This window comes from Trichoplax adhaerens, genomic scaffold (assembly GCF_000150275.1).
Source record: "Trichoplax adhaerens TRIADscaffold_31 genomic scaffold, whole genome shotgun sequence".
Classification (NCBI taxonomy): Eukaryota; Metazoa; Placozoa; class Uniplacotomia; order Trichoplacea; family Trichoplacidae; genus Trichoplax; species Trichoplax adhaerens.
The window spans coordinates 286,748-358,836 of record NW_002060971.1 but is presented as its reverse complement, the minus strand read 5'-3'; the positions used below and the strand labels follow the sequence as shown (position 1 = coordinate 358,836).

The 72,089-nt window shown below is 33.6% G+C and overlaps 7 protein-coding genes across 7 annotated transcripts; 3 read left to right on the top strand and 4 right to left on the bottom strand.

Annotated features, from left to right (window-relative positions):
- Window positions 1-394: 394 nt before the first annotated feature.
- Window positions 395-2,047, top strand: TRIADDRAFT_61914 (uncharacterized protein; the record flags this gene model as incomplete). Its single annotated transcript, XM_002117852.1, has 9 exons — window positions 395-408; window positions 453-501; window positions 647-696; window positions 805-913; window positions 1,052-1,126; window positions 1,211-1,277; window positions 1,413-1,490; window positions 1,563-1,688; window positions 2,001-2,047. 9 exons carry the CDS (start codon window positions 395-397, stop codon window positions 2,045-2,047), a joined length of 615 nt encoding a protein of 204 aa, XP_002117888.1.
- Window positions 2,048-2,285: 238 nt separating this feature from the next.
- On the bottom strand, window positions 2,286-4,951 carry TRIADDRAFT_61913 (uncharacterized protein; the record flags this gene model as incomplete). The annotated part of the gene is made up of 5 exons (XM_002117836.1): window positions 2,286-2,309; window positions 3,053-3,174; window positions 3,368-3,571; window positions 3,792-4,396; window positions 4,899-4,951. 5 exons carry the CDS (start codon window positions 4,949-4,951, stop codon window positions 2,286-2,288), a joined length of 1,008 nt encoding a protein of 335 aa, XP_002117872.1.
- A 6,709-nt stretch (window positions 4,952-11,660) lies between these two features.
- On the top strand, window positions 11,661-14,702 carry TRIADDRAFT_61912 (uncharacterized protein; the record flags this gene model as incomplete). Its single annotated transcript, XM_002117851.1, has 10 exons — window positions 11,661-11,755; window positions 12,303-12,426; window positions 12,533-12,631; window positions 12,749-12,814; window positions 12,913-13,062; window positions 13,196-13,252; window positions 13,392-13,463; window positions 13,567-13,626; window positions 13,700-13,738; window positions 14,508-14,702. 10 exons carry the CDS (start codon window positions 11,661-11,663, stop codon window positions 14,700-14,702), a joined length of 957 nt encoding a protein of 318 aa, XP_002117887.1.
- A 5,598-nt stretch (window positions 14,703-20,300) lies between these two features.
- TRIADDRAFT_61911 (uncharacterized protein) lies at window positions 20,301-29,429 on the bottom strand (the record flags this gene model as incomplete). The annotated part of the gene is made up of 36 exons (XM_002117835.1): window positions 20,301-20,456; window positions 20,557-20,661; window positions 20,779-20,904; window positions 20,989-21,133; window positions 21,204-21,281; window positions 21,582-21,705; window positions 21,818-21,919; window positions 22,023-22,089; window positions 22,159-22,251; window positions 22,331-22,404; window positions 22,481-22,586; window positions 22,682-22,873; window positions 22,947-23,042; window positions 23,246-23,325; window positions 23,433-23,568; window positions 23,690-23,759; window positions 23,960-24,032; window positions 24,100-24,173; window positions 24,298-24,434; window positions 24,539-24,690; window positions 24,756-24,865; window positions 24,951-25,016; window positions 25,096-25,249; window positions 25,344-25,482; window positions 25,564-25,671; window positions 25,762-25,878; window positions 25,957-26,025; window positions 26,110-26,200; window positions 26,318-26,415; window positions 26,725-26,816; window positions 26,925-26,997; window positions 27,072-27,192; window positions 27,290-27,368; window positions 27,478-27,685; window positions 28,689-28,791; window positions 29,218-29,429. 36 exons carry the CDS (start codon window positions 29,427-29,429, stop codon window positions 20,301-20,303), a joined length of 4,026 nt encoding a protein of 1,341 aa, XP_002117871.1.
- Window positions 29,430-37,569: 8,140 nt separating this feature from the next.
- Window positions 37,570-38,043, top strand: TRIADDRAFT_33171 (uncharacterized protein; the record flags this gene model as incomplete). Its single annotated transcript, XM_002117850.1, has 3 exons — window positions 37,570-37,656; window positions 37,753-37,842; window positions 37,915-38,043. Coding segments are annotated over 3 exons (306 nt in total), but the record flags the coding sequence as incomplete, so codon positions are not given.
- Window positions 38,044-46,873: 8,830 nt separating this feature from the next.
- On the bottom strand, window positions 46,874-53,179 carry TRIADDRAFT_33180 (uncharacterized protein; the record flags this gene model as incomplete). Its single annotated transcript, XM_002117834.1, has 12 exons — window positions 46,874-46,993; window positions 47,091-47,170; window positions 47,243-47,343; window positions 47,422-47,489; window positions 47,620-47,760; window positions 47,832-47,888; window positions 47,966-48,056; window positions 48,169-48,317; window positions 48,615-48,710; window positions 49,015-49,098; window positions 49,933-50,024; window positions 52,993-53,179. 12 exons carry the CDS (start codon window positions 53,177-53,179, stop codon window positions 46,874-46,876), a joined length of 1,266 nt encoding a protein of 421 aa, XP_002117870.1.
- Window positions 53,180-58,673: 5,494 nt separating this feature from the next.
- TRIADDRAFT_33154 (uncharacterized protein) lies at window positions 58,674-63,236 on the bottom strand (the record flags this gene model as incomplete). The annotated part of the gene is made up of 14 exons (XM_002117833.1): window positions 58,674-58,820; window positions 58,906-59,078; window positions 59,174-59,288; window positions 59,381-59,459; window positions 59,662-59,856; window positions 60,337-60,453; window positions 60,779-60,931; window positions 61,063-61,116; window positions 61,201-61,226; window positions 61,329-61,403; window positions 61,474-61,577; window positions 61,875-61,959; window positions 62,099-62,173; window positions 63,096-63,236. The coding sequence occupies 14 exons, from the start codon at window positions 63,234-63,236 to the stop codon at window positions 58,674-58,676; spliced, it is 1,539 nt and encodes a 512-aa protein (XP_002117869.1).
- Between the last annotated feature and the right edge of the window lie 8,853 nt (window positions 63,237-72,089).

The following is a 72,089-nucleotide window of genomic DNA, read 5'->3' as shown; positions in this document are numbered from 1 at the left end:
AAAAAAAATAGTACATTCTATTGGAATGACTTATTTATCAGCGATGTTGGATACCTAAGGCCTTCAAATCATTCCAATGACAAGAACATGCTCAAAATTTATTATTCGCACCTTCGATTGCGTACCGCTGTTGCACGCTAAAATTGACAAACACCAACAACGATACGCTATCAAAATAAGTTGAACATGAATCACTCTACGCTATCGTAATTGGTCAATAGACTCCATCACATCCAGATACATTAGTAGAAGCATCATTAAAACGCCACATAAATGCCATAACACGGCTACGCTACGGACAAAGTAATGAATGAACGTACGGATTTCGTTCAATAGCATCATTCTCTCTACTATCCATCACAAAATAGTTGCATCACACGGCATTTCTGCCATTATGGATATCCCGAAGTAAAACTTGATGTTGCTTTTTTTATCTTTCGCCAAATTGATAGGTATAATCCAGAAAACTTGACAGTCTTACATGCATACGTTGAGCAGCAGGTTGGTAAAGTCAAATTCTTCAAACTCAATACATGTCATGGACATCCAATTCGATTCAATCAACTCGTCTCTGCAGCTGTAGACAGTGCTACTACTACTGTTCAACGTCAGTACTAATCATTGGAATGTAATTGTGTATTTACAGGCTCAAGAAGGTACTTACGATGTGGAAGCAAACCTGGCTGTACTTAAACTGTAAGCACCAATGACATTATTGTCAACCTTCATACAGACTTCAAATTGGGTAAAAATAAACACGTACTAATGCTATCTTCATGCTATGTATGCCTTCTTTCCCTTTAGCTACCAATTCAATCCTTCGTTATTTCAATCCAACATTGTTAGTCTAATACTATTGAAAGCCTTAACCAATCTACCATCCAACGATTTCTCCCTTTGTCGATGTCTAATGGTAGAAAGCCATGTATCCTTTTCCAACAATTTCATATTTCCTGTACAGTAGATAAAGTCTCCAATCATCATTCTCTGTTGATTATGTTGATGATGATTGTTTATTCACGACAAAGAATCATCCTTAACTCTACTTTAGGAGGAAGACGAGCAAATATCGCGGATATTCTATCTTGGTGAACTTCTGGAAACATGTAACTTTATAACTTTTTGGGTAAGTAGTTACAACTGCTATTTTAGGAAATTAGAATAATTATGAATCCCCTTTAGTATTCAATTTGTACGTTCCTTTCAATAGGAAGAGCTAGCACAAAATAAAGACTTGAGTTCCACAGTCAACGGATTTGAAGAATCCATTCGAGATTGTACGATATAGACTCTTATTTCAATTAATATTGATTGTATTGCAACATTGCACTACCATTTCCAAGTTTTACTATGCATTAACTGGCGTTATGCCGTAACTGATATTCAATAATTGATTTCTCCTATTTTAATAGTTATCTGCTACGTTTTGAATATCACCTATCAGACGATTGAAGCGTCACTAGTTGCCAAATTATTGGGTGATGTAAATGGTAACATGCACTTTTTAGCTTAATCATAGACATCTCTTCTTCAACATTGACTAAATAATGGACTTTTGATAGAAACGGAATTGAATGCAATCATCAGTGCAAAAAACTGGCAAAGAGTCGATAACAACAAAATCTTTCTCAGTAATCAAGAACTGAACTCGAATTCAAAGAATATGTCCTTCAAATTCGAGATCGATAGTAAGTCTATTATAGTTAGTCTTTCAACTTGTATCATGGATAATCTGCTTGTACAGTATGAATACGGCTAAAGTTCAATCATTTCCGTCTACTTCTATTAATGCTCTACTGTATTCTTTTATGAACAGACTTAGCAAGTATCATGAATTGCGGTTAGAAAATGGTGTATGATCCACAAGACACTATTTATATAGTATAAAAAAAATTTTTAAATCAGTTTATCCTATCTTACGTATGTACTACTACGATGTACAGTTCATTGAAATTCTCGATCTACTTCTTTAATGACTACTATACTAAATTTTAATTTAGTTATAAATCAACTGTTATCACGTAGCCGATTTCCATCGATGTTTTAGATTAACTTTGGTACTTGTTAAATCGAATGTCAGAAGTCATGAATAAACGTGCCTATATTTGATTGTTTACTGCTTCAACGTTACAAATTGCTTTATTAACTATCCTATGTAAGTATGGCATGCCAAGAACGACGCTAAAACCCATTTTAAAGCTATTATTTTTTATTTTGAAACCACTTCTGAATCGAATATCATACAACAAACCAAAAGAGATTCGAATTGGATTATGGTCGCAAATCTATTCTCTACGCATAAATGTGAACTATTAGAAGATTTGTATTCCATAATTTAATCGATAAATTACCGATAATATTGTTACTTTTTGTCATAACCAAGAGTGAATGTTAGCATAGAATACAATCTGCTGTTAAAACGTTTACAAATTTCTACAAAGGATGTTACTACTTAAAATATTGATCCCGTATTGAACTACACCAATTGCCAATTTTTACAAGCCTAACATACATCTATTAGCAACGATTACTTCATAGATGCCAAAAAGCAACAAAAAAGTAATTATTTTAAAGTTATGCTCATATGTGCTATAGTGTATGTTGATTATTGTCATCAACACAATGCAATGGCATACGTTGCTTTTCAAATCAATCAACACACTATCTTACTGAATTAGTAAATACTTTCAAATAATAAGTGAAAATATTAGAACATAATTGATATTTAGTTATTTACCTAACACTGGGTCAAATTAAGAGCCATTGCTTTTACAGCAATAATTAGAATTAGAACTACTATATCATACAATTTGCATGGCAATTTTCCACTCTTATCTAATGCGTGCACTTGTCGGCCTTGGCGATTCTCTGCTTTGTTGATTAGATGTATCGTCCCATACAAAGCATCCGTGGCGCTATAGATTCGATATAGACGTTACTATTCGTACACAAGCATATGCAAACTTTAGATAGTATCATCATGGACATCATGGCTATTCAATTTGGAACTGAGAACGCATTCATAACAAGGCAAATGGTATTATTTGTTTACCTTTCCCCTTTCTGAATGCATTGGTTCCTGACGTGAATCCATGTTATGTTCAAAAGAGATTTTCTCCAACAACTTTCGACCTTCAGCAGAATTTCTCCTATTCGATATATTGGTTACTGGCACTGTATTCAAAAATTTTCAATAATAATAATAATCAAAAATCAGTCATAAGTACCAATGGAATGATCACACAAATTGAAGTTCCAACTAAACACTATACATAGATCTATCGAGAGAAGATCAGATTGGTTGTCCATATACATATTTATACGGTATACTCGTATAGTATGTAAATGGATTAATCAACAATTTTACCTATTCCCATAGTGGCTGGCCCTTGATTATATCCGCATAGCTTTCCAGTTTTTTTAGGTGTTTGTCGAGCTGTTAATTCATCATTAATGGAAATCGGATCACGAAAATCATTTATAGACGATGATCTTTCTGCAAGGGGTAGCTCCACATCGGGCTGTTCTACTGAAAAATTTTCTTCCTGTGCATTTGGAACTTGAGTGGCATCTAAAAGAATGACAAACAGTCATGATGGTCAACAGAGTCAATCGTAATATCGAACCCATAAACCACTGGTACAACAAATACTGTAAAACAAAATCGACTCTATAAGATATTAACTTCTAGACTTTTACGCCACGATTGAATAATCAAACAAAAGATCAATCAACTTAAACATTGCATATAGCAATTTATATTTAAAAAAGTGTCCAATCAAATAAATTACATTGCTGCGGCATAGAATCGTTGTAAATTGAACCACCTTCCATAGCTGCATTTTGATCCATAGCAGATGCACTCTCTATATTTTCACTTGAAGGATTCATGGGTGTTGTTTCGACGTGAAATAAAATATTGTAATCGCGCGGCGCTGGCTTCATCGATTGCAATCTACCCGTGGCTGGTTGAGGTGCTTCTACTGGATTCGTTGCAGGCTTGGAGTTTATTTGACGGGTAGGATTTTCTTCGCTATCGTCATGATATAAAATATTATAGGTACGAGGAGTGGGCTTCATCGATTGCAATTTTGGATTGACAAAATTGCTTGGTGGATTATCTGCTCTCATGGGTTCGGCTGAAGGTGCTTTCATGGGTTCAGATGATGGTGCTCTCATGGGCTCTGCTGAAGGTGCCCCTGAACGGGATTGAGTTTTTGGCTCGTCACCATGATACAAAATGTTATATGTACGAGGGGTTGGCTTCAACGATCGAGCTTTCCCATAGGCAGCATCATCTGTCGAATCAGCTGTATTAAAATTTTCATTTTGAGGAGTTTGAATGGGAATATTTTCTCGGCCTTCTTCGTCTTCACCAAATATTCGCCATGATTGACTAACAAGGATAGAAATAAAATTTTTTTTCAACGGTCAATTCTTACAGCTAAAAAGATGTCACGATGACGATGAGTTGAGGGCATGAAAATTTCCATTATTCTACTTCAATTCAAATTAATAACGTCTACAACATGGCATTTTCATGATCTCTATCAAATAGCGTTGGCCAAATCGCCTACAGTATAAGTAACATTATCGTTTGGATCACAGTGTGGGATTGGTCAGTACTTAAATTATATCTCATTTATAATAATTCTTCAATTAACAAATAGACGTGGATACTGCTGAGTAATTTAGTTGTTATAGTAAAAATGAATTTTATTGATGAGTAAGAAATTATCCTATCTTCTGTCACTAACAGGACGAATTACAGTATGGCAATTAATAGAACTGGGAAAAAATTTATCCACTTCATTATGAAGAAAATGAAAATAAAACCTAATGAAAATCGACAAGAGTAACTACCATTTTATCGTGGTAAAAAATCAATCGAAACTTACCCCTGATTACTGTTAAAATGTTTTTTACCGCCTTGATTGGATAATACAGACATCTTGATCGAATGAGACAACTTTTCTAATGGTTGCAAATAATTTCTTGGCCAAGAATTGATCCCTAAACACGAATCCGCACCTTTTAACAAATAACTGTGACGTGATTTGGATACAGCTAGCCGACTTAAACGGTACTGATCGATTTATACCACGTCAATGAAGATCACTATACCAAAATTGGATTTAAAAAGAATAATTTTAATACACAAACCAAATAATTCAACTGTCTACTCTACTGGTCTATTATCCTCTTGCTGAGGTATACAACACCCTACTGTCAAAACTATAAAAACTTTTATTTTTAACCGTTATTAATTTAGCATAACATTACCCTCAGTTAATCGTGTTGGGTTTTGAATTCAACTCAATCCTATACTAATGTTTAACTCAAATAGATCGTTAAAGTCTTTGTCTAGCTTGGATAGTCCATTAATAACTTTTCGTCGGGAAGAATTTTAATTATGTGTTGCTATAGTAACAACAGATCATCGCGGTTACGTTGTTCTACTATATTGCGACGTCATTAAGCTTGGATATGGTGAAAACAAAACAGTTATTCTGCTATAAAATAGTCTATATTCAATATTTTCTGCTATCTTAGCCAAATTACAACATGATTAATTTTATATTATACAACATTGATCATTAATACATTCCACGTAGGGGAATTATAATGGCTATTTTTTCTCATTGCACGATATTGTTCCCCCTACTGTTATTAACAATAAATCAACTTGATTACTGATGTAGAACGACATTTTTTCCCTTTTTCTTCATAATTTTTTAACCGGTTCCACGCTTTAGGCCGATGGCAAAAAAGAAAATTAGCGTAAAGAAGCGACTATACGGAAATAAAGATGCTTTACCTTTTCAATGATTTAAACAAAATCTTATAGGATAGTTGATATGAGCAATCCAAACGTATTGACTTTTCCATATTTTATACTGTAGGCATGTTAATACATTATCAACATCCTCAAGATAAAGTAATTATTTTTAAATGTTTTTTATTGACTAAAAAAGAAACTAACATGAAATTATATAATATAGATCAATTCTCTGCCACTGAATTGACCATGATCAATACAAACTCATTTTATGATTGCTAGCTTCGATGAATTGGATTAAGCAGTAAAATTGATCATATAGTATTACTAACAGATCTAAATCTGCCTCTAATTACGATTATCAACCAGCAAAAGTTTTGCATTTTAATATTATGTAGCCAACGTTTGAGAGTAAAGTTAGTGGAGAAAATAGGGATAGGCTTGTCAGAATTATGAAATGTTATTTGTATCAAAGCCAAAGCATTAATGTCCAGTATTATTGACTATTTCGAGCTACAGTCTATCAAAGTATAGGAAATAATAGATGGAAATTAATACCAATATGCTAATTCCACTACAATTAGAGTATGATGTTTTGAAGATTTAAGCTACTCTGATAGAATACAGAATACGATTAGCGATGTCTAGTCATCCAAACAGTTCATTAGTAGATCTTTATTATCCTTACTCTGGCTAAACAATAGTCGTCAGTAGGACATAATTCTAAATATCATTGGCATGCAATTCAGAACAGCACTGTGGCGTGATTGTTATTTTACTGTAAAAAAGAATAGGCATTATCTGACTTTTCACAACATCACAACTGCTGTAAAATTCTCAATAAAATAGTGCTGAATTTTAATGCTTTATTTCCTAATATTATTTCATTTCATTATGTCTTGACTATAATGATCTGATAAAGGCAATAGAACATGCATTCGCTGCAGTCTTCATTTTTTTTAATTATACTATATGTCATATATCTGAATCGTAGACTTCCCCACGAAAATACTCAACACTATACTATTTATTAAATTGAACACCATTGCGATTACGAATATACGAGATGGCCGTAGGCATAGAAATAAACTAATAAAGTAGCAATAATAATAAATTTAAATTACCTCGCGTTATTTATTAAAATTTATCAATATGATGGATGGATGGATTAGCATTAGTCAAAGACATTATTGTTCTTAACAGCTAAATTTATACGGTGATATTGTACTGTATTAAATGACTTTAGGAAAGCTTGCTTCTCATAGCCCTGCAGGCTACTCATTTTTATGTCGATTTTAATTCAACCCAAAGACAAAGTACAGAAATCTTTCTTAGTTGGGATAAAAGCATTGTTATACTGGCTGACAAGAGTAACTAACTGCTAGTGCTGGCAAGAACTATTGATAGCCCTATATAAAGCATACACTTTCGTTTTCTAATTTTTTTCTTCTTTCCGAGATTGAACAAGTGTTTATTCACAGAGAATGATTAAAGCAAAAGAATAAAATTGAAATTATTTGCTGCAGACAAAAAATGAAGATACAATTTTTTATTCTTCATATTTATAGGAATTTAAGTATCAATAACTCTTTTCAACAGTTACTTACGTAAAATTATTGTAATTTCGTAAATACGGACCAATTTAAATTTTGATGCGTCATCAGTACAATTTAAATAAATTCCTATAATCTTACTTTTGTTGGCAAGTAATATTGTATACAATTTATTCGAATTCGTTTAATTTTTTTAAAACAACAGTTACAGAATACGGCTGTTGTTTTTTTTACTAGCTATATTCATGAATTAGTTATAATATAGCAATTTTATTTTAATGCACGTGGCATAATTTCTGTGCTGCTAGTGAACTTTTTCCTATATTACAATCTTAGAAGTATTTATCTCATTTGCACATAGGTTAGTGAATAATGCCATGACCGAAAAGAAATAGACACACATTCCAGTACATCATATTTATACTATAGTTCTATTACATCAATTTTGAATAATACCTTGTTTGTAGATATTTTTAAATTGAAATATATTTATTTAAATTCTATAGATATAAGTCATGCAGTAACACCTTTAGAATACCTTTACGAAGCTCAACATGCTTATATATTTATAGAAAAAGTTTACTCTTTAAACTATATGTATTGTTCTACTACATAGATTTGAAGCAAATAGCTTAAAGTTCACATTAATAGTGGTAATAATATTAAGCACAGTATTATGCTGCAATAATTTTATGCATTTTTAAATCACTACTCCACGATAATTACGAATAAATCAATCTGATGATCATCATTCTTCGAAGTCCTTTAGGAATTAATATTGTAAAAATTACCAGTAAGCTTTTAATATTGCAATACTATAGCATTACAGTTATTCGAATTCACATATACGTAGCTTTGACGAAAGTTTATGAAACAGCAGACTGCATTGCTGATAATTTAAATTATCCGAATTTGAACTATTAACAATATATGAGTATTTCAGTTCATGTTTGGATTGACTAAAGTATTATTTTATTCATTTTTTTAATCTTCCAGAATACAACAGGATCAGTTACAATGGTTATACCTAAAATGGTGTCAGTTTACTCTCCTATTAAAGTAAATTCCTGCCATCTTAAATATAGAAACATAATTAAAATATACTAGAGTTTATTCTAGATATTTTATAAAATACTGAGTATATTAAGTTTCCAAGAAGATTTCTAAATATTTTTAAATTCTATGCCCCTAAGACCTTTCTTTGTTTAAGATGAAGAAATTTTTTTTAATATACCTTTCAGATCTTTCACATAATTTAATACTAATAATACTATTATAGAAATATTTCATTTCGGTCACAAAACGGCTTTATTTTACCTATCAGTATAAAATATTTTACTACATAATGTTCTAAATAAAGGCCTTATGTACGGCTACTAAAGTCTATACACACTACTAATTGCTTAAAAAACAGACGTTTGTGAAGGTTATGACATTACCAGCATCAATGTGCATGATTTTATACTCGATCCATTTTATCAATGCTATGCGATCACAGCTGTTACAAATTTATGCTTATACTAGAACAAGATTTATTCTCAAACTATCTGGCCTATTAAGGCTGCTAAATTATAAAGCTTTCTAAATCACGAGATCATTGATACGTGGTTATTAATTTATAATCCAACCAGTGTGCCACTGTATTTAAAGGGATGAAATAATACAAATCATCTGGCTGAACTTATTCGCAATCATCATTGTGCTGATAATAAGATACATCATAATAGCTTACAAATACAAGTAATACTTTATATTTTATACACTTTCTTTAAATGTACTCGTTTCCGGAAGCATTAATGAACATATTTTCTGTCTTACACTAGTTAAATGATGTTTAAAGCAAGGGTTAAAATATGTCGTTCATTAAAGACTCGATTGTAACCATTATTAATTAAAGTAGAAAGGTATCATCCAGGCTGCATTTGCAAACATATAAGCATATTTAAAATTTATCAAAGTTTTATGGTGGCTATTTCATCTATAGAATAACTGAGGTAATCAATTTGATATTACGATGTCTCATAGCATACAGTAAGTTATCTAATATGTTGTTTGAAATTGTAACGTTCGTAAGTATGTTAGTTATAGCACTGCAATACTTGTATATATATGACTTGTCATGGTATGATAATACCGTAGATAGAATTGCATACGATAGTAAGCTTTTATCTGCATCAATTTTGTGTAAAGGGAAGTCTAGTTTCAGGGAAAACAAAAAATTCTCAAAGATACGGTAATTTAAGGAGCCTTGATAATTTAAAGTCAGACAAAAGACGGGTAGATCATTAATCCGTAATATCAATCATGAGACCAGGCAAGGGGTAACAGCTGCTAACACAGAAATTGACATAGATATTGAATCCGAAACAATATAGAGGTGAGATTACCTACTAGTACTTGATATATTAGTGGCTAATAGCTTCAATTATATACCGTAATCACTCTGTATTAGTTGCATGTTTAGATTTAAATTGCATCGTTTCAAGCTATACTGGATGATTATTGTTTGTATAGTGATGAGACATGTTTATGATCGTTTATTTATACGACAGTATGTCCCATCGTATGGAGTCTCTACTTTACGCTATTTTTCAGCTTAAAATGGCCTTAACTTGTAACTGTTTTTTTAGTAGCTAAAGATGAACATTCAAATAAAGCAGACTTGAGCCAGCGTACACTATGTAAAGTTTCTTGCTTCAATCTATGACAAACATTTAGTTAATCAAGAGCTAATTGATAATTTGAATTATTGCTTCTAATATTTCACCTTATAGTCCTTAGTGAGCATTACCTAACTGTTTATTAACAGCATTACCCTCTAAACTTTGTCAAGTATCCAAAATGTACGCTTGTTGAGAAGTAACATTTGCATAGCTGCTGTAACATAGTTTCCCTAGGATTACTTATCTGGGAATATGTTAATATTAATTTATCTATAACGTTTTGCATGACTTTAATGGATAAGTGGATATTTTTATACTATTATCTATGAAATGATAACTCATATGTTTATGTTGACTTATTACCATAAACTGATTAATTTTTTTCAATAAAGTTTGGATTCAGATTTGTTAAAAGAGAGACTGGTGGTATTACTGTTCCTCTTGGTGATACGAGATCGCCAGTATTTAGAGTGTACTGTTGATAAATGTCAGGAAAGACAAACCTGACAGTAGATTTATCGTACTATAGTTTCTGTAGTAGCTTTAATAATTTTCCTAGCTACAAACTTAGATTTGTAACAGTACCAAATATTAAAATGTTTATGTAGTTGGTCTCCAATCCTGCACCGTATGTATCATGCGATTTATATTCATTTAATTTACTAGATACAATATAATTACAGGTAAAGTAGTTATTATAGACTAACATGGCTCGACCTATACATAAAACTCTCCAGGTGATTTTCTATGATTGAAGATTTCGATTTTCTGCCTCAAATATTCCAACTCGCAATCCTTGATCGTATCGTCGTCTATCCACAGTATTCCATAACGTTACTCCCTCGACTTTCTCAAATATCTGAAATCGATGCCAACTATAGAAGCTGCCTGAGTAGTTAATCTGCGATTTTATACAGTATATAAATCAATCAATCTCTTAGACATTCTATCATTAGTATAATTACAGATGAAAGAGTAATCCTAAACTGGCATAAGTCGACCTGGTCAAAATACTCTCTACCCAATTTCTCATACAAATATATTGACAGCATCGGGTGACTCAGTAATCGAGCATCGATACTACTGGCACCTCCTACTTGTTTGTTTACAGTTAATTAGTCCCAGCATGGCTAGCAATCGGAAAATTTTTCTTCATCATGAGGATTAAATAGAGCTCTTGACTACGTTTTGTGACGAGATGCAGGAGTGCTTTTACACCATGTAACTATAACGCAATAGCGGCATAACTAAGTAAACTATATCATCATTAAGCACAGTAAGATAATCCTCGCGGAAGAGTGGAAGTAGTCAATTCTTCTAATCTAATTGTACCTCATTGCAAAGTTGATGAGTGGAGACACAACGATTACCCAGTTGATTAAAATAAGTTACAACCGATAATATTCTTCTTCTTTATATAGACCAATATTGAATTTGAAGACTATATAATTTACCTTGTCCGATATTCGACATATTTAGCACATCCGGCATTGATTACTGTAATTTAATTTATCATCGATCGATTCGTCGATATAATTTCAGTAGTTCAGGGAATACGATATACAGATATCCCCTAATTCTAGTAGGGAAATTGAAGCCAATATCAATGATACAGTGTGGGAGTAAACAATTTTTTGGAAAGGATACCTATAAACGACGTTAATCATGCTTCGTATCGATGGAGTTGATATTTGCCTGGCCAAGGTGGAAGGTCGAAAAAATTGTTTCTCCTCTGTACCTTTTCGTCTGACGAAATCAAGGTATCTATTTTTGACTATTCATCGTTTACTTAAATTTAGAGCCTTTATAATGTCCTATACATGAGTAGCAATTAAACGTTGAAGGATATTCATTCCTGTATGGAATAATGGTGAAATTAGTGCACTAAGACTTGGTTAATCTACAAGTTGTATCTGGAAATTGGACGAAAATAGATTTACAAAAGATTATATTGCTCTATCTAAAAATCGAATCCCTGGATGTCATATTTAAAAACAACAGCAACCCCATCATTTTATTGATCAAATTATTCATAACCTGTAGCAAATATACTTCCACGAGTTAAAAATGACATCTGATATTTTGTAGGCATGATAATCTTACAGAATTTAGTAATTGTTTTGTTACCCTCTCCTAGAAAGGATATTTCATTAGCGAGAGATAGTACAACAGTAGCTGCCAGTTGTTTGTAGTTTAATCATCTTTTCTTCCCTAGGTTGTTCCTATTGACACATACCATGGCCATGTATAATAGTATATCTAAGCAATCATGGATATCATCAAATTTCATCTTCTCTTATGCTGTAGGTGGGTAGCCGATTATGATGTTCAGTCATGCCGATTGTGCGACAGTAAATTTAATCAATTGCGGCGGAAGCACCACTGTAGGCAATGTGGAGATGTATTTTGCAACAAATGTTGCAAGGATAAAGTAAGATATAGCCTAACGGTTCAAAAGGAACTTGAAGGAAGATATACTCTAGAAGTTGCTAGTTTATTAGATTTACTTAAGAATGATATTTCACGTTTATTACTAGATTATCCTACCACAGTATAACTTGATGGAATCCGAAAGAGTTTGTGATTCGTGCAAACCTATAGCAGTCTTAGTTGCTCAGTCAATTTCATCACAGCCTGTAAGATTTCTTGAAATAGTATTAGACTTCTATACTATTCTGTTTAGCCGTATTACCTTTGGGTAGGCATGGTTGTAAGCTGCTTACCTACCATTTTAATGTTATTTCTTTTCCTAGAGTGAGCAGCACATAGCAGCACTAGAAATAAATGATATGTTGCAAACAAGTGATGGAATTAGGAAAGTGAGTCAATTACGTTTATTATTTTATCCCTGAAAGCAAGAACCCATTAATGATGGACAGATAGTACTGTATAATTAACTATCCTATCCTTATTTTAGGCGATCCAATTTGGTGGCATGCAAGCGATAGTTCAATTAGCAATGATAGATAATATAGAAATTCGAAAATGTTTATTGAGTGCTATTCATACTTTGGCTACTTATCCGCCTTTACATGAATATATGGCAATAACGGGTGCAATCAAGGCAGTGAACAGGTAGAAAATGTCAATATCTAGTCAGACAATGTCTCATCGTTGTGATAATTCTATCGTCGGTTTAAATCGTGCTAATTTTTACCATTAACAACCAATATAACGGATCAATATCATTTATTTCTCAGGTCATGAGAAATGCAGTTTGTCTTTTAGCCAATTTGGCATGCAGTCAGCAAGATCAGGTAAAATATTCCTACTATACCTCACTATTGTAAAACATGTCGTCTGATTTTAATATTGAAACAAATCAGATGCTTACCTATCATTACTCTATAACATAGCAGTATTACTACGTTGTTCTTTGCACCAATTGACTTATAGGCTTGCCTAATTGATTATTTGGCTATCCTAACCGATTTAATACTTGATTATGGTCAATGTGAAGATGTTGAGGTAAGATCCGTTGTTTGTAATAATTATTATGTCAAGTATCTTCTTGATACAGTAAATAAAATTAAAAAATAATCTCCATCGTTTTTCTAATGTTGCTGCATAGTATCAAATAGCGAGATGCATTGCCAATACTACTCGATACGAAAACGCTGCTAAAGCCTTGGTAAGGACTATCGATCAATTTACCCTACTCAATTAGTCTAATCTCCAATATTCTATTCGATACTTGATTACAGGTTAAAGATCTTGAAAAAATTATAAAATATCATTTAAAGGTAAACTTGCGTACGAAAGAATGTCTTATTCTGCATGTCTCATATGCATAGAGCTGTTGAATATTTAAAGTAATTTATACGAAAAAATAATTATAAATATCATTTATAGGTAAATTTATAGATGACATTTTTTTATTTTGCATGTTTAACATCTATTCAATTGTTGACATGCGATATATTAGATTACTGAAAAATCATAAAATGTCATCTATAGATAAATTTATGGATGATACTGTTCTTATTTAGCATATCTAACATCCACTTAATTTGTTGATACGTGATATATATCGATATATTAATTTATTGAAAAATTATAAAATATCATTTAGAGGTAGATGTTTGAAAGATTTTTTGAATTTGCATGTCTAACGTCCATTTAATTGTTGACACGTATATTAAATGACCGAAAAAATTATAAAATATCACTTATAGGTACACTTTTGGACGATATTTTTTTGTTTCGCATATCTAACGGCCATTTGATGTGTTGGCATGTACAGTATATCAATTTACTGAAAAAGATTGTAAAATATCATTTACGGCAGGCGTTCGAATGAATTTTTCCATTTTGCATGTCTAATATCCATCAATTGTATATATATATATATGTATTACTGTACTAAAAAATTGTAAAATATCTTTAATGGTAGACTTATGAATGATTTTTTTATTTAGCATGTCTAGTGTCTATTCAAGTGTTGATATATGGATTAATTTACTGTTGACTAAATGAATAACCCTTAACTTATTTTCTTATTGGTCTTTACAGTCGGAAAACGAGAAAATTAGTTGTCAAGCGGAACGAGCACTTTGCAATTTACTATCTTACTGCCCAGATGAAACTATAGATTATTTGGCAAGGAATGGTGCTGCAGAATTTTTAAAAGTCATAGCTAAAACACCTGAAATTCTTAAAAGCATTTCAAGTCATTTAAAAATGTATGCCAGGGAACTTGATACTTAATACACCAACTTAATCTCTGACATTGGCTAAATTTTTTCGTTTCATACTTTGAAAAAAATCGTTATGGCTTATATACTATAGTTTAGATTGTACTCGCATTGATACTACTGTACGATCATAAAACAAAATGATGAAGGAAATATAAATTAGATTATGGAGTAGGATTATTTATAGATCCGTATAAATAACTATAATTAGAAGATGGCCTTTGCTGTTGTCATGACAAAATAGAGTATTATTGAACATCAGTGTTATCCTACTTTTAATAACTTGATTGGATTGATCATTAAATGTTTACGGATTGTTCGTAATACTATCTGAAGGACGGATGATAGAAGAGTAACCGTCTAACGATTGAATTTTCAATCAGTTGCCTATCAGGAAATTTTTATCCCACTTCAAAGAGATTTCTTAGGATAGTGTCGTAAATTTTGGACTTGAGTTGTATTCTTATCTAAATATGGAATTACTAATATGTGCTAAAGTAGGATATAATACTTGCGTAGTTTAATACGATTAGTTGGTCGTGCCTAGGTGAAATATGGTAATTCAATGCCCATGCTGAGCGTTTGGAAGCGTGATAATGTTACTACCATTACTAAATGAGTTATGCGCTAGGATTTATAAACGTATGCAACGAGTAGATCGGGAGTTCTTCTTGTTAACAGTTTGTTGTAAATACAGTTACGGTTGATTTTATTGTAATAAAGCTTAATTCAGGTTTTCAATCCAGTTAGCCAGATTTATTGTAGACCCTTAAGAATTGACTTCACTATACCTTCATACATAACGATAGCATCTGGAAATGCGAGTCTCTAATTCTTTATTAACCGGAATTTATTTAGGGTGATATCAGGTGAAATTTGTTACTAGATTTCGATATTTGAGTCCACACGAAAGTCCCATTCTGTTCTTTGTATAGACGAATATTACCTGGTAATAGATTATAAAGAATTTTTTTATACCCTGAGGCAAAAGCTATGAACTAAAGTAGAGGTACTGTTATATCCGGCAGGAAACAGATGTTGATGTCTACACGTCCGGAGGATAAGAAAGAGTTTAGCAGAATTTTGTTGTACTTTGACCTTGTAGATACTCGTATTCATCTGCGCTATTCTGCTCCAAATTAACTTTTATTTCTAATTTCCCTGTTTAATTAACAAAGCCATATTTCAAATAGATTTGGGGTAGCATATAGTGCAAATAGACGATGTGGATGAGACAGAAGGGGACTTCTATACGTCTTTTCTAACCCAAGTACGAGCGATTTATTCGACGTAGACGGGGGCCAAGCATTGATATTCATGCATACAACAGTCCATTCCATTTGTCCACAAAATGCTCCAGTACTTAGCTCAAGCTGCTCTCTGCGTTCTTGAACACAGCTACTCTAGTCTTGCAAATATAATTCTCAATTTACGTATGATTTAAGCATATTTAAATTAGAAACAAAACGACTCCCAAACTATTGTAGATATATTTAAGAACGCACAAGGCAACTTGAGCTAAATACTAGAGATTTTTATGCATAAGTGAAATGAGCTCAATTGCACAATAGGCTGATTTATTCTTCTTATTAGCTGATGTCATGATTTTATCCCTAATAGCGATATTGCCATGACCAGAGCGTTCGAGATGATATACCTTCAAACTAAAAGTCTATGAAATGTCCATTTCTTACTCTGAATCGAATGAGAAAACTTTTTACGCAAGCTGTTAACTTACAGCATGAACTACTATTTGCAGATGTCAGGCATAAAGCTCTAGTCCTTAAAATTCGCTACCGCAAGACCGCGGTCAAATAGACTCCAGCGGGCACAAGAATTGTCATAACTATTTAAAACATGTTTCAATTTTTGAAAGATCTTTTAAATCCTCAAAGCTCTGCTCTTCGTTAATCTTATCACCAAGTTTTAGCTCATTTTTCAAATTAGTAAAGCTGATTGGATGGATGCCTATATAAATGTTTAACTTCAATACCGCCATTTGGCGCCATAGTCCATTCAGAACGCGATTTTAGCGAAGGTTTCCACTCTACCTTGCAGTGTGCATTCTTTACAGCCAGTGGAAAGGCTGCTCCTAATGCTTTCATCTGTGAAATATGCATTACAATTTATTAGAATGGAGGTATTTAGTCCTAGAAAAAAATGAATAAAATAGAAGAATCACTCTCTAGTGAAAATTTTTGCGGCTCGAACGCTTCTTGTCAGTTCAATTCCATACTGAGCTCCGTAATACCGAATATTTTCCTTCATTGGCGCAGCAACTTTTACAAGTTAAGTTCAACTTATATCGTTCAGCTCGTCTTCTTTCACAGTATAAGATAATTTCAATAAATAGAATGAATTTATAAGATTCAAACACATTTTTGGGCATCGTTCGCTTTGGAGTTTGTCCATCACTTCCAGACGGTTTTCTTCACGACCGCCATGAATCATTTTATATCGTTTCGTCTACAGACAGACGTGACAGGCGGACAGACCCTCGCCGATAGTCACGTACAGTACAGTATGTAAGGTTCTACAGTACATCCCTTACAGTATTCGTGCTGCGTGACAGACGGACAAACCCTTCGCCTTCGTCTAGTGCAGTACTGTACAGTACAGTATGTAAGGTTCTACAGTACATCTCTTACAGTACGCGTACTGTATAATCACCATAGCAGCGCTGCTGCTGCATTTGAAAATCTTCCCATGACGAGCAATAATAATAACAATCATCATCGGTTAAGAAATAGAGCAGAAGATTGCATTATATCACTTAATTTATTCCCTATTAAACGTTGATTAGCCTACTTTAAATTAGTTTAGGAGGACTTTGAAGCCTAAGCTGTTTACATGTTCGCTTTGCAAAGAGCTTTTTTTTTTATATTGTTATTAATTGTGGTTATCCTTGGCTCGACAAGATTGATCCACCATTTTCAAATGTCACAAATGGCTACTGCAACTCGATTTCGATCAGTTGAATTTGAAGTCTTTGGTAATGTCCAAGGTATTTTCACTCTATTGATTTATCGAATTAGTTAGTCTTAATATTAGCTCATTCTGATCTGTCACAGTCATTCACTTGCGGTTGCATTTCAATTGGTGTAGTTCGCTTTCATTGATTGGTTAACAACGTTGATGGAAGTACAAAGTGCTATCTTTCCCTTAACATTATTCATTCCTGAATAGTATCGATCATCAAGTAGAATTAATGATACTGTACTTGAAGATTGGATCGATCATAGCAGGATGTTTATTAAATTTCTTTTTATGAATGAGTTGGAGTGCATCATCCGGATTTAAATCCAACCTCTTCAATTTCCATGAGATATTAATTTTGTAATACCTAGTGTGAGTAATGATCGATAAGGTATACAGATTTAATCTGTAAAAGCATAATAACTACGGATTAGTCACCGCAAATTGAGGGTGAGAAAGACAAAGAATGAGATTTCAATCGCTCAATACATTCTCTATTTCTACTACTAATTCGATATCATCCTACATGACAGTCATGTACATTAATGATCAGGTGCCAACTGTAAGCCATCAGAAGAATCATAACGTAATAGTTAATACAACAGTTAGTGTAGCTATTGCTCACCACCCTACGATTTGTGATCACGATAGAAATTAAAAATTAAACGATAGTAGGATGTCATAGGTATTACCCAATGACTGAGTAATTCCAGTAACAGCTCTAAAATACTAGAGTACATACAGTATACAATTGCAGTAAGAGTAATTTTTTATGTAACAGCTCTAAAATATCCTGTAGTTTATAGCTGCAGTGATACTGCATAATGGCAGAGAGCAAGTATATCTGAATTCCTACTATTTATACGCTTGTGACCAAAACTACGCTATCATTTTAACTATGTATTTGGCAATCCATGATGTAAAGAGTAACAATTTCTGAGCTATATAGGACTGTTATACGAAACTTTATGGATAGCAGATAGACATGGCACTTATGAGTGAATTAGTATGCTAAAATTATACTTTCAGTCATATATGATAAATAGAAAAGCAGACCATAATACCTAGTGTTGATTGATTTGGCATATACTGGAATCATCAGTGACTTGTTACATGAATAATTCTAAGATCTTACAAACGAACATTAATTGTGATCAATGAGACAGCGTTTCATATGTCGTGTCAAGTTGATAGATCGCAAAAGTTTTTAATTTGGATTGATGCTCCTAATAATATTCTACTAGCTACAAACTCATAACATTTGTAATAAGCTGAATAATTAATGCATCTTTCAATACCATGCCCATGAAATCAATGAATTATGCTTCTGGCTAGGTGTTTTCTTTAGAAAGGTAAATATAACATATGTTGTATTTCTCTGCCTTACTACTAGTTCACCGATTCTTACAATAAGTCAATCCTTGGCTGAATTTGATTTTATAATGCTTCATGTAATATAATCTTTCACTATTACAGCATACAGAAAAGAAAGCTAATCAATTAAAGTTAGTTGGTTGGGTCAAAAATACCCCTCACAATACCGTTGTCGGGGTCATTCAAGGACCACATGATAGTATCGAGACCATGTATGTGTATATATGTTAAAAAAAAATTTTATTTTATTGCAACGTCTATTATAATATCGGTTGTAGCGACGACACAGAAATCTAAACTTTAGAATTTAATGTAATTACTTTATTATAGTATACATATATATATATATATATTTATAAACTTGCAATCCTCTTACACTGTACAAGATACACGTATATTAATATTTTACAAATGTGCTACGTTGTAGGAGAATTTGGTTATCAACGAAAGGAAGCCCTAAATCAAGAATAACAAAATGCGAATTCAAAAACAATCTTTCTATAGCGTCTCGAGAATTTCAGTCATTCACGATAATCCGGAAGTAAAATACAGCTATATGTACTACATCCTTAAGACTTGCCCTACATAAATACCACTCAATGTATATTTAATTAACTACCTTATATACTTAATGTATAACATAATCTTAAATGACATACGGTACCCTTACTGCAAATAATAGAAAGTTGAAACTATTAACTCGAAGAAAAGTACAGCACGTTATATGCAACTATGAACTGGATAAGAATGCACGTAAAATATGATACGTACAAACTAACTCATACAAATGTGGCGTTACCGTAGTAATGAAGGCCAGCGACTATTAATATTATGTAGTCACAGTTCAATCCAATTCATTTTCTTTTAGAACGTCAGATTAGTTTAATCTACCGCTATATACTATACGTAATCACTACTGCAAGCATTATTTAATACGTTTATACTGTATTTATAAATCATCGAACGTTAAATTTTAAATAAACCTGAATTGAGTCAATATTCTAGTATAGCAAATATTGACTTCCTTTAAGAGTATCTTAATGCTCGTCAATGCATGAAAAACTAATTTCACATGAATTAAGCCTAATTATACAAAGGTGTATACCGCATATGCGTATGTATAATAATTTCAGAGTTTTTACAAAAAAAGTTAACGATGAAGTTTGATAATCGAAAGCCAGTCGAATACTCGTAATCAAAATAATACATGTTTTACATTTTCGTAGCTAGAGACTATGGAATTATATGTTTTAGTCCTTAGCTACTTTACAAACTGGAATGGTATATTGCCTGCACTTGCAACGCCTTGTAATTCTCTGGTCATTCTCCGACTTTGCTCGTTATCAATCTTAATTACTGAAATTTTATCAGCAAATTCTAAATATCGCCCAAGTTTGTCTTGCAATTCTTTCTTTAACTAAGAATTAAATTAATAAGAGTTATACAATATACTTTCAAGATTCACTATGGTAATATAATAAGTATATTATTTCGACATTGTTGTGTATAAATTCAACCTTATACAACTCTGTTTCCGATGAAATCTTATCCAGTAACTGTAACAAATGATCAATCGATGAATAAGGCAGCCAAACGCTCGGACTGTCGGCATGAGCAGCATTCTAATTCATTCATTAATATTTGTTCAATAACGATTAGAAAATTACAGTCTTTACCAATCAATACATCTTTAAAAGTCGTAATATCATCAATAACTTCTTTTAGCTAAATAACCTTACCTTAAGGCCGAATTCCGCTGTATGAATCCCGTGCACAGCATCAATATAATCCATAACCAGCTGCGTAGCTTCACTTAAAAAGTCATACTGGATGTACAGGCGCAGAAGTGTAGCCAAGTCTAATTTCTTCACGAATTACAATTATCGATTAAATTCAATAAATTTCTTATATAACATACGCGTATAACTAAATTAGGTATGAAAAATCACCTTTAACGATGACGATAACCAGTACGGCAAAGAACAATTTAGAGACAGCAGCTTATTTATAACGCAAGCATAAAACGTGCTACTCTCAGCACCATCAAAATAACTCAGATAATGTTCCAATAATAGCCATGCTCGATCTGTAGGGCTAATACAATAGCAATACAAGTTTAAACTCGATAACAACTACAGAAATCACAGGTTTACTCATGCAATACCTCAGTTCCCTATTAGAGCATACGAATGAAAAATCGTTCGCTTTTAGCCAGGCTAACTCGCTGTCATCAATTTGATAGCTAACGGATAATAACAGATACAGCTCATAAATGTAGCGAAATATAATATTAACACAACATCATACGCCTTAATTAGTTGACGAAAAGATATTTTCCATACCCATTTTTGCGATCGTTTGATAGTGAGCAACACCTTCGCAATTTTAACAAAAATCAAAATAATAGAATTCTTTTAAAATCAGTTCAAATTGAATTGCTTACAAAAAATTAGAAAAATTAGAACGATTTCGCAGAGGTTAAAAGATCATTACAATTTTATTCCCAGTAACATCGTCTATGTATAACATTTATGATACTTACTTGTAAGCCAATCCTTCAAAGATTTTGCTATATGGTATATCAAAAGCACGTGCAAGTGAAAAGGCGGTATCAAATAAACCAGCCGATATCAGATAAACCAGAGTTTCTTCGGGAGTGAATTGGCCTGTAAGTTCACAGGTTAATGGTATCAGATAAAAATTACTCTACTTGATACGATGGTTTATTTACACAGGATACTGACATGCAATAATAATTAGAACATAACAATAAATTACCTTCAGAATACTTAGTGTTATCATCTCTTTGTAGTATTTGTAGACGAGATATTACGAGCATATAATCTTTATCAACATCACCAACTTCTACCATCTTGCTACCTACAACACAATTTTTTAACGTCGCTGAAAGCAAAAAATTTAGCCTTAGTACTGACAGCAAAATAATTGATCTACCAAGGTAGCATCTCATTGGACTACTTACGCAGACAGATGTCAGTTATGTCACTAATCTCTGCGGCATTCTCGGATTTATCCAAAGCGTTAGATTTCTACAAGAACTCATAAATATTACTTTCTCAAGTTATAACCTTTATTTATAAAAAACCGAAGCATCTTACAGATATCGGTAACTCTAGTTTAGGGCATAATATCCAACGACGGTCGGCGGTAACTAAATGGAGAGAGTTCCTAGCTACTAAATAGCACTTAGCCTATAAAATAACATATAAAACCTTAAATAATGATGCACATTCGCGATGTGTTGTATGCCATAGCAAGCTATCTTTCAACCTGTTGTTGTAGACTAGCAACGCCAACACATTCTTCAGCCAGACGAGAAGCGCATTCATACATTACACAAGCAGCTAAATATAACAGTAATATCGTTTAGAAAATGCGCCCTTAGCAACATACATTGTGCACCTTCAATACTAAACTTACCTTTTCTGAAATTATTCCTAAATACATGAAAAGAGTATAGTTGATCATAGTAACAATTGGACGACATGCTAACATTGCGAGCTCGGTTCAACATGATTTCTGATACCTAGGTGAATATATTAATATGGTACAGAGCTTAATAGTATTGTTAGTGTACTTACAAGCTATTCGATATCATTACAGTCAGTTAAAAGAACTCACGATATCGACAAATCCTTCGTAAGGAAATTGGCATAAGGTCTTAAAATCCAAATTTTCACAAAGAACAGTAACAAAAAGCTGCAAGCAATCCTTCTGGCGCTCAACATCAGGATTTGATGCAAGAGCATTATATGCCTGTTCTGCCTGACCAAGTTCTAAGTAATACTTGAAGATATTTGACCAAAATACTGGCTACAATTAAATAACAGAAACATTACAGTTATTTAACATATCAATATACAGTAATTGCTAAGTAAAAACTTACAATCTCCTCATCGCAGGAATCTACCGAATTGATGGCAGTGCGGGCAGCAATAATTGCCAAATCGAAGTAGGAAAATTGTTCAAACAGACGCATGACCTTTAGAAACATGGAAATAAAAATTTCAGATTCTAAGTTGATAAATTTGATCATACTGCCTACAGTACAATAGCAACTACCTGATACCGCTGCATTAGATTTAAAACTAGACAAATTACAAATTCAAGAGATAGTAGCGAATAGAATGTTGCACAATTGTAAAGTTATTCCTCAATACATATATCAAATCAAAGTATTCACACCTTCATATAATAAAGAGCTGTAACTCGTTTTTCATTATAGACCTCGGACATTAATAATTTCCAAAAGAATCTATCTGAAGCTGTAGACATATCGATTAATCATTTAGATTCACCAAAGTCATTAATTGAAAATAGCCAAGAATATTAGGAAACAATTTAATCTTAGATAGTGACAAATACTGCATACCAATCCCATTTGAAGCCGAAATAAAGCATTCCAGAGCTTTACTACCATCCGCAGTACTTAAATAGCACTGCCCTAGCATGAATTCACGAGCGGCTAAGCCTTCCTCTGTTATGGCATTTACCATATTTACATAGAACTAAAACCGTGCATTAATTATTTAATTACGAATAAAATCATTGTTGATTGTGAGTTGTGGAACTACAGCAACTGCTCTTTAACAAAAAATTTGCTATTTTCCATATTCAACTACATCTTACCTTTGCTTCTTCGTACTGACAATTTGCGACCAAACATTCTACTAACGAAACACTACACTGTTCCGGCCAGCTGTACATTTATGAGTCAAAGAGAATAGTCACAATTTTATGAATGAAATAAAGTATAATCATATTGAAAGTTTTGGCTAAAGGTAAGGCTCGTAAGTAAGATACAAGATTTGCAGTAGCTTTTCAAAGCAAGCTTGCGCAACATCAGGCCATAGTAACCAATTATTAGAATTCGTAAGTCGATCATGCCAGACTTCTGACTGCATTAAAAGCGATCTCATTTTAAATCCAGCTGATCCAGCTAAATACAGCTCGCTCAAGGTATAGTTTGGATCTATGAAATTTTATTATGCTTAGAATATACGAATATAAATCGTTCCATTGTAAGATGCTGAAGTTACCTGCGATTACAGCCGAGAAAAGACCAGAAGTTGAAGAAATTTCTAAGGCAGCTAGCTGACGCATATTAAACTCCCTATCGAAATAGTATAATTACAGTTAGCATAACATCTTTAATAAGCACTATAATACAGTATAGTGTTTGCTGTACGGTTGACAAAAGTGAATAAAGTGGAAAGATAAAAGTAAATAGTGCATACATTTCGTCTCCACTTGCTGCCGAACAAGGCTGTTGACCGAGCCAATAGATTGAATAGTATGCTCGTAGTAAATTCATCGTATGAGGTATTAACAAACATTTTATAGTATTGCAATGATCTCCTTCATGTAGAAAAGCCTGAGAAACGATAGTGTGTCAAAATAATATTTTAAAGCACAAGATCAGATACAGGTGCTAAATCTGCATACAGATCATTTGCAAGATTCCGACAATTAACGCACCTTATTTTCGAAATAGAGAATACAAGATTGTAGTAGCAATAGATCGCAGCAAATCCCAAATCGCACATGGGCGATATCCGTAAGTGCTGTAGAAAGAATCCTCATTGCCATCCTACTGCTATACAATCGTCCACAGCTAATTTGTTCAATGCCTAAAATAAATAGTTTTGCAGACTTGAGTAAGACAATTACCAAATAAGTATTAAAGACTTGCTACCACCTTCGTTATCGGTTGTAATTTCATTACTGTCAACAATCTTTTCAAATACGTCCAAAAGTTCAATCGTATTGCTAATAGCCGCTGAGATATCCCCTATTGCAATCAATCTATAAGGAAATTTGAAGCTGAGCTTAAACAAGCTAAAAAATAATGATTATCGAAAACGATTTCAAGCTTTCAAATAAAGCTTACTTCTTCTCCAAGGTAGTTATAAGATCGTAATGCGGTGTACTAGCCATTGGAGATGCAGTATTTAAACTACCGTGCAATAGAATAAAATACAGCAAAAATTTAATTTTTAAGATATGAAATTATCATAATTGTAAATCTGACGTACTTTCCAGATATTTGCTCAGCAATATCGGAAATAGTCATAATCGGATCAAGACCACGATGTAGATCATATTCGATACGAAGGTGAATTTCTTGAGTTAAGTGCGTTTTGATTAAGTCAATACATTCAATAAGCATTGCAATATTATCGGCTATACCTAAAATAGAGAAGATCTGATTACTATCCTCTGTTAGTCTGTCAATAAAATTTAACAAAGTCATTTTTTTGAATAGATTTAAATTTTGTTATACCGTTGGTATAAGTTAAAGTTTTATCCCAGAAACTTGCTAAAACATCAGTTGGATATATATAGGAAGTAGAATTTCTTCTAATAATGCAAGCCAATCCGGTACTGTTATCAGTAAAAATACCAAACGCTTCGCGTTCGATCTAAAAGTGTCGAGAACCATTATGACTAAAGCTGCAATATATAAATGTGCTTAGGCAATGAAGGACAACTAGCATTTATACCTGGCTAAAGTCTTGACAGCTATTACAAAATTTGGACCAACAGTTCTCTTGAATACTCCTTAGCGCCTCCTCCGATATTTCATCATAAACTTCACACGCTAACTGAATCTGAATTTGGCGCAAATATGAACGGCGAGCTCGATTAATTTTTATTTTTTATTCTGCAATTACCATATGTGAAAATGACCTATTACTAACTTGATATGACATTAACGAGATTACATCTTTTACTAATAAATCCAATGATGGAGGGCTTCCTTCTCCATAAACTCCAGATAACGTCGTATTCTGTCCTGTGACAGCATGATTCGTAATCTACAGGCAATAATGTTACAGTAATTAAATGCATTGATTGCTTGAAAGACTTTGCAGCAATATTGATTGCAATATTACCTGGATAGCTTTGGCAATTGTAGAGCGCGAAAATCGTCCAGGAAAAAATATAAATCTCATAAAGTATTCCTAAGGTATAAATATATACAGCAACCGAAATGTTAGCTGCAAGCTGCTTTACGAGCAAAAACTAATGATATCTCATATATATACCTCAACGTCGCTATCATTTAATCCATCAGTATCGCAATTTTCGTTTGAGGATACATTTACTTGATGCCAACCTACAGGATTCTTCTGAGTACTAAAGCAATCGTTTCATAATATTTCAGTATTCGTATCATTCTTTTAGATGGTGCTTACATTCATCTAGGTATAGTATATTAAGCGCTTTAATCAATCCTGTTCAATGGTAACATACCTAAGTACGGGAAGAAATTTTAAAAGAGTTTCGCCTTTGCTATTCTTCCATAGCGTCCAAATATTTTGATTTGTTACAGCAAAACTGATAAAAATATTCTGTAATATCCATATTACTCAGGTCAGTAAATTTAAGTTTGCAGATAAATCAATTACCAATCATGAAATAAAGTTTCACCCAAATTAAAACACAGACCGAGTTAGTATCGTTCACTGAGCCTAAATATTGCATAGTTAGCTTTCCATTATCGAGTATTGGATTAAGTAGGGTAAACTAAAATATAACACACAGCAAGTAGGATCAGAGTCAAGTATGGAATACCAGCAAATGAATTATTTCTAAGTTATATGATAAATAATTGATGTTTAAATTCAATGCTATAAGATAGGGTGTAATGTTGTCATTACCTGTACATGATCCGGATAGCATAAGAATACTCCAACATATTCACCTACGTCTCCATACGAGGTACTTAGCCTATTTGGCTGGTCAGCTACTGCTGACATAAAATCAGAGAATAAGCAAGAAACCGAAATGATAAATATAATCGCTTGAATGAAGTTCTATAGTCCCATATGTTAGCAAAAAATGCTATGCTTGTACATACCTGCAGAAGAATCGCTATCAGCCGATGATGGCCTGTAGATGTTCATGTCCATGTGCAAAATGAAATCATTTTTCTAAAAACGATCAATAGGGAAATAATAAAAATGTGATCTTCTAGACCGTAGTCGAACCTTCATTCGCAAGTTACCTCTAACGACCAAATACGGAGTTGATATCGATGGCAAATCATAAATAAGTATAACTTGCCGTCAGATAAGCGACGAAATGAGATACTTTGTGGAAGTAAGTTGTTATCTGCTGATGTGATCCTGTCAAACCATAAAAGGCAATACGTGTGATCCATTAGTTGAAAAAGGCAATCATTTCATGAAATAGCATAACTAATTTTATATAATTGGAAGGTACATTTTCGATCCAAATATGAAGCCACTAATTAAACGCTGAACAAAAGTCCCAGGATGAATTTCCAATATTCTTGCACCTTCTAATAGAATTATTATTATTGAATTATGATAAAAGAATCGATCAAAAAACGTTACGAAAGTTATGGCAAATATCAATGTCGATATAAAGTAACGAATATAGCAGCATACCGTTACTTGAAACTGGAGGAAGTATGATTATACTAATAGAAGATGGTAAAATTACAGCAAAAATAGCTGAACTGTCTTGCAATAACTCAGCCGATGCCATTCTACCAATAGCAGGTAGCCCAGCGTAATTACAAAATTGTAGGCTATCCTTTAAGGTAATGCTAGCCAGGATAGATAGTGCAGTATTATTGGAGGTTTGGCCATAATTCTAAATAGAGGCAACGTTATGAAAGTAACATTAGATCGTAATAGGGATACAATTGTATGATGTCAATTTGCTAGGTCAAAATGCAGAAATAGCCACCGTTGCATTTCTTGATAACTTGTCAGGATGAGATAAAGTAAAACGATGAACACTATGATCTGTTGCCAGCAATAATGTAATATTTTTCTCCGTTTCCCTGATGACAACATTGGGTAATAGTCGACTATTTGGAAAGCGCAATTGGATGTTGTTGTCTATTAGATTGCAATCCATGCATACTTCTTGTAATTGGATAACGTCATCTTGGCATCGCCTACAACATGTAGCATAAAAATTAGTATTTTACCTTTATATTGACTAAAAAGTGTACACACTACGATAGTACATCTTTGAGGAAGAAACTATGTCACAAACTATACGTATGTTCGGGTATCATTGGATAAGGCACTTTATCAATTTATTGGTCAGAAATCAGAATGGAGTAGTACAACAGTAAATATCGACTAAAGTTCTAATATTGTAATAGTGGTACCAATCCAAGTAGATGATTATGCAATTGACGATTGGCTTGGACAAGTTATCGTATGGTTAGCTACAACTTGCAATAACAATTTTGTGTACAACTACTGTATAATATACAGTGTATATCAGCGTCTGTTAGAGTAGGTGACAATAAGCTAGAAGCATGGGAAATTTCTATCGTTTTAACATTCTATGCAAAGTGTCCAATTTTTATTATTTAGCCAATCCATCGATGGACATGATTTGCAATCGAAAGATATGGAAGCTCCCAGTGATAGTAGGAAATCAGTATCATAGCATTGCAATGTCCATGACCGACGCAACAAATTGAAGTCCTGTCATCTCTTAAGATGGTATTGGATCCATTTCTTTATTGCCGGCTTTACTCTAGCGTACTTGTATTTAGAGTCGGTGCAAATAAGTGAACAGCAACGATTGGCCGGTGGTGGTTTGTAATAGGAGAACATTGTAACGACACCTTTACCTTGCCATTTTTAGATAAGTTGTAATATATCCTACCAGTTAAAAAATGGCCGATTAGGGGACTAGGGGGCAATGGTTGATTGACATTGAAATCCAGTACAAGCCTATTTTGATCATTTTTGTCCAGGATTGGAAAATGCAAGAGAATGAATCCATAGCTAGCTTGAACATTAAGCTTCAAAGGAATCATTTGTCTTGATCGTATATCTGAGAGATACTAAAGATAGAAACGATCGCTATCCTTTGAATTTAGGTCCAAATGAATACTACCCTAAGCTTATGAAATGGGCCAGCTACCCACGACAAGAACGAGCTTTAAGCTCGGCATCCCTGTAACGATAGTTATCCGTTGATAGGATCCAAAGGATGAGCAATTGACTACGTTAGCTGACCATGGATAATCTATGGTATTGGAATTTTCTATTGTAGACTAGTAGACTATCATTCTATTCATTTAACATATCCATTTGAGCTAAAGTAGAAAAGCGTGGACGACATCAAGGACAGCATGAACGTCTGTCTGGACTTACCATAGAATGAATCTATTCCTGGATGCTGAGCTAATATTGCCTGCATTTTTATAACTGAAACCGCCAGCAAATGGAGGAATAATCCATTCCGATTTCTTATTGGTTGCACTATCAGGTAATGGTATCACTAAATGTTTCCATTGGACTTCTTGGCTGTTATTAATGACGATTTGACGATAGCAATGATTGTCTGGAGTCGATTTTGCCGCCATGACTGCAAACTCTTCACCACTTCTGAGTCTGAACCAGTGTTACCGCGGGTCAACGGCCTGCTGCTACGGACGGACTGTACACAGTACGTCCGTAGTACAGTACTGTACTGTACTGTAGTAGTCAGTCATGGACCCCTCGAAAGTACTGTAGACTGAGCTTCAGATGGACGGACTATCCCCAAATAGCCCATCAAAGTTGCTCAGTCTGATTCTTCCGTGTCCGTTTTCCAAATCATTGGTATTGATGGGAATAACATGGTTGATCTGAAGTTACTGCTTGCAAGCAGAGTTTAGCATCAGGCAACGGAATACAATATAATATTATTACTTAATTTCGAAAAAAACTTAGTCCATTCCAATTGGTTGAGGAAAGGAAAGCAAATGTCTGTCCGTCCAAAAGAGTGTCCGGTCCAAGTCTTCTTCGAGTGCACTTCTAGTGAATCCTCCAATCTATAAAATGGCGGATGGAAGAGGAAAGGAGGCCACCTGTCTGTCCGTCCAAAAGAGTGTCCGCTGTCCAGTGTCCGGTCCAAGTCTTCTTCGAGTGACTTCTAGTGAATCCTCAATCAGCAAAATGGCGGATGGAAGAGGAGGCCACATATCTGTCCGTCCAAAAGAGTGTCCGCTGTCCAGTGTCCGGTCCAAGTATGCTTTGAGTGTCTCCTCAATCTACAAAATGGCGGATGGAAGAGGAGGAGGAGGCTATGTGTCTGTCCGTCCAAAGAGTGTCCGCCGTCCAGTGTCCGGTCCAAGTCTTCTTCGAGAGCTGCAGTGAATCGTCAATCAGCAAAATGGCAGAAGAGACTGCTTTCATGAAACAGCTGTATCCTAGCTTAGCATGGACATTTCGGTTGATCATTATAGGTATAATATACACGTCTAATAATCATCCAAGAAACTGCCCTTCTCCACACGGCGACGAGTTTTGTTGATCCCTACAGCTTTGCTACCTACCTACCATTGTGATTGGTACTGAAACATCCCGAAAATCGATGGCTTTTGACCGGCTTTCGACCTCGGTAATGCCATTGAAGTCAGTGTATTTTCAGGTCCATCTTGCTACACTGGGCATGCTCACCGTAGCCACCAACGTGATGACAACGTACGCACTCCATAGTAGACTCGACACTTAAAACTACGTTAGTGTAGGTAATAGCAACAATCATTCATACTATAGCATAGAGATTATCAGATTGCGTGCATCTCTATCAAAAAGGCCAACCCAATCACCATACTAGACTACACCAATCTTCTCCTTGGCCATTGCTGCGCTCCAACTTGGCCTAAATCTCTCTGAAGAATTGCTCACGTTATTCGTTCTCTTTAAGCTTTATTCCTTTCTTCTTCAAGACAGTAAACGAGTCGTTATTGAGCTCTTTGCTTATTCCATTCTATACTGAGCAACGCTTACCAATCCAATACAAACTCACTGAGTTGGTTACTTCCACCAGTCTGCATTCCACCACTTGGTTGCCACAGTGATCGTAAGTTGAAAATTCTCTTTTCTGCAATACTGCATGATAGTGTGGGTCTATTGCCCCATTTTGACAGCCTTTTCCATGTTATTGCAATGATACCATGGATAATTTGCACAATTTTCACCTACTTTACCTGCATGCTACTACCATGGGCATATTGAATGTCTCTGCGTATCCTGGAAATAAAATGATGATCCTTTGCTGCATGATAGAACTACGATTAAACATAGTCCAATGAGACATCATGACAATCAGTCCAGTTGAGAATTATACTCTATCCTAACAATCCGCAACACAAGTTGACATCATTTCAATTTACATTACTACTGCAATGACAAATGATGATATACTGAATATAAAATGATGATCCTTTGCTGCATGATAGAACTGCGATTAAAAATAGTCCAATTGGACATCATGACAATCAGTCGTGATGATATACTGGATATCTAGATGTATCCTGGACATAGCATGATGATCCATTGCGGCATGATATAACTCCAATTAAAAATAGTCCAATTGGACGTCATGACAATCAGTCGAGTTGAGAATAATACTCTATCCTAACAATCCGCAACACAAGTTGACGTATTTCAATTCACATTACTGCTGTAACGACTAATGATAATATACTAGACATCTAAACGTATCCTGGATATAAAATGACGATCCATTGCTGCATGATAGAACTGCGATTAAAAATAGTCTAATTGGACATTATGACAATCAGTCAAGTTGAAAATAATGCTCTATCTTAACGCAATATCAAACAGTCCGCAGCACAAGTTGACATCATTTCAATTTACATTACTGCTGTAGCGACCAATGGTGATATAATAAATGTCTATATGTATCCTGGAAATAAAATGAGGATCTATTGCTACATGCTACGACTGCGATTAAAAATAATCCAATTGGATATCCATTACAGTACAATCAGTCAAGTTGAGAATAGCACCCTATGTTAACGCTATACCATAACAGTCCGCAACACAAATTAACATTATTTCAATTTACATCACTGTTGTAACGATGAATGGTGTATACTGAAATATCTTCTAGACGTATGGTGGAAATAAAATGATGATTCATTGCTGTAGATGATGATTGTAATTGAAAATAGTCTCTTAAAATGATAAACTCATACTGTTCAGTACTCGAATTTTTCTACAATACCTTAGCTTATTCATAACTATGCGTGTTTCTGTAGAAAAGATTGGGATAGATTAAAAAGATGGATGAGTCGACCGTAAACACTAGATTCAATACTGAGGTGTGCAGGATAACGCCATAACAAACAACTCATAGTTAAGTATTTCGATGATAGCTACTACAGTATTTGCCCATACAACTAAGCAATTTAAAAAATGTTAGACCTAGCAATACACGTATTTGCAAGATAGAAATTGAAAGCTTATAAACATGACAGTGATTTGACTCCCCTACAATATCACCATGGACTATTAGAAATAGTAACTGCTTCAATGTCCGATCATTCAATCAAATTTTAACTCTGCCATCAACAGCTCTATTCTTATACTAATGAGCTAAATACCAACATTTAGTTATTCGATTGGCGTACGAGTGCAATTACATATAGCATTGACTTACTATTATCTTAATGGATTACCGTCAAAATTTCTTCTGCAGTTACTTAACTAAGATGGGTACATCAACCAAAGACGAGAAAGTCAAGGAAAGTGATGAGTTACAAAGTAGTAAATCCAAGAGAAGGGATAGGAGCAAAGAAAGAGACAATCGTCGCCGAGAACGTAGCAGAAGTCGAGAACATGATAGATCAAAGCGACGTGAACGTAGTGGTAGTCGTGATAGAGATGGACGTAGCAGACGGCGCCGTCGAAGTGACAGCCGTGACAAGGAAGACATAAAACGTCGCGGCCGGAGCAGAAGTCCCGAGCGTAGTGAATCAAGTAGTAAGAAGGAGAAAGATAGAGATAGTCATCGCCATGACTTTGATACTGATCGTACAAGCAAAAGTAGTAAGCGAAGTAAAGATGATGCACAACTCGATAAAGATACTAGCAGTGGTAATAATCAAGGTACAAGTCAATAAAAAATAGTAATGGCCACGGTATCAGCTAATTGTAACTTGCTACCTTCTATTTTTAGAAAAGTCCTTATCGTAACAATATCGTTGCATCATTACTTCCTACCGCTACTTTAACTCTTTCTTAAAGCACTCTGAAATACGATTCATCGTTTTTTTGATGAGTTTTGTTACCTGCATCTTATAGCATGTACCGTTATCGAATTCCTATAACTATTGATCAGTAAATTTGTCATGTCTTCTCTACTATATGCAACCTATCTCAGCTATATATGAGAAGATAGAATAGTTTTTCCGTGTCAATCTTTCATACGCATTCATTGTTATGATGCCATATAGAAAATAGGAAATAGGATTGTGTAGTACGGGTATACTGTTGTGGTTAATTAATTTTTATCGTCATATAATTCTCGCCTGTATGGCCCTAACTATTTCACTCTTTTTTTATTTTCTTAATTCAATATCATCGGATCTGGTAAATAGCAGGAGGCGCCGCTACGCAATCATTAAGTATAGAAGACACAAAGTAAGTAACTTTGAGATGTAGCTCTACAGTCATCAACGTCAGTAAATAATAAGCCTGCTAAATTATAAATTATTCATTGTGTATATTGACCCTAGCTGATAGGAAAGTTTCTAAACGGGTAGTTAGGCAGCTGCTACCTGTTTAGAATCTTTCTTATTATCCGTTAAACTTTAATTCTCCACCCTCACAGTCGTATCTAATTCTTTGCAGCAAATTGAGGGCACAACTTGGCCTAGCGCCTCTTCAGTTGGATGATGATGGTAAGTTTTTGGATCATGATGATTATTAATATGCAAAGATCAGAATCAAATACGAGACCTAGTGATTACGGCATAGACGTGTTGAAAAATTTTTCTAACAATATTAATACTTTACCTCCGCCAATACTAAATTTGTTATACTATAGACAATGGTACCAAAGAAAAGGAATTTGTCCACGTACCTGCTGTCAATTGGGGTGAAATGAAGGAAACTGAAAAGGTATGCAAATACTCGATTCTCTTTAGCCATTTAAAAATCCATGCCTTATCTATAAAGATATTTTCAACTACCGTTACACTTGTTATAATTTAGTGAATTTGTTAAATACTGGGTATACATAATATATACACTAATAAGATATTAAAAGTGATGAAAATACTATTATTATATAGTTAAAAGAAAAGCTTGCCACTTTGCGAGAGAAGCGTTTGATTGCTGAGAAACTAAAGTATGATGTTTTAAAAATAAAACTTTACGAAACAATTAGTACAAGTAAAAGCTATGGCAAGTCTGCTATACTAACCTGCTTTAATGTTTATTGTAACAGAAATTTCAAAACTTTAGGTGAAATTGACGATAGTCAATCTGGCGATATTCGTTCATGGGTAGAAAAAAGTCGTAAATTAGAGAAAGAAAAAGAAATGGCTAAGAAAAGGGTGACAATCTTAGCAATGTAATAGCGATGATATTGAATGGTTTACTCATACTAGAAAACTTTCAAATTCAACAGGCTACAATGCTTGAGGAAATGGATGATGAATTCGGAATCGGCAATTTAGTAGAAGCAGAATTTGGCAAAAAGATTGCGCAATCGAAAAATCGATACAAATCTGACGCGTTAAGTGGATTAAAAATTGAACATGCAAAAACGGCATTTCAGGTGAATAATATGTAGGGTATATTAATGCAGCTGTTCGTGTCACCTTAAATAGTTCCTAAATTTAATTGTACGTGATACTGACTAAAATAATTTTTCCAACGTAGGAAGGACAAAATGTAATCTTGACTTTGCAAGATAAAGGTAGTAATTCAGAAGAGACCAACAGTAGTTAAAATTAAGTTATCATAACACTAGATGTAATATTAATATATTGATTACCCCGCCTAGGTATTCTAGAAGATAACAATGAAGACGTCTTGGAAAATGTTAATATCAAAGATGACGAAAAGGTTAATGCCACACTACCAGTATGTACTGCTCTAGAAATTGATTAAATTTATTAATAATATGTATTTGGCATGACTAGGCTAGCAAAAATATAGAATTGAAGAAGAAAAAGCCAGATTATCAACCATACGACGATGATGAATGGGATGAACTTGGAATAGTATGTAATTAATGTCATGCAGATGGTAGCCATCCAGCTTCTAAGATGCCTTACGTTAATTTATTTTCTAGCCTAAAGCAAAGCAAATGTTATCTAAATATGATGAGGTTATAGATGGCGAGAAGAAATCATCTTTTCGGCTGGGTAAATAATTCTACCGTTCTAATATTTTATGTTAACAATTACCAATTTTCTTTAAAATATTGCGAATCGTTACATTAAAACATTGTTCTACGACGGTTAAAGGTTCTTCCGGAATGGCAGACATGAAGATAGAGAATGAATTGAAGCAGGTGAATCATTTTGTTCATTTCTTAACAAATTATCAATGTTTATGAGAAAGGTTACTATGAAATAGTATGCTATTGATTAATTATGCTCTATCTAAAAGAATTAATGTTACCTTTTTTATAGATCAAAGAAGAAATAAAATCGCAGAGCGTATGTACAGTATCCATTGACTAATGCTATGAAAAGCAATTGAGTTACCTATATTGGCTATTTTTTAGGTTAATTTAGAATATAGCAAAGGAACAATAAGCTCAGAATTTTATACACCTGAAGAAATGGTAATTAAAACTCTGTTTGATTGGGCAATAATTCATAGTAAAAAAACGTATGCTTGAAGCTAATTTCTTTTTAAAATTTAGGTACAGTTCAAAAAGCCTAAGAAGAAGCGTCGAAAAATCAGAAAAAGTGAAAATTTGAAAGTAAAAAATACTGATTAATTATGCCTTTCTACTCGATAAAATATAAAGACACTAGTAACTATCATATTTTTGCTATGAACTAAAAATTGTTATCAACTCGTAGGCTGATGACCTTGTTCCTCTTGAAAGTGACGAACGTGCAGATCATGGATCACGGTAAGTTTCTTGGATTCTGTTTGCTATCAAGCTTATCCAAGAATCAATTTTTACTTATATCAACTTTCAGTAACAAAAGTACCGTATCTAATCTCGTGAAAAGTAACGATACCAGTGAACCTATGGATATTAGTAGTTCGAATGATATTAGCGCAGGTAAATTTGACTAACATTAACTTTTTACTCTAAAGCGTCAAATAGTATCTAACCCGTTTTTTTCCTTTAGTTACACAGCCTACTATTAATGATGAAGTTAATCCGATTGTTCGTAATGATGATAACGTGGTAATTGTTGATGAAGCTGAAATTGAAATGGAAAATATTCTAGCCAGGTAAAATTGATTAAAAAATATCTCGTCAATGCACTTTGCCCCAGTGGTCGTCTTATTATATTATTATTCTTTAGAAATCGAAGAAGAAAACTGCAAGAACAAGCTCTTACACAAGAGGAGAAAGTAATTCTTTTTTCTAGTTTGCAGGATAAATATTCTGCAATAATATCTACGAATGGTTACTAACTATCTTTTTCTGGTATAAATTAATCTCCAGATCCGCCAAATTTCAGCGTCTGTCGTGGATAATACTAGTGAAGATATCAAGGCTACTAGCGGAATAACCTTTAACACCACTACTGAATTCTGTCGTAGTCTTGGTGAAACAATATCACGCACATCTAGAAGAGCAAATCAGGGTATTCAATATTACATTGTAATAATACATAAAAATCTAGACGAGACTAAACAATACATTCTCGATATCAATTTTTATATTCTACTTAAGGTCGTACTACTGAAGTTGAAGCTGATAAGGATTCTGACGATATGGTACGTCGGGATATTTAAATTACTGCTTTTACAAAGCGATCAAGGTATACTTTTACCGCAATTAAATGGAAATTATTTTGATCGTAGGAACTGGACGACGAAGACGATGACGTTGAAAACAGCGGTTGGGAACCTGTAAACACAGAAGATGAGAAACCAGCTAAAATTGAAGTGGTATGAATTGATTGCATGATGAAATCCTGATACAATTATTTTGTAAATGCTACGCAACTAAAACTACAGCGTATCAAATTACTTTTCTTAAATGTCCAAATTTTATTTTTCCTTAAAGGACGAATCAGAAGTTGGTTTCATGAACGATGAACCAATTGTCAGCAAAGGAACTATGGCTGCTTTACTTCTTGCTTCCAAGAAAGGTATGCACCCTTATATATCAATGGCGTTGGCATTTTTTATGTGAATTCCTTATTTCTTGTGATCTTGTCATACACCATGTAGGCTATTTAGATGCTCCTAAAAAGAAATCTAGCCATAAACCATTAAATTTACCCTCCACTGACTATGTTGTTGAGGATCAAAAGTAAGAACTTCCAATCTATCATAGGCATTAGTGTTAGAACTCTATACGAAGAGATATCATACACAGTTTCGATTCTATAACCTGTTTTCCTTGATTTTATTTAGTTCCTACGAAATTGACGATAAATTTTTGAAGGAACTGTAAGATGAAATAATTGCAATTGATTATGTAATACTCGAACTTATACAGATAATTTGAGTGTATTCCTTTATCTTATTAGAGGCAGATCATCATCGCGATATGGCCATACAAGCTTTAAGGACAAGGATGACTATAAGCCTGGTTTTAAACTAGAATACTTTGATGACTCTGGACGCCGACTAAATGCCAAAGAGGTATTTCCTTTGCTTATCTGAGCTACTTACTGTCCGTAGAAATTCAGCGTTAAGGTTAAGCGGAACAACAATGCTAATCTCCTATTTTACCTACAGGCATTTAGAGAATTATCTCATCGATTCCATGGTAAGGTATCTGGCAAGAAGAAAATTGAAAAACGCAATAAAAAATTAGCTGAAGAAGAGGTGCGAAATTAACTACGTAAACAATTTTTATGTTAATTCTTATCTCATCAATATGACATACAATTACATTAGGCATTTAAAAAAATGAGTTCTACTGACACTCCGCTGGGAACTGTAAGTTTAATGAGAGATAAAATGGAACAAACACAAAATGCTTTCCTTGTGTTAAGTGGAGGCGGTAAAGGTTTAATTAACACGTAAGTATAAGATTTTTTACTGCGGATCGAGAATCCTGTGAGGCTTTCCATGAATGAACATTTCCTAACATACTTTGATAGGATTCCAATAACTAAGGATAAGAAATAACGTTCTACTAAAGTACATCTCCAGGACGCACTATCACTTCATGGACTACTTGTAATGTAAATTTTTGCGTGAAATTTCTATATCCTTTATGCGAACTGGATATCAATTCCTATCTTTAGTATATGTACGAATAGTACTTTCACTATGCTAGACGATTATGATTTTTGCAAAATAACCTTGGGTGGTCAACAGTGATTCTTACGAGACTATATGCTATTATACACGTAGGTTGAAGAACTAATGTTGTATAATTATATAATTTATCACTTTTCATCCTAGTTTCATTCGATGTTATCCTATTAAATAATAAATTGCTTTTAAAAAAATTTTGCTCTGTCTCGTTGTAATTTGGATTTTAATATACAAGGAGCCAGTTATGTCGTGATCGGTAGCACTGCTATGTCTAGTATTAGAAAATTAACATGGAAGAACTCTTAAAAAGAGAGATGAATCTCTGCTACATCGTATGAAATAGCGTAATTAATTAATGCCTTAGCTTATCTACTGCCGAAATATGGCTAGGATATGCTTTGTTATGAATTCTTCTGCGCAACGTATTTAAAATACTTGTATGATATGGCTGTTATGATTCACGTTTAGTGAATTGTTCGTTGTACTGCGATTATGGTGGATATTACTATTCGTACATTATTTTGTAATCTTGACTATACTGTACGTATTGCTTACGTATTTATTATACACCGTACTGAACAGGCGATTTAAGTCCGGGTGTTTTAAGATACTTTCGATTGCAGCGTACATACATGTAGTACAGACTGTTGCTAAGGGTATCTTACAATAAATCTATCGTTTCAATATTATCCAAAAAAGCTGAAAATCTTTATTACATTATCTTCCATAATTGTTAAAGTACGGAAATTGAAAAAACACTATTAAATTGCAGCTATGTAAAAAGGAATCGCTATACTGTAAAACTAATTGCATCGCTATACAGAATTAGTATCAATGCGACAAGAGTGCGTTTATTGATAGTCCTAAAAGTTAACTACTGCAATATCAGATTATCGCTTTTTATACCTTCCTAACATACGTATGTGTACTCGTATATAATGCATCTTTTTCAAATCTAATTTAGCGGCAGTCTATTACATTTCATTATTAATTGCCCATAACATATAATCGCAATGCTACTTCTAAAAGAAATTCATTCATAACAGGTTTTAGCGGTATACTTCGGTGTTATTATAGCAGAAAACAGAATCATAAGAGATAGAATTTGCTCAGATAGATCTTCGAAGAAATAACTAGAATAACAAATATGAGACAGAACGATAGTATATAGTCTAAAAAATTTTTGACGAGACTGCTCCAGAGCACAAACTTATCCATTGATGAAGCAACAGTTAAATACTGTAGCTTTCACATTAAAAATCGAAAATTTTTAAATACTTAAATATATATATATATATATATATATATACTGTATGTGTACGTGTATTTATGCTACAAAACTGAAATTTTTAAATTTATCCAAACATTATTGGATTTTATAAAAGTTAAAGTCAGTTTGTCCGTACTATATATTATTCACAAAATCAGCAAATAATGAAACGAAATATATAAAAATGGTAGTTAGCCAGTTATCGGTAAATCAATAGACCATTTTCAACCGGAGTTCCTTCTACAGGAAAAATGATATATCAGTGAATATGTCAATAGACATGACAGGCAATTCTTTGGTATCAATTGTAATTTGGCCTACACCAAAATAATACAATCCTTTTTCGTCCTAACTAGTTACGTACATAAGTTGGTTGAGGTTTTTTTCGAAAATGAATGCGCCTTCTTCACATCAGCTAAAGATTCATATATTTGACGAAAGATAATTATTAGGCAGTAAAATAATTGTACGTATTAAAATTCATCATACCATTTCCAGAACCGAATGGGCTACCCTGTTGCCTTGCAGAATCAGCCTAAAGTGACATTAATATTTTTATTACATAAGGATAGAATGAAAATAAAGTCATAATGCTAACGCTAGAACATAATCATACATCGTGAGGTTTACTGTCGGTACTGGGAGCTGATGTTCTGCGTTGTTTCAACGACATGTCACTGCCTGTGCGCGACTGTGGATGACCACGTGCAGACATTCCATCTCCAGCTGAAAACATAATTATTTTGCGTATAAGAATAAGATTCCTTAAACAAGTACGATTTTACTAATAAAAAAATTAATGTAATATGTAGTAGATGGACTTCAAGTTACAAAAAGTGCTATAACCAAAATACTTACAACCCGATCTACTGGATGATTCCTAAAATTGAAATATTAATTTAATTACAATCTTCGATTGTATAATTAAGTCCAAATTAATATTTATTATAAATAATGTAAGAATACCGATCGAAGGCTCCCAAAATCGTTGTTGCTACTTGTCTGTAAAAGTAAACATCACAGAACATGTACGTTAATGCAATTTTAAGTAAATTTCTCTTAAGTTATACGTAATCATAAATACTACTTCAATTGATTAAAAAATAAGAACATACAAAATAATATACTACTCACACTTTTCGCATCCAAGGCAATAGCAGCATCACCATAAACGACCTGTATTGAAATAGCGTATAAAGTAGCAATGTTACAATACTGCATATCCGGCTTATAAAAAACTATGAACCCTAGAATGGTCCACTCAAAATTAATTAACTTATTTTACTACCTGACTAAAATTAATTCTACTACTATCCGATCCAACATGCTTTACATGGGTGAAGTTAGTAGGCCCAGATATACTTGACTTCGATAAGCGCTGAGGCTCTACGATTCTAAAAATTATTAGAAGAAAAGCAATCCCAAACTATGTAGGAAATTATTAAAACTACACAACCAATAATTTTAACGTCAATTTAACGGAAGTAATGTAGGAGTAAACATTGGTACCCTTTTTTTCCTTTCTTCCCTACGGTAGCTAATCTAGTTCTCATCCTAGCAGACGCGAGGGTCAAGTCTAAAGTTATTGCATCTAAAACAAGCGTTAAGAAAAATATTGTCCAAGTATTCAGAAACCTACGTTAGTTTCAAAATAGAAAGACTAATGTAGCCTATTTTATGACTTTGAGTTAAAGCTACATATAAGCGTAAAGGCAAATTGTAAGTATTGCGCTAAAATCTTTTAACGAAAGTTCTTACCGGAGTCGTACAAATTCTTGAAGTGGATTAAACCTGTAGAATCTACTCCTGAACACAGCGAAGCGTTCGTATTCATTGGTAGTAACTGCAACAAGTTAATAAATTACATTTGTATGTAATATCTAGTGATTCGATATTATCTTGTAGTTATACAGGTGTCCTTCTAACCTTTTTTAATGAAATAATTTGAACTCTTTCTGAACTAAAAACGTTGTATACGGTAACGCAGATATCAGAGAATGCAATAATATAAGGATGGCAATAAGCTAAGACATTAAAAATAATAGAATATAATTATTAATCTTTCAACCTTCAATCATTAAAACTACGTAAATTAAACCTTACATATTGTATGTACTGGGTTTAACCAAACAAGATCAGCTTGCCTACTTCTAAAACCGTTCGATTTGACATAAACTCCTTTTTCTTTATTAAATCAAAACCACGCATTAAATCTTAGCGCCTAACAGACCTTGATAAGGGAAGTAACACTTATACTTACTGCTAAAGCACAAAAGAAATTCATCATCACCAACTTCTATTGCAGTAACAGCCTCCATTTGAGTTTGTAAAATGGAAGATAACGATTTATCTTCGCTACTGATAAGCTCTGCAAGGCATTCAACAATATTAATTTCAATCCAAAATAAATTAACAAGTTACTGCAATCTAAGTATTACTTTGTTCAGAATGTCTGCCTTCAACATCAAATAGAGAGAATCCAGCATAATAGCAAGCACAAACATGGGAATTGCTAAATACCGAAAGACGATAGCAAACACTAGGAAGGCTAAATGTCTTTCAAGGAATAATACAAATTTATTAGATCACAAAAACTCAATTTATTGTTCTAAATAACGCGAATTTACCTTTAATTTGTTAAACGTTATACCATGAATCCTATAAACTAGAATACTTCTTTTTAAAGCTACGCAAAGTATTTGAGTTCTATCATCGGATAAGCATCCAGTAGCAAAGTATGAACAACCTGACGCGAACAAGTTAAATAAATTGTTTAGGAGTAGCTTATAAATGTATAAATTATAATCTAAAGCTATCTTCAAACCTTTAGTATCAGGCAATTTATTAAATTCGGTATCTTTCTTGTCGAATACTTCGGCAAATTTCGCTAGCCTAACAGATTTACCCTTCCCTATTACAGTAAACACAACAAAATATGTACTGTAAGCCAAGCACGGCCGAGCCATTCAATAAAATCGTACAGAAATGAGACGATAACCTACCAGCGATCATAGCTATTGTCTTTTCTTCTTTGATATACTGCAACTGACAAATTTTCTTTACACCATCATTTAAGCAACTTAGAGCTGTAAATTAAACAAATAAAGTCACTCTACTTATTAAACGTAAGAAAGTTGAAAATTCTAGCACCATATCAAATTTAGACGAACCGCCATTGCTATTTTCGAATAAATACATCCCTTCTTCACATCCAAGAAAAATTCGGTTTGTATCTATTTGCGACAAAGATAATAGTATTAACGCTACCTTAAATCCACAAGTATAATAAATAAACCCCAAAAGTAATGCATATACCGCAAATACACGCAGATAGTATCTTGATGGAGCTAACAGTGGACTGATCAAAAACTTCTACGGCTTGAAAAGGTAACTACAGGGGCGAAACACATATTTGAAAGCGCTGAATATAACTAGTCAGCGTAACTCTGACTTATCATATCGTAAAGTGACATTAACAGTAATATTAACGAGTAGATGCAGGATAAAGACCACGTATGACTAGTTGCATCACCTGAGCCTGTCGATCTTGCTCTCGTAAATTCGTAAGTATGTAGTTAATTAACTCGATAATTTCATTTTTTTCACTAGGTGAATCAGCTAGCATCAGTTGTTGATAGCTAATACCAGGTGGCTCCGCAGTAACTACAGCCTACATATTAATAGTATTACATCAGTACAAATCATATGCTAAGAGTGTAAAATAATGTGTGAAAACTGAAATATACCAATAAATACGTAATACTAGAAGTATTAGATATAGCACAAATGCACTAACATTTAAAATACTCGAGATATCTTTTTTGTTAGCGTGGATAACATCTGCAGATGTAACGGAAGTAACAGCTACTCCTGGATCCCTATGCAATAATATAAATTTCTCCGTTTCCCATTCTATTCAGTTCATTAATGCAATAAAATTATAAGCTACAAACCTAAGATCCAGAGCTATCGTCATCGCCTCCGTAGTTATGTCATATAGATACAAGCAAAAATTTTTAATTACGATTCTACTTTTTATCCAGCCTTTTCTAACGCCTCCAGGTTTAGGAACCTAGCATCAATTACAGAAGTCACATTAAAACTAGCTATACGAGTATGACAAATGAAAAAGTTAACCTACTCTTATAATGCCATCATACGCTTTTCCTTCAACTTCAGTATTATCAATCTTTGGAATTGGAACTTTCGAAAAGAAGCATACCTAGTGTAAGGCTCAAAAAGTACACATAAATATGCAAATCGCTAGAATAGGAGTACCTTCATGTTTCGTCGATTTTCGTTCCACTTCTTCAGTTAGCAAAACGATCTTTTCTTTCATTTCCAAACTTTGACTCTCTTTTTCAAAAAATTTTCTGTAAATATGAACGTTGTTCAGTTCAGTAAAATAATATCTTATTTTGAACTAAGAACAGCATCAAACGTACTTTTCAAGAGCAGCAAAAGAAGTCTTAAGCGCATTTAGTTCATCCGTTAATTTTTGTTTCGAAGTCTTTTCTTCCTGTAATAACGCTTGCAATTGAATATGTTCTTGTTTATCAATTTTCGCCATTCTTCTTGATTGCCAAGTTTCAGTGTTTCTTGCATACTAATGATTGAATTACACCAAAATAAGAGATTGGCATTTTAGCACTTCCTTATAGAAACACCACTTATAATTATATAATTGAATAGCAAATATTATGCCACTATACCGAGGAGCTAGACTTTAATTCTTCTACATCTACAGCTAATTTTTTCGCCATTTCTTGTAAATTAACGCGCACATCTCTTTCACCTTGAACCCTAAGAAAGAAGAAACGAAAATACATTTATTGCAAAAACATATTGGGAAAGGCCTTTCGAATAGTTTTAACGTACGGCTCAATCATTTACCATGTAATAATTTCCGAAATTTGGTCTTCCCAAGATTCTATATTTTCATTTGCACGTTTACCGTCTCCAGAAGCTTTATCAACAATAACGCTTTCTCGCTTTGACTTATCAATTTCCCGTTGTAGCTATGGAAAGGTAGTATAAGAGTTAGTTAATTTATCCGGAATTCAAAATTAAGGCAACCGTAGTATTTTTACCGATAGTTTTTCATTTTTTAGCTGCTTATTCTTATCATTAAGCATAGCTATTTCTCGTTTATATTTCTGTTCGACTCGTGTAAACTCTTCCCGACTGTCGTTAATGCTATTTTAATATTGAAAATACGGATATGTGATCAGTAGAATGATAGTTGATTAACTATCTTTTTCACTCTTATTTAAATAATAACCTTTCAGTTCTGACTTTTTCAACCTTTTGCTGTAAATTTTCAATCTAGACCAGCAAATAAATAAATTAGAGAATTAAATAGCATTCGAAATTCTTAAGTTCATAACTAAGACAGTACTTCTTTATCTTGCGTTGTTGTTTTTCGATTCAATTCTTCAATGTTAATTTTTAAATTCTAGAGTACACAAGTAGCAACCCTTTCATTACGACAGTTTACAAATCACGACATTATCAATTATAATATTATGTCACTTACGCGAATTGCTGATGTATGTTTTTCACGCTCGTGACGCAGTATTTCTTCGTGTTCTGACTGCTCACGATTAAGTGTTACTTTAAGCCTAATATAAATGTATCATTCCCTTAATCACGAAGCCTGCATTATAACTTATCAAGTTTCAATATGTCATACCTTTGTACTTCCTCTAAGTGACCCCTACTCATTTCATTGGTGTCGACTTTTTGTTCCTTAAATAAAAATAATAAAATACGAGGTATTACAAAAGTTGAAACAGGCATCAAAGCATATTCACAGGTTTAGAAAATTACTGACTTTCAGCTTCCCAACTTCGACCTGTAACTGCTTAACCTCCTGTTAAGTAAAGTGTCATAAGCCGACATGAAGTAGATGTATATTTTATTCAAAATTCACTTATTCCTGCTCAATAGTTGTTTTAATTTAAAATAACGCGATTTGCATCTATATCTCTTACCGCATCGCTTTTTACTCGCATTTTTTTCTCTTTTTCGAAGCTAATATTAACACCGTCTAGCTGTGCCTGCAACTAATTATTTGTTCAATATTGTGAATAAAAGAACTTTAGTTTAGAAAATTAAATGTATCATTTACATACATCTCGTTTACTTCGCTCCAACGACCGATATTGACGATTTGTGGTATCAAGCTTTGATTTTAGTGTTTCTGTTTATAAAATTAGAATGAGCGACAACAAAAGTTTAATCGTTACAAGAAAATTCCGGCATTTGCACGACCAAACTAACCAATTTCATCCTGCTTTTCCCGAAATTTTCGTGCATGCTTTGACTCTTGTAATTCTAAATTATCGAGTCTAACATGAAGCCCAAGTCAAAAATTAGATTATTCATGTTGCTCATACTATTAAATAATTCATTTCCAAAAACAATACACAAAACTTTTACTAACTTTTCGTGAAGACAATTAATTTCTTCACTTAATTTACTTTTCGAAATTGCAACCGATGCTAGCTCCCCTTCTTGTACTGTAATAGTAGCTTCCGACGAAGATATCGTCTAATTTTAATTATTATGATACTTTGCATTAGAGATTTATGCATTACACTGTCAAGGCTGACTTGACTGATCGAAAAATATTATTCCTAATAATGTGTAACTATTGCATACTACAGTCCTTTACAATTTGTATTTATGATAATACCTCATTTAATTGCTTAATTTGATGTTGAAGATCACGATTAGTGCCTTCTAATTTTCGTATCTTTAGCTCAGTTTCTACATTTCAATAATTTTAGAAGTATAAGAGGACATGATACATTTATAATTTCCACACCACAAAATTAACTAACCTTCTTCAAGTGAAGCAAGTTTCGTAGACAACTGATTGTCATCATGTTTTTTCAATTTCAGCTGCTTGATTTCGTCTTCGTAACCTATCATATCGATCAAATTTACAAAATGTTACATACTCAGCGAGAATTATGCAAGTTTAATAGTTGCGACAACGAATAAATTAAACAAATAAGATGTAAGCAAAATTTAAAGAAGAAACAATACTCACGCATAAGTCTCTTTTTATACCGATCTAATTCATCATGTAACGTTTTCGTTTCATTTGATCTTTCTTGAGATGTTCTGTTATTACCACCTTCATGGGTTATACGTAAATTGGTTGCAAATACATTGAAAATTTATACTGTACGCTAAGACATATATAATGGATATAAGCTCATAAAATTTATTAACTATTACCAATTGGTCCACCAAGTCGCTTAGGCAGTTGACTATTAATAATAATAAACAAGAGATAGACATTACTTTACAAATTTATCGAAATGAGACTAAAGCCCATAAAATTATGCCAAACCTATCACTTGAATACGAGAAACCAACAAAAGGAAGTTGAAGACCAGTAAACTGTAAATGAGATCTTGGTTTATCAGGAATCTATAATTCGCACCAGTAGTGGAGAAAATGATTACGTTCAATATTTACAAATCTATACTAATCTCATAAGGAATAAGGTAACAAAAACGCCTCATACCTCTAATTCTGCTAGTTGATCAACGTCAAAATTTGAAGTATCTTGAGGATGAGTAACTTCAGGAATATATGGCGGTTGAACTAATGAATGAAAAATAACGATCATCTAAATATCCGAAGATTAAAATGAAATTACGTATCAAGGTCGGTCACCATTTCTAATATTTTCCCAATCTAGTCCTTTAAAAAATGAGTGCTTCATAATCTCTTTTAATCCTCCGCGTCCAATACGCCTTTCTGAGGATTGGCAGAACCTTTTAAAATTTTTGCCAACTTACATTAGCTCAAATAAGTGCAGTATACACTGTATTTTATCGAGCTAGTAGACATACCTGTTCATTAAATCCTTAGCAATACCAGATACATCTATATCTTCATAATCCGGAAATGCAAAGTTACCCTAAGAATAGAATCATGGGTTGCAGTGGAGCCTACTTTCACTTTAGGTTCACCAGTATAAATCCTTTTCTAATCTCAAAATTTCTGATTAAAAATTAGCATACTAAAAGCGGCGCTAACAAAATACTAACTTTATGGCTCATAATCCTCCCGTAAGTTTCGACCAGAGATTCAGAATAAAATGGCGTCTCTCCATATAACATTTCATACATGCAAATTCCTAATGACCACCAGTCTGCTTCAGTTCCATAGCTACCTTTGCCATCCATGGCCTATATCCAGGTACAATTTCAGATGCAAGAAAAAACCTAAAAGAACATCTTAAATTACAAATTTTACTGACCTTAAGAACTTCTGGTGATATATAATCTGGAGTGCCAACAGCAACAGCAGAGTAAACCTTTCATTAAGCAATAACATGATAGTTACAAAGATAGTATAGAAGACAACTAGATAAATGGAACCTTCTCCACGTACCTTCCCATTTTCCATTTTAATACAAGATCCAAAATCCGCTAAGCGAATATGTCCATTGTAATCAAGTAGGACATTATCAGGTTTTACGTCCCTATTCACGAAGAAAATAAATTTTATCTACAATAGAGTAGTTAATAATTTATATAGCCAGAAATTGAGAATAAAATACTTGTTATTGAATAGAATTATTCAAAGTTTTAAACCTGTGTACATAACCCAATTGATGAACAGAATCTAAGGCAAGCACGATTTCGGCTACATAAAAGAGTGTCATCTCTTCCGGCAAGTGGTCTTCATATTTACTCAGCAAGGTCAATAAGTCTCCACCGTTGTAATAATCCATAATGTAATACTAAAATTACAAACATAAACACAGAATTTTAAAAATAATGATTATAAAAAACTGTATACTACAAGCTAATATGAGTGCGAGCGCTACCAACACATCAATGAACCCATTATTTACTATCAGAAATAGTATAAATAAGAATTATACTCAATTAAAGTAGCGTATGTGGATGAAAGTAGACAAGTTACTTATAAGATTTACGATATGCTATATATTATAACCGCATTTTGATTTAGTAATATATCGTTATAGCAATGAAAAATTTGTAGATTAAAAACTAGCTAAAGAATTTCCGCTTACGATAAAATTTTCGTCTTCAAAAGAATAATATAGTGCAGTGATCCACTGTCGATTGCCATGAACTAAAACATCGCGCTCTTCACGGAAACGAGCAGCCTATTTGAAGAAGGTGCATGGACGTAATTATTAACAACTTATTAGATATTTTTATCTATTTTAAGTTAACTCGTAGTGAAAGTAACGACTTTGAAGCGTTTACAGGCTATAAAATAAGGTTAAAATTTGCAAATCTATTGTAGTTCTATCATATCGTCACCTTGCATATATCGTATTGCAATCACTGGTGAAAATACGTATGGAACAATTTATCTTTAATACTATATAATCAAATGCTGATTGCTATCTAGGAGTAATTTTTGTAAGAGTCGAAATTCATAAAGAATTTTAAAATATATTTTACCTCAGGTCTCTTCAGAATGTCCCATTTACTCTGCTTCTTCATAGCAAATACTCTTTCGGATCCCTTCAACTTGACGACGCTAACCTGTATTTGATAAAGATATTAATTGTATAATTATATATCTCAATACTAACGCAATGTATGTATATCGTCTATTTTTACAACTTAATTTCAATAAGTGCTCGATTATTTCTTGCAGTATTACAGTCTTAAAAACAAAACATAAATAAATGCCATTCCAGTACAAAGAATAGAATTACCTATTCAAAATAACTACACTCCCTATATGCGCAAATACTTGCGGAGAAAGATTGAAATATGATATAAGGTTTCTAACAAAAGTGTGCTATAAAAATTAGACTCTATAAAAAACTTGATTCAATTCTTGAATATTATGCTAGTTGTAGGTGTAATTCTCGTTGTAAATAATTCTAATTCTAAACAGTATGAGACCATGTGATTATTGTTACTATACTTTGTCAAGTAATATCTCGTATTACCTCGACAGAAGAATTATACATTTATTTACTGTAACATATCATCATATCATTATGTCTACAGTAACCATTGTTATCAACAGAGACTACTAAAAATAAAAGAGACCAGACTAGAAACTAATCAACTCTAAAATTTCAACCAATTAATAATTATAATAATGACTTATACAGTAATCCTTAGAGATATGATTGCATTTATTATACTTAAATGTATATTTAATGCATCATTGTTGAATTGGCTAAAATTTTATCATTGCAACATCACGTAGAACAACATATCCATATTTTAAAACAGATTAAGACACAGCTAAGCAATTTACAACCCCTAGACTCAATATGGCATACTATTTTCTATTAGTCAATCAATACAAGATTATTGATTGATTGTAATTCTTATTACAAAGGCGATTTATTTACATACCTCTCCAAATGCTCCACGCCCGATAACATTAACAACACTAAAATCAACCGGTTTTAATCTTAAATCGCTGATTTTTTTGGCTATTGGATTAGCTGTAAGTTATGTAATAAAAGCGATTAAGGAGACAAGTTGCTAGCATATTAACTCTGATATGAGTAAACACATTATTACAAACATCCACATACTTATTAATAATATAGTTATAGTTAAGGCAAAAGTCAATACCAACAAAAAAATATTAAAAAATTTTTACCATTAGCTACTAAAATTTAACATCTGTTGCTTAAGAAACGATTAACAACAACAACTAAGCTGGGAATGATTAAAGCAACACTACCCTTACCAGCAAGTTTATTTATAGCATGTATAAATTCGGCACATAAATCATCTCAAACTAGTGCTAGAGAAACATTAGATGTAGACAGCATTTAGACATGCCCTTAAGCCACTGATCAGGTATTGCAAAGCATTTTTAGTACGGCTACAACATACCTAATATTATTATATTTTTACACAGGAAATCGATCTTGTTACATATTATGACCGCAACAAGTAATACTATATTTGCTTATATTGATAACCATACTTGTTGTGATATCAAACAAAGATATTATAATGTGATCTCTACGAACCTATTTGTCTCAATAATGGACTTAAAAATGTGCCTAATCAGTTTTATATAATTTTCAAGCTAGAGCCTCATTACACATAAAATGTCGCAACAATGTATTGTGCTTTGTGATATACCTATGATTTCGTATATTGGCGTCAAAAGAAACTGAATTAATGTTGAAAAAATTTTTTTAATTTCTGAATAAATACAGAACTGCTACGTAAACTTGCTTATATTCGTACCATTGCATAAACTTACATCTGTAATGCAGATATTAAGATAATTTTTGAGCTATGACTGTCATTACTGTAATTACTACAAACACTATCATTTCAGTACAGTACGATTTAAAAGGTGTGTACAAAATCAGGGTCTTTCTGATTCCAGCTGTACAGGCAGTAGTCGTATTATAATCTCGGTAAATGCTAGTTGTACAGTTTATAAGAGCTTTCCCATTAATAATACAATCTCATTGCGTCAATGCGCTTCAATTTATAATAAACTAAAGCAACCACCGATCCAATCACAAATGTCAGCACAAATGGTCAGATCCCTTACGAAAACTGTCAGCTTTAATATTTGTCCATTTTCAATTTAATATTACAAACTAAGTTATCTCAAATGCAGGAAAGTAAGGTAGAAGAATGAAAAATAAAAGTTATGTGGCATAATTGATAATGAATTGTGAGTCACTTAGGTACGTATTGGAATAGTAGGCTAATAAGAGAATGAGAAATTGTAAGCCTACTCTATCAGTAGTGAAATTCCATAATTTTTGATCACTTAATTGATGTTATCAATTCAAATTGTCATATCAGCGATATTTTAGTCTACCTAATCAATTAGTCTTAACAACTGCAGTAATAGACTATCAAATAACAAGCTAACTATCAAAAAGTGTAATGCATTATCCATCATGACCACGATAAGGCATCTTAACTCATTGCATTTAATTCATTACATTTAACGATATGAAAAATAACACGTACAACACTGCACATTAATTTCGAGTGAAGAATTGCCTCTACACAAATGTTCTGGATGTATTTGTTCGTCCTTGGATCAATGATGAACCTTAACTTAGGTGACGTGATGGAATTAGAACTTTCGTTTACTTTTTAACCGGTATTTCGTTTAAGCTCATTTCCGTACTATATCGGACTTGTTGCTATCATTAAATAGTTGCTCTGGTCATCGACCTGAACGCCTATTATACGCATATACACAGTACAGCATTATTCAAAGAGAAATGATACGATCAAAAGTGCCATCCGATTAATGACAATGAGCCTGAAGGGTTAGTTTATAACATGTCATCATGAACATAGTGGACTGAAAAGCAGAGAAATAACCTCAGCCAAAAGCTAATTTGCTAATGACCATATTAGCACAGCACACTGTACAGTGCAACATACAGTACAGCAACGATAGCAAAATCTCATGGCACAGTACGTATCATGGACTTTTATAATGAAAAAGAAATCGCTATCTAGCAGTTTATTAGTACACACTACCATTACAGTATGACTGCATAAAGTGCACATTACCCCACGGCATCTAGGATCGTTGTTATTTATTAGGTACTAACCGTAATATTGAAACAACATCTATGATATCTGTACATTACTCCACGGCATCTAGGGTCGTTCGTCGTTTATTAAGTTAGTAACCGTAATACCGAAATAACGTCTGTGATATCTGCCTATTACTCCATTATCTAGGATCATTGTTTGTTAGTTGCCTACCATAAAATCGAAACAACATCTACGACATTACATAATTATCGACCACTAGCATTTTTATCAGTATTGTACGACATGTATCAAATTTCACAGCCATTCTTGGTGCAAATAAAAGCGTCGCCGTAACAATGACGTTATGGGCTACGAGCAGACAAAATGGAGTTGTTCTGCAAAGGCTGTCTGAGATATGCTCGTAAAACGTTGCAAATTAATTATCAACTATTACCAATGACCATGCTACAGTAATTACATGTACCGTATAACACCAAACTTTCAGGGTTAAAAGCGTTTGACTGATGCTAATGCATTCGATATTCTACAATAAAGTTTCTTGCAAGTAAGCACTGAGAGTGTTACTCAAGAATAAAGTAGTCTGTATTGAAGTGTACTTATATTTTATATTTATTTACGCGAAATTATTGCATAAATGTTGTGTAGTACTTTTCACATATTGACGATGAAATTAAGATCTCTATCAAGGAAATGTTAGGCGACAATATAATGTTATCATCTTGATAAGAGGTGTTGTTTTGGAGTGGAAAAAGAAAAAAAGATGGATAAAAAATAATGATTCGGAAATGATTCAGTCAGTCAGTCATCATGAGGATAAAATTCGCGCAAAGAATTGGCTGGGTTTTAACACCAATATACTAGCATCCAGTAAAGCTGTCGTGCATGTTGTAATGGATTGATAGCTTGACTTACCTAAGTTGACAAAATCAGCAATGACTTTCTCTCTTTGTAAAACTGTAGAACCTTTACATTCTTGGTAAAAGGTCATGAATAAATCCAATAAATATTCAAAATTAATTGGCAGACGTTGATGTTTACTCTTGCCGAGTAAACCCAGATCTTCTAGTTCTAATTGTCTTTGAATCACTTCTTCACTCATGGCGGACAAGGATGACTTTGACTACAATGTATCTTGGTTAGTAATGAACTGATTGAGCTAAAACCAGCCTAGGGAAGAAATCGGTTGAAGGCTTTTTGTTGTCTGTCTTTTGACTTGCTTTCAAAACGAGCCAAATGTTACTATTTTCAATTTGAGGATGACCACAGCAGGGAAGGAATATATTTCAACATAAAAAGCAATCATTAGCAGGATTTCTTTCACATACCATCCATGAATGAACGATAAAGTAATGCTTTAACTATTGCGTAGCTATCAGTGGGGAAATGAGGTTGTTTATTATTGTTCATTGAAAGAGTATTGCACACTGGTTTATGATTCACTGTCATTACTTTTGAAACGTTGTTTGGAAAGTACAGCCTATTCACTAGTGAAACAACCCAGTCAAGGTCGAAATAGAAACTTGCTTATAGCACCTAACTTACTAGAAATGATCCAATAAGTAATCAGAAGGGACAACCGATATGAAGAATCACAACGAAATGGTCCTACTGATCATCATGTTATAAATAAATAAATCAATAATGACAATCGCTGAAGCATGTTGGTTATGAGAACAAGTCAATGTTACAGTAAACTCTCATGACACTTGTACAAGTATTTTCCCCACAGAATAAAATAATCTATCTGCAAGGCATAAAACCTAGTCATTCCATACAGTACATTCATAACCAGTTGACTAACTAAAGTTGGTGGCCATTTTGCTTAGGGATAGAGAAGCAAATAGGTAGAGAAAAAAAACGGTCCGTGTTTCATTGAAATTTTCGTAGGGTTCCTCATTCTACTCGACAGTAGATCAACGCAATGATATCATTTAGCGCAAATTCTGGTGGACCAATGCAATTGAACTCCAAATATGGATTATTACCTTGTGTAATTGTCACTTTTCCAGGCAATTTAGGCAATATTGTTGTTATTTCTTAGCAGAAGAAATCAATTTTTCCATTAGAAAAGCGCCAGCTTAACGCTATCCCGCAAATCCCAAAGCTGATTTTGTCAGTGAAATTGTCGTGTCGCTCCAATGAGAGTGACTGACTGGCCGAGTGACTGCTCACGCAGTGACTCACCCACTAGCGGTAGTCTGGTAGTCAGTCCATGGTCGAAGGGGATACAAATTCTTTCTTCCATGGGTCTTGTTCGCGATGGTCTAGTGTCTGTTTGAGTTGACACCTCAGCTGGTTGCCCATCCGTGCACCAAGAAGGGGAGGTGCACGTACAATAGCCTATAGAGTAGTATTTTCTATAGGGTAGCGGTCGCTGAGTGCGTTTATACCTTAGTTCAGTGAGCACTGTACACAGGTACCGGTACGGGTCCTGTAGGTGACGGACGATATTATTATTATTATTGTTATTATTATTATTATTATTGACGTGTACAGTGTACTGTACTTGATCAGGACTGTACACTGTACACTGTACAGCCCGTAGTCTAGTGTATCAGTTATCGCTCAATTTACTATACTGTATACTCTATATATTACAGAAATGCATGATAGTCTATTACATTTCATCAACGCCAACCACGGTCTCTGTACAGTACAGTACACTGTACTCTACTAGCACTGTGCACTGTGCACTGTGCACTGTGCAATCTGTAGAAGTTATTCGCGGTTTACCTCTACCCTCTATGTCAATATTTTTCAGCAGTAAGCAAAACACATGCCGGCCATTAGGTATCTTGAACCATCTGAATAAATGTTTTTTGTACACTTTACTGAAACTACTCTACTGGTTTATGATGCCGTTATGAATTTATGAACATGGCTAGTTAAACGATATATAAATACGACGATTTTTCCGTCGATGAGTGCAGCCATAGAGGGAGAAGATGAGAGTGGCAATGATATGAAAATGCTTAGCAAAAATTGATCTTGTGCATGTCGGAATGACTCATCGTCATAGTACTCAAGTACAGTAATGTACGTGAATAATAATTCATTTTTTTCTGGTACACAGGACATTGCACGCTGTGAGAAATGTCCGCTGCTATCCATTCGCTGGATTATTATTAGAATTGTATTGAAATCACTTGTACATGTAACTGCAGTTTTAATCGAAGATCGAGACAACTCATGAATCCAAAGATGGAGGATAATATAATGTGCCATTCTACTATATTAGCGCAGGAGACCGTGCATAGTGCAGTATAACAATATTGACAGAGGTAGAGGGAATCAGTCATCGAAGAATGATCGGTCATTCCTAAGATTGGCCGGCCATCCTTAACAATGATTGCAGTCTTGGCATTGGCCGTGACCAATCTTAAAGACAAAATCAGTCTTAGCAATGGCCGTAACATGGACACGTATACTTACCACGATACAACAAGATCTTTATTAGTCTATAATCTACACAGATATCATCACGATAAAAAAGTGGTTATCCGTAACATTCGTAATACTCAAGTGTCTTACAATTACACAGCAGAGTAGCTAGAAAATCGATATTAATGCGTAACCATGTGCTGTAATAGTATCTGAAATGGCTTCGTCTTGCAGTCATAGTTTTTAACATAGAATTGCTTTGGTATTTGTAGCCGTTCATTTAGACAGGAACCCATTTATAAATAATGAGCTAGCCTGTGAAATAACTTCAATTGTAGTTATACATAGTTTTGGAATTTAGGACATGCCTGTCTTTCTAGTCGTTCGCGTAAACAGCTAGTCTATTCAGTACGCCTATATACTGTAAAAGCTCAATCACGGCAAACTTTCCTACTCTACATAGATATTGTAGTCAATGACTTTGTCAAGTAATAATCCATGAAGGAAAGCCCATGACATTGTTATCAAACAATAAATTGAAATAGATACATACACTAAATGACCACCAACTGTTATGATAAATATCCCATTCTAACTTTACTCTAGTACCGTAGTTCATAATGAATATATTAATTGAATGATTTAATTCAAGAATAAATCTACACTAGTAAAATAAAGAAAAAAGTCGTCAACATCATTAATGGAATAGCTTAATCTAAACTATCAAAATAAACATAATAAAGAGAAAAATAACGTCATCATTTCACTAATGGAATACCCTTTGGCCTTGGTTAAGAGTAAATAGACAACACGCCATGACGCCTAGCTGTGCTACAGTATAATATAATAATTTGGTGTATCGTCATGCCTAGCCTATCGAATGGATGATGTCATCTTTATAAATCACCATTCAAGCGTAACCTTAAGGAATATTCCCATTCCTAACGATATATAATTAATCGAAACAACTATCAACTAGCAATAATAAGCATAAAGACTGTAACTTTATGACCGCCTTTTATACCTATATTATTAACAAAGCTGTATAACCAGCTATAATATAAACAACCAATGTTCTACATTGGTAGAAAACTAAATAGATCATGTTATAAGATCGATTGTAAGATTATTCATGCGTCTAGAGAGAAAGAGAGGCAGATGGAAATACTCGTTGACATAAGAAATGAATGATGTAATCAAGTCAAACGAAGTATGTAACAAACTGAAGTTAGACAAGAAATCAAAGCCTTGTTTTATTGCTTTTGAGACACATTACGACAATAATCATCGTTAACGTCTTGGGATATTAATTCTTTTTCTTTCTTTTAAAGAGACCATTGTTTAACAGTTCTTAAACGCTCAGTCATAGATAGGTAAATACTTTTCCTACGATATTTAAGGTCGAATTGTTCATATTACCACTGCTAATAGCTATAAGTATAATATTAAACAGTCTACATACGTGCGAGCGCATGTTGAAAATGAATAAAAAATCGTGCAGTTAAAAGTAGATAATGTTCATATAAATTAATGATATGTCTTATATGTAATCCATGTTGACCATGTAAAATGAAATTTGCACAACTTGGATATTATCTAGAATTGTCCAGTTTCTAAGATACGGGTATGTCAATACAAATCCGTCCATCCCAATGGCAATCCGTTCAAATTGACAGCGCAATTACTTTTCCATTCGGCTTTCTTTTAAAATAAGTTTTGTAAGTTAATCTTTTTCAATAGGATAGTAATACTTTGCAATAACAACAAAAAAAAATACAGTACTAAACATAGGAAGTAGGTTCGAACTTTGATTCTTTAATAAATGCCGTATATAGACTATAGTTAACAAGATAGCAAGAAGCTGGATTGCCGGAGTTGCTAGTTTTTTTATCAAATCATTACTATCAAATTATTGTAGGTATACCGATAGAACAACAATGTCATTCCATAGACTTCCCGGTGCTGTATTGCCAGCTAAAAGCCTATCAATTCTGTGCCTACATCCAATCCATTTTAGTACAGCATTAATCATACCTAATAATTATTTATTGTATTCACACACTAAATTCATAGTCTTTGATCGATGAAAACACTAGTGCCGACAACTTGAATCTCAAGAGAAAATTACTTTTCTGGAATATACATGATTACCGTAAATATCCTGCATTGATAGATATCTATTGTACATTAACAAGAAACTATAATAATTTTTATTTCCAATCGCAAAATATCATAAATTTAAATCCTTGGTAAATATGAAGTTGCCGTCGGTTAGCGTCGACATAACGTAATCAACGTTTACCATTGAAATCTTAATAACTCTGGAAAGAATGATAATCAAATAAAAAATGAACGGTATCACATTTTTCAATCAACAATACGTTCAATTGATCTCGATAAAATATCCATGACTAAATATCGTCAGTAAATCTAGACGTATTAATTCTCTCGAGCAACAATATCGAGCTATCACAGATCAATAGAAGATCATTAATAAGCATGCTAACAGACACATTAAGCCTAAGCCACAAGTTTATCTAATAAGAGACTTTATGATACTGTTACCCTTTCTGAGACGAATCAGTAAGCGAGAATATCAACGCGATATTTCTCGGTAATTCCAATGTCTTTATTTCAACAATTTATTTTGATATAAATTCATTATTTAGAAATAGAAACCATACATAGACCATGAAAAATAAGGACAGCCTATTTTAATGGCAGACGATTAATGCAGCGTTTTTGAATATGGGAATTGTAGTCAATTCAGTAGAGTTCATCATATAATCTCTGAATCAAAGAACTAATACGATTTTCCGTTTCGAAGTTTATCAAAACGATCATTACAGCAATACTACAAAATTACTAGCATAATAATTTAAATTTGGAACATAACCATAAGTAACGTGTATCGAATTTTCATCTTTCTACTTCAATATCCCATTACAGTATGAACAAATGTGAACAAACAGCATTACTATAGCAGCAATTATGACTTGTAATCAGAAAACCTTTTTAAGAAAACCTGTACATCAATATATGCAATATAGTCCCATTATGGAGCCTCCTCCTGTAATAAAATTTTTATAAAATATTGTAACTTTATATTCGTTGTAAACCAAAAATTATAAAATGATAGAAATTTTCCTTTCATAAGGTAAATTGCGATACTAATTTATATACCAAAACGTAATTCTGATTTATGCCCCTGGTTATACGGGACATGTTGGCGGGTTAACGTACATAAAGACATTAAATTCAATCAGCATAGATATGACAATAAAGACGCAATAAAGGAATAGAAAGATCACCCCTAGTTTCTTATTTAATTTCCACTTGTTGCAATGAATGCAAATAAACTAGTAATTTAAAGAAAATAGACAAAATTAATATTAGACCACCGAAAAAAACGCATTATCCATTTATGGATAAACTATAATTTACCATTAAAACCACATTAGCACATAGCAGCATAACCGATAACGTCAATCCACGACTATTAATCTTGACTGTAGTTGAATAAATAGTCGTTCTGAGGAACCAAGGTAAACCAAGGCCTAATAGAATATCAAATATATTACTGCCAACAGAATTAGAGACAGCCATATCTCCTGATCCTAAAAGTTTTAAAATGCCATAAAACGAAATCAAAATAACTAACAATGATTTTTTTTAATTCTCGTATAAAGCATTTGCATAAATTCCTACTTACCTTGACGTGCGACAATTAAACTGGCAATTGCATCGGGAACGCTAGTACCTGCGGCTAGCAATGTCAAACCCATTACAGTATCAGGTATACCAAAAGTGAAACCGATTACAGTTACCTACGTAATAACGATAAATTCAAGAAACGTATTTAGATCATACCGTCATACTTTATTTGTACATATCGGTAATTATGTCAAAGTAATCATACCATCCAAACAAGTATGTATGAAAAACCAGCAATCCATACGACCGACATAATAAAGGTGACCATATACCATCTTGTCCACCTAAAGTGGATTGAAAAATTACTACAATTACCTTACTCATTTTTATTACTTTTGCTAGATATTAGGAAGGCTATTTAATTAATAAAGTGCTCATAGTTGTTATAAATAAATGAAAAAACGACCGCTACAACTGTGCAAAATATATATAGGACTAGAATAATCATGGCCGCTTACTGGGGTATTGCAACAGTTTATCACTTACCTTTCATTCCTACAGTCAGGCACAGTCAACGCAAGTAAAAGACATATTGGATATACACCCACCATCTTTAAAACTGCAAAGAAGCTTTTAACTAAATGAGAAAGAGTAAATACTTGTATTAATTTCAGAAAACTCACAGCTCCGCAAAAAAGTTCAAAAGCCATATAATGTACTGCAGTTACTGAAACTTTAATTCTCATTCATCTTATACAATTACTAGTCTACCATCATGTACCGCTATTACATTCACAGAGAATACATCCGCTGTATAACTTGTAAAAAAAATATCATAATAAAATTTGTGATTTTTGATAAATGGAAATAATACCTGCGTTATAATGACTCGAATGTTCTAAGGTAATAACTTCTGCAGTGATAAACTTTTCTTCGCTCTTTCGAGATGAACTTGAACTATCAGAAATAACGGTGCAAATTTTAAAAATTATAAAAGGTGAAAGAAGAAGCTGTATTAAGGCGAAAATAATTCACTTACCCATTTCGCAGCATTAAAGATTCTTCACTATCAAATATACTCATGGTTTTCATACTCCAGGTAACATGATCTGGATTACTATAAGAACGTTGAATCTCCTATAAATTAATATCAAAAACGAGGTGGATTAATTCATGTTGAGGAGAATTAGTGTATCATGGCTGATTGTCATTGTTCTCAACTGCAATTGATTTGATATTATCACCTTATGGGTTATAATATTTCGACATGCGAATCGGAATCGTGTAGCTGGTGAAAATCGGCGGGTTATCATCAGGCGTACAGCAGCATCCCAAATACTACGGCTACAAATTTGAGACAGTGAAACAAAATTTCATTTATTAGCGACATAGCGCGAGCACAATCAATCGAATAGAACTTCTGTTAATAGTAACACAAAGATGATAAGTTTCACCATCTTACATTTTTAAGCTTTTCAAAGGTTTCTCTCTTACATAGGGTGTAGATTCATATATTAGTTGTTCTTCTTCATCATAACCTAATCATAAAAGAATAATATCTTTATAAAGTTAAATTATATCACCCTCATTAGTTAAACGAAATACATATTAAATACTCTAAGCTATCTCCTTTAGTAAGTTTGGCTACTATAACCAACATTACAGCCACAATTTATACGTTAACACTACAGCTTCATATAGTAATAATATTAGACCTCTACTGTTAGCCAATAGTCTGGATCTTTCTTCTCGATTCCGTTCATAATAATTGTTGCATCGACAAGTTGATACGAAAGAATGTATGACTTCATTATTCCTAAAAAACAGAAATCAAGCTGTGATTTACAAACAATCAATAGTATTAAAACTACTTAATCGTAATAGTACACCATCTCTACTATAGAAGATTACAGTCAATCAAACGTTAAGATATATGTTGTTCCTTACTTCATCAATACAATATAGCCAATATATAGTATCAGAAGACACAGAGAAGTATACCTAGATAGTCAAAATCAAAATTAGAAATATAGTAGCTCGTTACATTCCCTTTCTTTGTTAATTTAGACCAGTTAAAAATCTTACCATGTGACATAACCATCATACATGACCTAGTCATGATAAAATACGAAAAATTTTGATTAAAATCTATTCAGCAAATATTCCACGTTTGAACTATTATCAGCACGTATTTACGGCAATTAATTACTGACCAGGAATAGTCCAATGATTGATAGTATGTAAAAGAAAGAATCTCGAAATAGTGGCCAGACCGTCAGATGAATTGTCTATAGGTTACGTCATATAAGCAATCTTAGGAGCATAATAAAACATATCTAATCTAAGAATTAATTTTACCTCTTTCGCAAATATCCCACATATACCAATAATGAAGAGAATATTAAACACAGCCGACCCAACTATCGTTCCGACGCCGACATCTCCTTTCGTGATAAAAACACCTACGAAGAGCGATTTGATACAATGAATAATAAATTATTATTCGTCTAAATAACTGCACTTAAATAACTATTTATGTAATTGATGAAACTTTGTTAACAACAGGTTTACTATGTAGATATTATTAATACATTTACTCTGTAACAGGTTTCAATATGAAAGTGGGACTTGCAAGTTGTAAAAAAAGTTTTTTTTTAAATTTATTATAATTTCTAACAGGCTCTATAGCTACGAATTAAAATTGTACCAATCTCCAATATTGGTATCACTATAGTCAAAGTTTACTATTAATAGCCTACCAATAATAGAAGTAAATAATTCAGGAGCGGAACTACCAGCAGCCATAAAGGTAGCACCAGCTACATCATCAGAGAAATTAAATCTCTACATATTGATCAATAAAATAAAATAGCAAATATCAGCTAAATATTATTAGGTAATACATAATCAAAGCCTTCTTAGAAAATATTGAATTACTGCCTTATTCATTGCTGTATCTTTTAAGAATAATCTCTCTTCTTACCTCACATATAACTTCCAACGATGCAACAAAGTACTCATCACAGACAACAGCCAGAGCAGCAAACATATAGAAGGCCTACGTGCAATTTATAGAGTCATATTGGAAAAGATTAATTGTATGGTAACTTGAGCAAAAATTAGTATACAAGATACTGAAAATATCCATAATCCTCGCGATTATTATACACGCCTTCATTTCATGTATATACGTGACCTATACACAAATTATTATTCCCTCCCCGTCTTGAGAAAAAGTTAAGAGAGTACATGCATAATATTCTACCACATGTTAACTCTAATTTAGTTAGGTCATAATTTTAAGGTTAAATCCGATAGCTTAGTAAAATACCGAGACAGACAATTTTGAAATTTCTTAATTCTAAAGCTAGTGACCTATGTCGTCTATCTGATTTACAATTAGGTAACGCAACAAGAAAACGGCTACAATATCCATTAAGTTACAGCATTCTAGTAGTGACCAACCATAGAGGTTATCTCGAAATCTACTCAGCTGAGGAATGGTTTCTATTCCTTTCAGTATGTAATTGTTACAAGCGCTTTTTACTCTTTAAGTTATTTGCCGTTCAGTAATTCTAATACTACAGTAGGTATGCTTCAACTCATTTATCTAAAGAGTGCTTGCAAAGTATAGTCTGTAGTAAATTTAAATAGGAGACTGTATTATCCAATGCAAAATACTCCATTTAATTGATCATACTTGTTACTCGTATCAAACGAGTTAATTCTACAGACTTCTTAATGAGACCCATTAATGGTCTTTACCTACATATTTTAGTATTTCAATACATTTTAAAATTAAAAGTTACAACCCCAAAAATGCATATCCATTAAGTAATCAGCATCGTCTTGGACAATATCATGCTGATGATTTTTTTAACTTATTTACGGTGACATTTACTGCACTACAGCAGCAGTATCGGATTAATTTGCTTATAATAATACAACTTCGTTAATTTACAACAGCTAGCCATTCTTACCACAATAAAATGTATAACAACTGCGCCTTGTCGTCGCTGCTGCTGTGTAAAAATATCCTTTGGAAATTCATCAATACCTAGAATGTAAGAAAATGGAATTTCCAATTTAGTCAATGTTGATAACTGCTTAACCAGTAGCATTTATTTCAAAACTGTACAGCAGACAATCGAAATACATTACACTTGAAATATGCATATGTATACATAAGTTAGCAATCTCTCTCCATCATGATAGAATATTATTCGTATCATTATAATAGTTTTTGATAAAAGGGTTCTTTAGAAGCAATCCTATTCTATAAATGTCGAATATTTGCAGTAGCAAGAAGACCGATCCAAGAAAGTAATAATCATGCAAATGAATCGGACTTTATGGACATTAATTTCTAAATGATGTAAAGATTTCAATGGGGTAGTTATTGTAACATGATATCTCAATTATAACGGTAACTACGTAAGGGCTAAATATTTTAGTAGTCCTCGTATAGAACAACAATAACTCTTCATTTAAAATTAACGATCCCCATTCATATCCATCATACGAGTCCTTCTCAGTCAGTGTAAACGTTTTAAGAAGATAGACAAATGCCATCCTTATTATCCATCAGAATTGCATGTATCTTATCCATTTTACATATTAATTAAATTATTGATGATCGGTGAAAAAATTTCGTCATCAATTAATTATCATGGTTATTTTTAGAATGCATGAACAGTTATACAACGATGATGATTTGGCTTAAAATCAATGGTAGACGAACTATGGTGGCATCGGCTACCGTAGTACTGTAAATAGCTGATTTAAGCATCTCCGTGATGCTTCTGACTTTCGCTAAAGATCTCCATGGATGGCTTTAAATGTACTGTTCAACTTCATGAAGTCTAAAAGACAGTAATGTTATAAGTGATCTTTGTCTCTCTACCCCAATGAATGAGCGGAAATCATAAATAGATCATCACAGTGACTACTAGTAAACGATTAAAACAAACTAGCCATAGACGAAGGAAAGACTGGATAACTTTCTATGGATTATTTCGACTTTACAAGATACAATATATTATTCATTTAAAAAATCTGAAATCAAGGCTGTCGAACGTTGCTATAATATTGATAATTTTTAATACTGGCACTGCTCCATTTGCTGATCATGATACCAGGGACTACTAAAAACGATCAAATCATAATTAATAAATGATCGCAGTAGATGTCGATTTAATGCCATTATTAACTGGAGTAAATAATGCTTAAACTTTTAGTCAAAAATTTAACCGGCATTGGATAAGTGTCACCAAGAACAAATAATTCTACTGATTTATTTGATTCAATCGCTTACACAAATCATCAGCGTTAACCGTGTTGTACTTTAAAGCAGCATTTATTCACAGCCGATATAACTATGTAATCCGAATGTCAGAAGATTGATAAACTGCTTGTGACAAGAGTTTCTTTTTCAGTATACTGTACGTATTTAACCTGCGATTTATACAAAAATAGCATTTATGAACTGATTGTCCATTACAACTTTTTCAACTCCCATTCTGTTCGATAACCATAAAGGAAGAAATATCGAAATTCTTTATCCACACGATTGGCCATACCATCCAATGTGATAAATTCATAGTTGCATGTGAACTACGATTAACGATAGTCAATATTGAGAGAGCATAAGAAAAACTAGTGATATCACGAAATTTATTTCTGCCTGTGATACATCCACTAAATATTTAACCATGCAGTTCCAAATGAGGTTTATCCTGTTTTCTTTTTCGCTGAAATCCATTTTTAAGAGTCAGAAAGGAATCATATAGATATTATGGAGGATAAACTGATCTCATCCGATTCAGAACCACTTTAAAAGTAATTGCAACTATTGCTGGAATGGATTATCCATTTTTTTCCCCCTTTTCCGTCGCCAAAACAGCCGTAGCTTCCGGCATACTCAAGTCTCTACTGATTAATGCAAATATTGTAACTTATTGCTATAGCATTCAGCGTAAGGATAGGAAAAAAGGTCAAAGATTCATTCCGTTCACAATATGCCTTCGTAGAACGGCATAGCGTTTGTGTTAAAAAAAGCTCCATACACCATTCGATCCAGTATCATGATGTATTTTCTTCGCTTAACTACCCAAATATGACCGTCAAAATTGTACCCATTTTATGCTTGCAGAATTGATAATAATTGATCAAGAATTAACTTTATTGACCAACATTGCCAATCATGACAAAGTATTTACTATCGACGAAAGAATGGACGGGAAGAGAGAGCTGAAAGTAAGCAAGATTATCATTCTCTAAACATCCAATTCATTGCCTCAATTTTCTGACTTTACTGTACTTTATCCAGTGGTGTTGCTTCTTCTATCCCACCGTATTGATCGATTCTCTAAATAATATATCCAATATCCAATTCATTGCCCTAATTTTCTGACTTTACTGTACTTTATCTAGCGGTGTTGCTTCTTCTATCCCACCGTATGGATCGATTCTCTAAATAATATATCCAATATCCAATTCATTGCCCTAATTTTCTGACTTTACTGTACTTTATCAAGCGGTGTTGCTTCTTCTATCCCACCGTATGGATAGAATAGATAGGTGTTTGCTGCTGAAAAATAGTAGTGGCAATAGGGCACTTTGATTGCATCTTATGACAGTTTCAATTTCATATTAGAATTTTACTCAGTTCTCTTCTTCATGTACAGTGGATGAATTTGATACGTGATCAACAATAGATGTAGATTTCAGCTTGAAAAATAGGGCAGTATTGCCATCTATTAGACTAATCTAGCCTTTAAAAAGAGAGCAATTACAATAGTAGTTGGCTGGTTAAGTCAATAAAAAAAGAGTTAACGTATCCTTTTAGGTTTGGATAATACTACTCGTCGTCAATTTGATATCTAAGCAGAACGATACTAAAACTATCCTCTTCTAATTAGTTTTACTTCAAAATATACCCACAAGACGTTGTCAGGTGTTGTTCATTTGGGCTAGTGATCGCCAGAATTTATTTCATTATTAGGCAAGAAAATAGACACGTCTTGGAGATCAGATCGTGCCCAAGTCTTTCGGAATTTTATTATTACTATTTATCCCCTACATGGTAGAAACCATGTAGTTTACAAAGTATTGAATAAAATAAAACCCTAGATTGCAATTCCAGCAACACTATCACTTGGCTGTGATAATAAAGACTGTACAATTTAGTCCCCCCCCCCCCCCATCAGCGCTTTTGGTCTCTCGATCGCTCTTTCAAAATGGAAGACATGGAGCGTATCCTTCAAAATAGTCCATTTCCATTTTAGAAAACAGTTATTTTTTTTCTTTTTCAATGCCAATTCGGATCTTCATTCAAACTACAGTACTGTAAGGCTAAGATAAGTTATCGAATACAGAAGATAAACAAGATATCAACAATCGCTTGCAAATTCGATAAGACTTTTGCATATTTTTCAACAAAAGTATGCAAAATTACTTCATCACGTTGGTATAATATACGCGTAAATCAGCGTGAGTCCAACCGACCATTGGCAAATGATTAATCTCGTACTCTTTGATCACCTTGACGTTGGAAGGCTAGCAAAACATTTCTCTATCACGTCCTATTTTTACTGTTCTTATCGCAACACGAAATTGAACTTTCTCAAAATGGCGTAGAAGGAATATGTAATGAGTATCGATGATGAAGCAAAACTACTTTTCACTTTACCATATCCAATAATCCAGGGGGGGAGGGGGAGAAAAAATGATGTTGTATTCCGTGATGAAAACAATCCCCTTGAAAGTAGCTTATAACGTTATCGATTTAAAGATGAGAACGATAAGGCAAGTATGAATGATTATCTCAATCTATCCATCCATCATGGGATAACGGTCGATCGGTTATCTATCAAAACGATGCTGGGAAAAATTCATCATCTTCAGCAATGTAAGGCCATGAACTGATGGAAAAGATCTCCTTCTACATGAGGTCTTTTTCTCGTAGTCTATGCTTAGCCTCATCATCGTTGAATCGTTTGATAAAAGTAATCGGTTGAAGAAAATAATGAAATGGAAAGAAAAGAAAAAGGAGATGCAATGATAATTATAATCATCGGGGACAATAACATGCCAAAACAAAAATTTAAACCACAACATCACGATTGATTTTGTATCAACAGCATGATGATCAAGGATATACAGTCAATTGATCCACTGAAAACAGGGATAGTTAGAAGTTTAAAATGGGTCATGCTAAGACTGCCATCGATTGCTATGGATGGCAATGGAAAATAGTGTTTCATTGAGCATCAAAATAAGTGTAATCAAGCGAGTATTTTGCTGTCATGTCGACGAGTTAGCAAGCATTGACTAATGTCATGAATGAAGACGATTACCTGGAAGAGTGCAATTGGTAGATTGATTGTAGATTCTACCGTTGGCATCAAAATCTGGCGATGACCATGTCTGGCTAGGTAGGTTTGTTGTTGTGGTAGTGAATTTCTGGTTAGCAATATGGACATCTTGGATAGACCCTAGAAAGGGATGGACCATACACCAAGATAGAATAGAAATCAGTTTTGCTTAAAGTAACCGTTGTATTGAAATGATGAAGAAGAATGAAGGTGAAAAATCAAACTAGATCGATGTTGAATTTCAAGCGATTAGTGCTGCAAATAAACATGAATCAACATCAGTTGATAGCCATGTTGATCAAGTTGATTGATGCACAACTGTAATCCAAAATGGGATATCGACATATACATGAGTGGATATTTGTTCATTTTTTATTTTTTGAATGCACTATCCGATGGAAAGTTAATTGATATTAACTAGCGATGATGGAGGAATGAAAGAATCATTTTTCGAGCATCCAGTATCGCTATTCTCCTAGCCTACCTGGTAATGTCCACGTTGTCGGCAATATCAATAGGAATGAAATCAAAATTATAATCCATCCATTATAACTTATCCTAGGATAAACTACAACTGTCTTCAACATTGTCCAAGATGGAAGACAACCGAAAGCCATGGAAGCTTTCAACAAAGGATAATGAATGAAAATTGTCGACAAAACGATAATGTTGCTGGCTTGCGATTCCAATCAACGCGTAGAATCGAGTAGCAATAGGGATAAATCGATGATCAATACAATCTTACTGGAGCATCATGACGTAATTGGTGATTTGCTATCTTGTTTTACGATCAATCCCATTTAAATGATCATGGCTAGAATGCTTTGGATGATTTTAAATCGGCGTTGATTAGCGTCCGTCCCACTTGACGATGGAAAGGCGAGCAATGATTCGTCTTGACCGATAGGCAATCATCGACTGTATGGTACGGTATAGCACTAGGATAGCGGCAGTATTCTACCGCAAGCCAAGATAAGGAAAGGCAAGATTGCATGCAGTAAAATCGATTCTGCCATGGCATGCTATTGGAGAGTGTTGTCCAGGTGTATCTTTATGTCCATTTCCTGTCTTTCCCCTTCACATAATGGACTGTATCATTAAGTCCATTAGGCATGCAGTCCATGACACTATGGATGCTGTCTATTGTCGAGGTAGAAAGAAAAGATTTTGCCTTCTATTTTTAGTCCTATTTTACGCTTGCTGAAATAGATTTACTTCCGACGAGTTCAGTAGGCGTTACTAAGATAGGTAGGGAGGCAGATAATCGACGTCCTTTTATAATTAAGGGATAACACATTTTTTTTTCCAATAATTAGAATCTGACGAGTAAATAAACAAGAAGAACACAAGACAATAAAAAAGTTGTCCTTGACAAGCATACAATCGTCATCAAAACTTTTACAAATCATCACATTACAGTAGTAGAAAGTTGTTTTCCCCCCCCCCCCTTTTTCATCGACTACTTCAATTTTCGGAAAATTGAAAGTGTCCAATCTGTACTGCATTGGAGTAAATAAGCATCCATGCTGTACCTTAGTGAACTAGAGATCTTCATTGACAATCGTGCAATCGTCATCAAGGCTTTCACAAATCATCACAGTACAGTGGTAGAAAGTTTTTTTCCTCCCCCTTTTCATCGACTACTTCAATTTTCCAAGAGAAAATTGAAAGTGTCCAATCTGCACTGCATTGGAGTAAATAAGCATCCATGCTGTACCTTATTAGTGAACTAGAGATCTTCATTGACAATCGTGCAATCGTCATCCAGGCTTTCACAAATCATCACAGTACAGTGGTAGAAAGTTTTTTTCCTCCCCCCCTTCATCGACTACTTCAATTTTCTCTTGAAGTACTGCAGATTGGAGTAAATAAGCATCCATACAGTACTGTAGTCAACTAGATATCTTGCAATAGTAATCAAAGCTTTCATAAATCATCACAGTACAGTAGTAGAAAGATTAAATTGAATTTCACTCGAGTGTATCGTGGACAGGAATAGAGTAGATCTAGGTGCGATGATGCGCTGGCATGGCTAGTTAAAGGAAGCGAACTAGCCATGATTTCAAAGCAGTACGTGAACGATGTCTTGATTCTATATTGCTATAACAGGGGTATCATGGTCACGATTAGATTCCATTCCACTCGAGTGGGTACGAATAGAGTAGGCATCGCTACGATCATGCGATTGCTAGTTAAAAAAGGCGAACCACCAGCGATTTAACCAGTACGTAAACGATTTCTTCATTTTATGTCCATTGCTTTAATAATGGTATTATGGTCGCTGTTGGATTGAATTTCACCCGAGTATATCATGGGCATTAGACAGGGATAGCGTAGGCATCGATACAACCAGATACAACGATGCGATTGCTAGTTAAAGGAGGCGAACCAGTGGTGAATTAAGTAATGCATGAAGGATGTCTTGATATTCTATATTGCTAGAATAGTGGTATTATGATCATTATTGGATTGAATTTCACACGAGTGTAGACTAGGCATTGGGCAAGAATAGAGTAGGGTAGGCATAGGTACGATGATAAGATTGCTAGCCAAGTAAAATCAGCAGTGGGAAACAGTGGATGAACTTGATTAGTACCTGGCTATAAATTATTAAATCACTCATTCATCCATTAAAGTAACGAGTTCTTCTCCATTGATTGAAAACCGTGCTACTAGATACGCATATGTTGTTGTTCATGAAACAAACTCCAAGTTTCTCCAGAAAGGGCAGCGCTACGATCCATCCTGATATCTGATTTTGAAACAAAATTGTTATCATCGTCAATATGCTCGTAGAATAATATTCATTCATGGCTGCTAAAAATGGAAAGCAAGAACTGTACAAGTGCAGCACTCAACTTGATCCATTTACCTTGTCCTGTCTTGGCTATACGTGATGTATTCAACATTGTCTACCTTACTCTGATAGATTATTTACACACTCGACTCCTAAAGGGTAAGCTTCAAAAATAGCAGTCTATCCTGCCCCCCCCCAAAAAAATGATAATTGCCTAAATTACTCTAATAGATTATTTACTCACTCAACTCCTAAAGGGTAAGCTTCAAAAATAGCAGTCTTATCCTGCCCCCCCCCAAAAAAAATGATAATTGTCTACCTTACTCTGATAGATTATTTACACACTCAACTCCTAAAGGGTAAGCTTCAAAAATAGCACTCTACTCTGCCCCCCCCCCTAAAAAAATGATAATTATCCATGGCCATTCATTTGCTACCGTTGACAGTTCCACAAGCCCCTTATGGGCGACATTATTTTTTGCTAGCGATGGATGAGATCATAGACTACTAGATCGAGACACTACATCCGATAGAGTATCTAGTAATCCGTGTTAATATGTGCTAAGAGAATGATCATTTTGGTAACCGCCAGTCGGCTGCCTGATGGACCTCCAGAGCAACAACAACAAGTTTACTTCTAGATTTTTTTTCTAGTCGTCCATAGCTGCGCAAATCGCTTGCGAAATTGATGTTATTATGGTGTTCCTCGACTGACAACGCCATAGTACTCACGGTTGGTACTTTATGCCACTGAAAATGACAATTTGATCTAAGGAAAAATTCAGACGTGTTGAAAGTACTTTAGGCAATGTACTATAACTTTCTCAAGGTTGTGCTTGTCTTTCGGATCGATGAAAGTGATGAGCAATACTATACTTTTTAAAGTATACTTAGTGGGTAGCCACGGTTACAACCATCAACAATTTTGCCATTTTGTATCTCTATCTGTTTTCAATAGAGCAATATCAGTACAGTATTTATGATTTACTGTACTTTCAACGATAATGATGAGTCAATCATACTTGTTAGGCCACAGTAAATCCCTATGCAAATCATACACAATATCACTAAAGCACCTCTAGTTAATATAGAATATCTTTGTTTGTACCCTTTCTATAAACTTTCCATTTATCATCTAATGTCAATCCTGTACTTGCTCTCTCGAAGTAGCTTCCAGAAAACGAGATGTCTGTGAATACTTTGAGCATATCGATTTTTAGAATTTCATGCATGTTACCTATGCTACTCAACGACAGCCCTATGACTATCCTAGGCTGTATTATCTTATTCGTGAATTCTATCCCATAACGCGAAAAATGAACCATTTGCTTCTCGCACGATAGGTTTATTATCCTCTTGAAGGATGTAGACGTAGCGCCGCATTGCTGTAAATTCACATTTATCTGCAAACTTTTCGTTACCTTTTTAAACTCAGAGTGATCGAATTTTATCCATGACGTAGTTTATACGGCTGTGAGCTAGACTGCAGTATTAGCCAGTATTACAAATTTTATAATGACGAAAAATTAAAACTGCTACTGTCAGTTTTGTCCTGCTCGACACTTACCCACACCCCCTCTAAATACTCTAAATACTGGCAATCTCCTCTCTTCGACAAATCTGAACCCAAACTCGATTGAGAAAATCAGCTAATCTATAGTAAATCTACTTCAACAGGAGTTATTAGTACATAAATAATAATATTGTAAAATTATACACTGATCTATTAATTAAAAACATATAAAACGTCATAGATAAATCAACATAAACACATTTCTAGATAGGTAATCTTAAGGAAATTA